Genomic DNA, 60,948 nt, shown 5'->3' on the forward strand with positions numbered 1-60,948 from the left:
CATGTGGAGGAGGAGCAACAACATGACGCTGGAACATCATCATTGCATTACACAGTTTCCTCTCTAACTGCATGCAGCTGTGAACAAGAACAGCTGTGGAACCAGAGTCCTGAGTGTCATCTATGGATGAATGCAGGTCAGTGTGTTGCTGGTGGAGGTGCACATATGTGGATGTGTATGTTTGATCAGTTAAAGTCTTTGTTGTGGAGTCTGACAGCAGTGGGAAGGAGAGACCTGTGAAATCTCTCCGTCCCACACTGTGGGTGCTGCAACCACTGAAGGAGCTGCTCAGTGCTGTCACAGTCTCCTGCATGGGGTGGGAGATGTTGTCCTGCAGGGACGACAGCTTAGCCATTCTCCTGTCACTCACCACCTCCACTGGGTCCAGAGGGCATCCTAGAACATCATCCAGGAAAACAGAAAAAGCAGGGAGTTGCAGGAAACTAAAGACGGATTTGTAGGCTAATAGTTAGGCTAACACCTCTCATCTTTTCTTTCCTCACCAAACCGATAGATCCTCCACTTCTTCTTTTAAGTGTTTTAGCATATTTTCAGTTCCTGCAACTCGTCCATCAGGTTATTGTCTCCCCAGAAACACTTCCCGTGTGCTTTTGGAAATCTGTTTTTTCCTATTTCTGTTGTGTTTTGCGTGCTTTTGCAGCGTTTTTCTTATTGCTGGTGTTTTCTTAAGTTGCACTCCATTTGGCCTCTCAAGGCCACCGTAGTTTCCTCCTTTAACAGTTTGACTGTTCCTGTGATGTTTGGACCTAAATGTTATTCTAATGTCTTATTTCAGGACAAACTCTGGATCACTCGTCTGTTTGAAGACAAATCCACATGATTATAGATTATTGATCAGCTGGAATCAAACTCACTGGCTGAATTTCTTCACAAACAAACTGTGTGTGTTTGATTGTGTCCTGTTTAGTTTGTCCTCAGCCTCCTTTAGTGCTGACAGTCCCTGTAAAACATGCAGTCTATTTATAGCTGAACATGATCCTGTAACTGGGCCCTGCAGTCAGTGCAGGCAGATATCTTAGACCTGATCAGGGGAAACACTGGGGGCTCAGCCCTGGAACCACAGCAGGTGTTTAGTTATTGAGTGTATTTGACAGTAAAGTGAATGTAAATGTGAGACACTGTGTGCTCACAGCTAAAGGCTGCAGTGCAGTGCAATAATCCTTTAATAAACACTCAGAGCTCCATGTTGATGAAGCAGTCATGTGTGAGCTCGTGTGCTGACATATAGACAGAGTGACTTCAGAGCTTCTACTGAGCCATAATGGTTTTTGAATGGCACAACAAACTGTAACTATGAATGTGTACAACATGATTCATGCGTGTAAACTAAGATTTATGATGCGTATTCCATGATGGTATTGTAGTTTTGGGATATTAGACTTAATTCTTAAATTTACAGATTTTTCAATGGACTTTGATGGCAGCATATTTTACTTTTGCAGTGACTGAAGGATAACCCCCTGTTGTACTGTAGAGCCGACAGTCTGCTGCAGGACCCTGAATGCATCATTAGTGTACAGGTTACTCTCAGGCAGGGGCGATTCTAGGATCAGAGCTTTGGGGGTGCTGAGCACCCAGAGAGCTGCCCATCCAGGCAAAGTAAACTTTACTCGTCACGATGAGACGTCTTCCCCATCTCTGTTAGTCCCTGCATCCTTAAATGTCTCCAGTTGTCTCGAGTTCTCTCTGACTGTCTCCTTGGTGCATTTAAACCCCTGTTCCTCCCTGTCCTCATCGTCTGTTGTCTTCATCTCCATTATCAATCATCATATTTGTACCCTCTCTGTGCAAATCTGCAAATTTCTTTATTAAATCATAAGAGTCTTAAATTGATCAAGTCTCTCTCGGCCTGGGTCCTGGTCACAAAACATGACATCACTGTTTTGTACATTTTAACACAATTTAATCCCCACATTTGCGAAAGAAAAGCAAAACACTGTTTTGAAAAGTCTGTAACAAAACCATCAAATCTGATAAAGGTTATTTAAATGCTGCTAAAGAAGAATGGATTAGAATTTTAAAAAATACATTTCCTAACCTTAATTACTGTTGGAGAATAATGAATGATGCTCACAGTCAGTAAAAAGTAAACTGAGTGCATTTTTTGGACAGAGATTCACTTTTAATGTGTATGTATAATATAATACAGATACATAAAAATACACTCCAAAAATAGAAGAGTCATTGAAATGTACAAAATATTATTTAAAAAATTGAGACACCTTGGCCGCCTCTGGTACAATGTATGAAAAGATCTTTACTGCAGATACTATGGCTCTGCAGATTTTTTCTTTTCTTTTAACCTATGTCGCCTCACCTTGAGGTTGGCAAAATCACATTTTGGTGGTCAAGTCTCTCAAGCATCTCTTTCTCGACTGACATCACAGCCAGGTGCTGGAGTCTGCTTTGACCCATGGTTCTTCTCAGCCAGGTATGGAGCTGATGAAAGACACTAAAAGACCTTTCACAGCTACAGCTGCAACCTGAATAACAGTTTTCAGTGTGGGGAAGATCAGATTATCCAGAAGATTGTACAATGTTAACATATCTGGGATGGCACCAGACTCACTCTTGAGCTTCAAAAGGTTTTTGGCAACCATGACTTCCTCTGACTGAAGCTCAATATGGTAATGCAGCGCCAGGGCTGACAACCCAGTTTGCTTTGCTGATTCTGTACAGCAGCTTTAATATAGGGAGAACACAACTTCCAGATTGTACGAATAAAATTAGTTTGTTTTTTTTGTCTTTGTCAGTTTAACAGTTTCTGCCTGTTAGTATTCCCTGTCTGTTTTCTTACCTGGTTCTTCCTGACCTTGGACTTTCTCCTCATGTTCTCCTCTTTCCTCTCTCCCTCTTTGGACTGACAATCACACACAAATAGATTGTATTCTATTAGATTAAAAAATACTATTAAGATCACTAATAAAAAAGTCCTCTCTCAGTGTACTTTCAACCAAAAGGCAAATAACCAAACCACATGTACATCTAATAAAAGATATAAATATTGAAACACTGATCCAACATTATCCTTTATTGATGGATCATTTGATCTTACACTTTTACCTGAATGTTTTTTTGAAAAAACGTCCTCATATCATTAACAAATCAATTCAAATCAATTTATTTATACAGCACTTTTCACAGGATAAAAACCACAAAGTGCTTCACAGTAATATAAAACAGAAATACATAAAATACATTAATTATCAAACATACAGCACAAATCTAATTAAAAGACAACCTAAATTAATGAGTCTTAAGCTGCCTTTAAGAAAAATAAATACAATCAAGGCAACGCAATGATGGTGGAAGTGAATTCCACAACCTGGGGGCACCGCTCTAAAAGATCTATCACCTCTGGTCTTAAAACGGGTTCGTGGGACACCAGCCTTGGATTAGATGATCTCAGGCTGCGAGAGGGAGCGTGGGGTTATAAAATATCAGAAAATGTAGGCAGGGGGCATCGCAATTCAAAGCTTTAAAAGTCAGTACCAAGATTTTAAAATGAATTCTAAAATGTACTGGAAACCAGTGCAATGAACATAACACTGGTGTAATGTGCTCTCTTTTTCGTGTCTTAGTTAAAAGTCTTGCATTATGAACCTGGCTGTCTCTCTGTACACACACACACACACACACACACCCCAGATAGCAAGACGACATTGAATCTATGTTGATTTTTCATCCGAACCGTCGGATATGGTCGGGGTTGAAATGCCAATGTTGTAACAACGTTGAAATACTGTGGTAAACCGACGGTCTTACTATAGGGACGTTGTAACAATGTTGATTCACCGTTGTTTTTTTGTCATTGATATTTCATCTATTTATAGTCGACCAGGTGACAACAACAACGTGGAGAAAACGTCTATTTATAGTTGACGATCATTCGGCTCCGGTCACCATCAAAAACCATCGATTTGTAGTTGAGCATTAAATTGCATTGCAACTGATCGGGTATAAAGTACCAGAGAAAGTAGATTTATTGTTCATTTGTTATCAATGACTTGGTCTAGTTCACCAGCTTTAAAAAATCGTGTCTACGTGCAATTTATGTATCGTATACCAGGAAATTAAAGCAGCGATCACTTGGACTATTCCGCAGCACCCCTCTCACATTGGTACATCCCCCCAGGTATTCATTGTCTTCTACAGTAGAGCGGGACATTTGATTTACTCTCAGCGGAATTGACCGGAGAATTCTCCGGTCAATTCCGCTTGGCATCAGTTAATGCAAGACCTGCACCACGATTAGTATAAGGTAAGAATGAATGATTTTTTTCTACTCGTTATTTCCATGTTTGCATTTGAATAACAGTAAAAAACTCGTTAATGTTGTGCATTAACAAGTTTTTTACTGTTATTTACGTTGCTCCCACAAAATGTGGGAGCCCAAAATTGTGTCTACTTCTTACAATCCGGCAACAAATAAATTGCACTGCGAACAAAGTATATCAACAAAGAAAACATTTTCGTTTCATAATTTCTTCGTTATATTCCCTTACAAAGCTAGCTTTAACGCTTCGAGGTTTCCTTTGTTCTTGCCGTCGCCTCAGCGCTTGACCCAGACGCTCTAGTTGCTTAGTACTACAAAAAAAATTGTAAATCTGTCATATATGATTGATAAACGTAATGGTAACTGTATAAATGTGTTCAAGGACTTTGTTACTTTTAATGATTGGAGAGCACCCGCTTCAATTCGCACTCAATTCAAACTTTACGTTGCACGCTCACCGACCAATTGCGTTTGCACCTTTCGTCCACACGTAAACAGCGTTTTTGGTCACTGAAAATGGAGATTTCTAAAAACGCCTGCCAGGGTGGATATTTTCGAAAACTCCGTTTTTGCATTTATGTGTGGACAGAAAAACGGAGGAAACGCAGCGTCAAAGGTCTGCGCCAATTTTGACGTCACATTGTGCGCCACGTTTTTGTCTCGGTGCCATGAATTCCTACAATGGCAGCCTTAGACAAAATACTGTTAATTTTAGTTCAGTGTTTAAATGCTTACATATACACACACAGTAACTGTCCCTTCACACATAGGACAACGTGAACACTGTGATACGTCTGACCTTCAGTCCGAAGCTGAAACTCAGACCAGTCATAAAAGAAAGCACAAGTAAAACTTTTTTTATTCTCAAACATATCTTTGATTGTTAAGAATTTATAATCTTGTCTTTTGTACATATCTGTGATGCTTGCGTACTGCAATATAACCACAAAATATAGTCCAAAAAGTGTACGTTTGTAAACTTTTTGAAAATGCAAAGCCGTGTACACTTGTGCACTTCAAAAATTCATTGTATACTGCACCTTCTTGCACATCTCCGTTTCCTGTGTGTGTGTTATTATAAATCAAACTGTAACTGTAGGAAAAAATATGCCAAAAGCACATTTGTAATTACTTATGAACTTTTTCTACTTATTTCTTTAGACCAAATCCCCTGTACACATATAGTGACTCAGAGGATGAGCAGCCCACAAGAAAACGGTTTCCCCAGGCACCTCGAGTGAAAATACCAGGTAATAAAATAATGTCTAGTGTCTGTGTACATATCTGTGTGTGACACATGGAAACTTTTTGGACAAGTTGTCTGTATTCTTAAATACTTTAAAAAATTAATCTTTTTCTAAACAGCCCTCACCACTCCACAGTCTTCCCCCCAGCCCACTGACAGCAGGCATCATAATGCCCCTCCCAGCTTCGAGCACCTTTCGCCACTCCGGCAGAACACTCCAAACGACACAGCTTTGCAATCAGCATGCAGAGTCTGATGTTGAGGCCTTCCCTATAGATGGTATGCTTTTAAAATTGTTTTAAAGCTGAATCACAATGTCATTGTGCTCTTATCTTCAAAACACCAGTTTATACTCCTGAATGTCATCTTGTTGTGATTTGTTTTTCTGTAGATTCCAGAGACTCTGTGAGGCCACTATTACAAGGCAAGTTTGAACATCTTGGAATTTCAGATTTTACATGGTATAAATGGTAAATTGCCTATACTTGTACAGCGCTTTAACTAGTCCCTAAGGACCCCAAAGCGCTTTACACATTCAGTCATCCACCCATTCACACACACATTCACGCACTGGTGATGGCAAGCTACATATACAAATATCATATATGTGTGACAGGCAATAACTAGCAAACACTTTTAGCAGTTAAAACAACTAATACTTGAATGCAGAATGTTACACCATCACTTATGGATATATTAGTTTTTCGCCTCTCACTGCTTAAGCCATTAATCTTTCTGGAAATGTTCTTTGAAACAGATGCTGTCAGACCTGACGAGATCTCTTAACGAACTCCGTGAGGAGGTCAGAGCCATCCGCAATACCGGCTCCAATGAATCTGTAGATGCTGGCGTACTCCCTTTGGATTTGCCCTTGCCCAACATTGAGGAGCTAAACCATGCAGAGGCAGCTCTTCAATCACAAGAGGCAAATAAGGCAATGGTAAGTATATAAAGCTTATGTACACTTTGTGACTATAAAGTGTAATAGCTTTCAGATGTGATTTAAATGCATAACAACGGCATACACACAAGCACTTGCATAAACATTTAAGACATGAGACACGCTAATTCCATCTCTTAAAATGTGTCTATAGGTGAGACGTTTTGCCTTGATTGGAGGGACCACACTGGAGGTGGGAGTCCGCCGTGTAATGGTTTATGCCATCACAAACGAGCTGGCCTCAGTACTAAACTGGGCAGGAAAAAAACAAAGAACCAGACAAAGCAAAAAAGGGCATTTAAAGATACTGCGCTGTGCAGATGCATATTTGGTAAGTTTTACCGTTTATTGTAGTTTTATAAGCCTAAAGTGAACAATAAAGGGATCGATTGATCTGCTGGGTGTGTTTCACATGTCCTATGTCCGGTTTTTGCTATATTACTTTGTCTTTTTTAAAAACAAGACTTTCATGTCTGGTTAATCTGGAGATGGAGTCTTTGGTCTTTGGCTTGTTTAGTCCTCGGGTTGTAGTTTGTACAGCCCGAGGACCCCATGTTTATTTTGTTTTAAAGGATGCACGGCACACCATGCTAAGACTTATCAGTTTTTCCACTCATAGCTCTTTGGGAATCAAATGCGACAGTTTGCAGATTTATGCCTGGTGACTTTCATGTTTATCAGCCTAGGAGTTTACATACTTTCTCCCTGCTGAAGACAGATATCAAGAGCTTATTCATGTGCTCTAATTCACTGTTTTTGTGTGTGTGTATTTTTGTCCTAGATGGCCTGACGCAGCAGTTAGGGGCAAACTCTATGTCAGAGTTTGTCTTTGCACAGGCAGTGCAGAAATGGCTCCGATACGCCACAGACCGTTTGGGTGGCGCAGGACGCACATCATCCGTCCCCATCCCGGAGTAAAAACTACAAAGTTATGTTAAACTATAAATGTAAATAGAAAACTGTGTTTTAATAAAGTATTTAGCAAGTGAAACATGTCTATTGACCTTTTTTTGTTTAGGTTTTTTTTTTCTCTGTTACATCACATGCAATACTTTCTTATTTTAGGATATTAATATTGACATGATACATTGTGAGACATTTGATTTTTATAAAGGGTGTCCAGTTGAGGAATAAGTGCAATTATGTGTTTAGGTGGTTTAAGTATTGATGGAAACATGCAGCAGTTTAGTATTGGTTAAAATAACTATAAAGAAAGGTAGATTTCCAGTCATGATTTAACTTTTAATAAAAAACAACTGCGAAAGAGGTGGAAAATCAACACCATAGCTCAACAGTGTTTCAATATCAGAATCTGACATTGTTTCAATGTCAACAGTAATAGAAAATATAACGTTGAATCAATGTCAGGTTTCAACATTGATTCAACATCAAAACCTGACGTTGTTTCAACGTTGAAAATGGGTGCAAGAGTGACGTTGGGTCAACGTCACACTTCAACCTTGATTCAATGATGTCGCCTGATATTGACTCAACATTGTTTCAATGTTTCCTTGCTATCTGGGACACACAGTGTACACAGGTGACAGTCAGTAACCATGGATACAGGTGACAGGGAGGGTTTGTCTTGGATGAAGAGTCCCAATAAAAGATCTCAGCTCATTAACAGACAAACGTGTCTCTAGAGTAACTCGACTGGAAACCATATGATCCACACATTTACACATGTGTGCAGTGATTTGTGTGTTTCATCTGAGGACTCACAAGCGTGTGCTTCAATCCACACATCCCAACCTGAATAGATCCTCATCATTTACACTCAGTTTATTAAGTTCAGCTTCACCAATCAAAAACCTTCCTGTGCACAAATATCTAAAATATCTGGCTCCATCACACGTGCAGTTTTGAGACAAATGTCACACTGCCAGCTTCATGCAGCTTTCCACAAACTGAGCTACGTTTTGTTTTACAAATAAACAGATTTATCAACATTTTCATTTTTTTCCTTAAGATTTTTTCTGTGGCTGAAAAACAAATGAACTGTAACAATGATGAAGAACTCAGTGCTCTGTTTGCTTACATCAGCATCATCCTGTGACTCCCAGCTTTTCACTCTTTAATGTTTTATTTACATTTTCTGAGCAGCATTAACATGAGTTAGCTTAGCTAGCAGAGCAGCTAGCAGTTAGAGTATGAACTCTGTAAGCAGTCAGCTCGGTCCTGGACATTGTTACTGACATAAAGCTGCAGCCATGTTTGACCTTTGTAGGACTACAGTAATGGAGGATTTGGAGGCTGAACTCGGCTCTGTGACACTTTTTGTAGTGAACTGATGAAAGCTGTGTCTCAGATGGATGTTAGTCCAACATGTCAGACACGACCTCTGCAGCTCTCAGCTGATGTGCACATGAATGATTTGTGTTTCCTCTGCAGGTAGAAAGTGTGTGTGAGCTGAATTGAGCAGCATGGATCAGTGTGAGGACAGAGAGGAGGGAGTCCCTCCCTCTAAAAGCACTCTGTGTGGGGAACATGAGAGCCAGACCAAAGCTCAGAGGTGAGATGACCATCTCTAACTGTCCATGACTCTTCTCCATGTCACAGCTCAGCACTCACATCACTGCTCCATCATTATTCACAGGAACCCACCTGGACCTCCACCCAGCTCTGTGTCCTTAAAGAGTGACCAGTCTAAAGCTGACATTATTGATTTTAAAGTCTCTCCTGCAGAGAGGTGAGCTGTTAGTAACATGAACTCTTTGAGTTGGTTGGTTGCTAACAGACAAAGATTAGTTCATGTTAGCTAATTAGTGACAGAAGCAATGACTTAGTGGAGAATAAAAACACTGAAGCTAAAAATCTGTCTCACTGCTGCTCTTTGCTGCAGCAATTTAAAAACTTTCAGTCTGTCTCTGCAGCAGGAAGTGGTTCTGCTTTGTTTGCTGGCTGAGTTAAAACAGGAAAATCACTTGTTAGCTGTAGTGTTTGTAACGAGGCTAAAGAGGAGAAACAGAGAGAGAACTTTATTAATCCCTCAAGTTGGTTCCTCTGAGAAGTTCAGTTAAACAGCTGGAACTAATCAGGTACAACACACCTTAGTGCACAGAGTCAGTTTGTATAGTTTTTTTATTTCTGGGATTTCACACAGCGCAGGATTCAAATCATTAATAATTAATCATTAATTATGAATGAAATGTGCTCTCTTTGTAAACACCTTTAGGCAGGTTGTGTGTGAGACTTCAGCACAGCAGGTGCACTGAGGGCCCAAAAGCTTCATAAGCTGTAAGCTATAATCATAGCTAATAATAAAAGCTATAATAAAATTATAAAAAACAAAGGATTGAAATGTCTTACTTTACATGTAATGAATCGATATCATATATTAGTTTGTTCTTTTAAGTAGAGGAGACAAATCAACAATACAGCTCTTCTTCCAATTAATGGCTAATAAATATCATGCTGAACACAAAATCCAAAAGATTCAATAAGTCACATCAGTTTACTATCACAGCCAAGTGTAAACAGAAGTTTTCCTACTAATGAATGTTTCAGGATAAATAATAGCTGCCATTATCCAATCACACATCTGCTTACATTTCTTCTTTTCTCTGTTTTCTAAACTGAGCACCTGATGACCTTTGACCTTTTCTTGTCCATCTTCCATTGCTGTTAATTTGCGCTCCAGTATCAACACCCCATGCCCCAACCTGAGAATCACCACAACACAACCTAACAGACCCACACCTCAGTGCACAGAGTCAGTTTGTATAGGGTTTTTTATTTCTGGGATTTCACACAACCCAGGAAAGATCATTAATACATAACATGTTTGGACTGACAACATTATGAATGTTTCTTTATCTGTCGCTCTGCTGTCGCTTTGGTTTGAAAAGAGAAAACAAGTTTCCCATTAGTCTCGGTGTTTGAGGCTCTGTCCCAGATGTTTGTTCGGTAGCCTCGTATCAAAAGTTAAAGTTACACACTCAGCACGTTGCGTTAAAACAACACGAAATTCAGAATTTTACAGATCTGAACTGATCTTGTAACCTAGAAACACATAAACACATTTTTATGGAAAAGTCCTCCTCAGAAATTGGACTGTGAAACAAACTAAAATGAAGTGATGATGAGCTGCTCCTCATGTTCCTGAAGGAGAAAAGAAAGAAAGAGAGATTCTGGTTCTCAGAGCAGCAGCAGGGAGAATATCAGGGTTAGATCCAGGAGTTGAAGCTTTGGCTCTTGTTTCAGGATGTTGGTTAGGAGTTTAGTTTAGTTTACTTTAGTTTGAACTCTTGTTATCATAGTTGGGATCACATCTGAGGAGGGAGAGGAATCCTTTCAGAGAGCTGAGTGAACCAGAGCAGCTCCAGCTGTGTGTCCGAGTAAAACAGCATTTTTTACTATTTCCATGTTGTTGTATATTTAATACAGGTGTTTGATTTGAGCTATGAGTGCCACATGTGCCACAGTGGTTGCCAAATGCAGTGATCTGGTTAGATCAGAAAAAAGTGTGATGAGTGTGTGTGCTGTTACAAACCAAGATTTAAACATGTGTGCAGTTGTAACAGTGTTTATGTGGCACTTGCCACAAATGTCAGTGCAACAGGGAAACAGCCCCCCCACCCCCTCGGTGTGGCCGATTAGGTGAGGCTGGCTGCTAACCACTGCCAGTCTGCTGAAGTGAGTTGTGTTGTTTAGCACATAACATAGTTAAGTAGAGATACATACAACTTGTTTGATCAGCTGACAGACACAGAGGGTAATAAGTGCTTGGTGGGCACGTGCCTGACACCAGTTTATGTCCTGTTGTTTATGAATATTGTGTAAAGCTCTGTAGTAATGGGGTGTTCATCTGTGCAGAGCAGTGTGCTGAGCCATTTGCACTGACCCGACACCGTTATATTTCCATTCAGGAAATAAATCTGCAACGATCAACCAGACTCTTTGTCTTCATAAAAATACAACACAACGCAGGGTGGAGGAGTTATTTGTGCCGGCCTGTCACAGCAGAAACTGGTTACACAGTGATGTGTCTTTAACTTTGGAGACAAGACTCAGTTTAAGTTGCAGATAATTTTCTCTTTCAAGACCTTCCTGTGTGCACAAATGTATAAAACTATGCAACAAGAAAATGATCTGAGTCAGGACAGCATGGGAACAATGATCAGGTCTCCAAAGTAGGGATGGGTACCGGTATCCGGTGCCATGATGGCACCGGTTCTGACATAAACGGTAGTAACCAGACCGAAAAGCAGCGCACATTTCGGTGCTTTATTTCGGTGCTTTTTTTACCTGAGCTGTGATGACTTTCGATTCTAGCCAATCATTTTACGTTTCCGAGGATAGTAGGCGGGGCCAGGTAGGTATGTTCTTTTAGAGCAGAGCTACAGATTAGATGCGGTCAAAAGTCTGGCTGTACTTCACAGCAAAAGATGCAAACTCAGCAGCCTGCAACAAGTGCTTTAAGCTGATACTGTGATACTGTCAAAGGAGGTATCACCTCAAATCCGATGAAACACCTGGCGACGCATAGCGTTTTTTTAAAAGCCGAGAAATGTGCCGTGTTTGATAGCTTGCTGCGAGACCTCACACCGAGCACATCTACTGCGGGTGTGGTGCCTGTTATCGGACCCGGAGTTAGCAACATCCCCCAAGAACCCGAAGAGTAGAGTCCTGGCCCCTAGCCCTGCCAGTGTAGCAGAAATGATGAGGATGATGATGGCAGCAGCAGCCGTTCTTCTCTGCGTGAGTAGCTTAATGTTGTTCTTGTGTAATTCACGTTGAGTAGGCTAACCACGTTATTACATTAATGCATGTAAGGTGAACTAGCAAACACCGTCGTAGTTACATGCGGCTGTCTTCTTGTTTGATGGCAGATACTCCCTTCACCCTGGCCAAAAATGCTAAAATGACCAAAGAAAAAGTGGAAAACAGTTAAACATGAGAGGTTTTTGGACAAAGTTTGTGTTTTTTCCATTGTTAAGCACTGCTTCCAGCCAAGAGTGAGACCATATATGCCCTATAGCTGCAGAAAAGGCTAACATTGTTATCTTTTTACAAAAAAACAGCTGAACATGAGAGGTTTTTGGACCAATTTTGTGTTCTCCATTCTTTAAGCACCGGTTTGAGCACCGTTTAAGCACCGGCACCGTTTCAAAAGTACCGGTTTGGCACCGGTATCGGATAAAACCTAAACGATACCCATCCCTACTCCAAAGTGTTTCTACACTGAGAAGTTTCACTGTGGATCTACTTCATGTGAACATCAGGTGAACTCTTCTGCTGTGGATCAGTTTCACACAGTCACAGAAAGAAAGTTCTCTGACAGCTGATTGGTGCTGATTACAGCGGTCAGCTCATTTGTTAGTTTCACTCAGGATTAAACATCTTCAATTCAAACTGAGGAGATAAAACAGTCCAAATTTGGATTAACCATGTGATTCATGCGTCTCCAGTATTAAAGTCAGAGCCTGCAGGAGCTCCAAGTTCATCCTTGTTTCCTCAGACTGTTTGAATTCAGTGTGTCAGAGAAACAGAAACATGGAGGTGTGTTCATGACAGCGTCTGATTCCTGATGTCAGAGAAACTTTAGATTATTCAGCAGAGCTGATGTGGAGCTGAGATCTGCATCAACATGAAGGTTACATGTTAAACTAGGACAGTCACAGATATCATGTGTGAACATCATGTGATCCTATTTTTTTTTTTTTTTTTTTTGCCTGTCCCGTTTGGCTCTTTTGCCATCAGAATTATTGTCTAAAGGCAAAGAAAGATGCCCAACGGATTTACTTTACCAAATGGACCATCCCAGCCTTGCCGTACTGGTCTATTTGATTCACCTTTTATTGTTTTTTTATTTTCACTTGTTGTATACGGGACAGACTTTACTGGGGGAAAGAAAGAGGGAAAGAAAAACAGCGGGGAAGAGGGACGGTGAAAAAGGGCAAAAAAACAAAAACCAACAGAGTAAGCAGACAAAAAATACATATTGACCACCTGGATCACCTGTTGAGAAAGAAAAAAGAAAAAAAGCAGGAGAAAACAAGAGTAATAGAATAAACAACATCACAATGATATATGGGAATATGACAGTAAATATTAAATATTAAACATTATTGTGCAGCACGTGAGATCGACAGCGCACAGTGTGCTTTGAGGTAGGAGCCAAAAAGGGTGTAGTTTTTGTGTGTGATCACCCGTGTGTACACCTGTGAGCATGAACGCGCTTGTTTTTAAAAGGTTCCTTCATGTAATGATCTGCTAGAGTGTGTGGGGGGCCACTGCCCCGACCTCCAGGGCATGAAGCAGGTATGGAGGAGATCAAAACTCCAGACATCCAGAGGCCCCCAGAACACAAGAGACCAGGGAGGACCAACAGAGGGGCAGCCGCGCCACTATCCCAGAAAGAGCTGAGGAGAGTCCCAGATGAGGGGTCACTCAGCAGCCGCGGAGCAGAAGCCAGGGGGGGTTGCAGTGACGTGCCCGTGAGCTCCGCCGGCAGCCAGCTGTGCCTGAGTGACCGAGCCCCGGGCCGAGAGGCCGAGAGCACCCCATCCCCGAAGTGGCCCGAGCGAGCCCCAGGCTCCAGGCCCCGATAAGCAGCCGCCAAGGAGTGAGCCGGTGTGTACACACAATCACACTCCCCAAGCGTACTCTAAGCCCCCGGTCTAGGTACCTTTGCCCCTAGAGGGGGAAACTGCACCCAGACCCAGGTGGTGTTACCCTTTTCCCTGCGGTGTAGAGAAGCAGACCGCCCCGACTCCACAGCAGCAGGGAGGCCCCACATTCCAGTCCCCAGTCGGACGGCCAACTCCTCCTCCTAGCCCCCCGCTCCAGCAGGCCGCAGAGAACGGGGGTATGGGAAGACTCCAAACCTCCCTCCACCCGCTCATATGTAGTGTTGATGTATGTGTGTTCTAAGGTGCATTTAAAACATCATGTGATCGTAAAGTGTCTGAGTGACCATAAAAGAGCTTTAATTAAAACTGAGGTCAGAGTTTGCAGAGAGCTGACTGTATCACACTCATTGCTGTTCCTAATGTTCTGTCAGTTTCTTGCTTTTTATGTTTTGTTATTGGAAGGTCTTAAATGTCAGAGTCAGCAGGTGAGATCAGGTTTCTGTGATCTCTGATGTGGATCATGTGACCTTGTTTCTAGGTTACATGACAGGTCAGAGGTCAGCGACTGTAACTCAGTTACTCCTGTTAATGTGAACTCACTGAGTGTTTGTGGTTTACCTCTCAGACTGACTGAAGTCCACAAGAAGATGATGATGGAGGAAGAGGAGGACAGAGCAGAGTCTGCAGGGTCCAGCTGTTCGTCTGTGAGGAGTGACCGGTCCAAAGGTCTACCTCCAGCCTTCAGTGGTGAACCTGGACCAACGAGGTCAGAGAGCTGAACTCACTGAGTAACAGAAATAATTCTGCACCAACATTATAATTAGTGTTGATTCTGGTTGATTTTCTGTGTTTGTGAGCTGAGAGGAAATGAAAATGAATTTGCAACAAAAATCAGTTTTGTCCAGTTTTCCTGTAAAAAGCTGAACTCTAATCTAAGAGGATGTTACTGACAGGAAACAGCTGCATCATCTGCAGTCTGTGTGATCACAGCTGCTTCAATCATGTTTGTGTCTGCAGAGGTCAGAGGTCACAGTCTGCAGGGTCCAGCTGTCCGTCTGTGAGGAGTGACCAGTCCAAAGGTCAACCTCCACTCTTCAGTGGTGAACCTGGACCAACGAGGTCAGAGAGCTGTGATGACTCCTTTACATGTTTGTGTTTCCTGGATAAATCTGACCTGAAACATCCTCAGATTGTTACAAAGATTCATAAAAAGAAAACAAAGAGAAAAGATCCAAATGTTAGACTTGGTCATTTGCTGTTTGAGGACAGTGATGCTCATATCTGTGGGGAAAGTGTGACCTGAGTGGGTTCATGTTTGTCTTTAAAGAGCTGCTCTGATTCTCTTTGTGTCTGATCTGTTAAACAGTCTGAGAGGTCACACAGAGACCCAGCAGCTAAAGCCTGGATCATACTGGCTGCTGTTACTCCATCAGGACCACACTGAACCACAGTGGTGTTCATGGAAATCAATCAGTGCAACTTTACACTGTATTACCAAAAGTACTGACTCGTCTGCCTTCACACATGTAAACTTGAGTAGCATCCAATTCTGAATCCACAGCCTTTAATATGATGTCAGCCAAGTGTTGATGACAACTTTATTTTTTGGCACAATGTAGTCATACAAGTACTGTTGCCCTGGCAACCACCAAACCAAAAAGTGCAGGAGAGTGGGTGAGTGAAAGTAAAAAAAACACGGCTCCCAAAAGGAGCCGGTTTGCGTCGTTCACTTCAAAGAGTCGGCTCTAAGAGCCGTTTCGTTCGCGACCGACACATCACTTCACTGCACCATTGGATGCAGCTAGTCGCCATGGAAACCCATTTAATGAAGCTCTGTTCATGAGCTCATCTGAAGGCCAAATGAAGTCCTGATTGGCTCTGCAGAAACTCTGCACTTCATCATCCACTGAGCCCACTCTGTGTTTTCCACTTCATGGCTGAGCTGCTGTCGTTCCCAGTCACTTCCACTCTGTTATAATCCCACTAACAGCTGACTGTGGAACATTTAGTAGTGAGGTCATTTCACAGCTGGACATGATGCACTGGTAGCATCCTGTCACAGCACCACGCTGGACTTCACTGAGCTCCTGAGAGCCATTCATTCACAGATATTTGTAGAAGCAGTCTGCATGCCTGGGTGCTGATTTGGTACATATACGGTCATGGAAGAGACAGGAACACCTGAGTTCAGTGTTTTGGATGGTGAGTGAATTCTGTTGGCAGTATCCTCCTGCAAACTGAGGCAAAAAGAATCGTCCCATCAAACTTTTCTTGTGGTTTCCTGCCTATTTGGAGCTAAAAGAGGCCACCAAACATTAGATATCAATGGAAAGCCCAGGATGTCCTCTATCTAGCACATCAGGAGTTAGTAGGGTAGCTCGAATAACTCAAAAGATATAGACCAAAAACAAATGTCCATTACAGAGGACATAAATAGGCTGGTTCTCATGAGGATATTGTGTCTATGAAGTAAGTGTCAGGAGAAAGCAAGACAGACACAAAGCAAACAAGTCGTTGTTCCAAAGAACGTCAAAGAAAAGTAAGAAAATGTTTTAGAAGCTTCAAACTGACGTGAATGATCAGCAGGTACAGAAATGTTTAGAGCTGCTGTACAAAGTCGTCACAGCAGATTCTGTCAGCAATGTTTCCCATGTTTATTTGATCTTATAGATGGATCGTACTGCAATGAATGATCACCTGGAACAGGTTTTCTTCTTCTTCCTGGATACGACTCATCATGTTGTTGTGTGACAATAAGTTTCCTAGCATAGCATTTAAAGTCTGTAGTTCAAATCTAAGAGTTGTAGTTTGATCAGCAGAGAGCAGAGCTGTGAACGTGACTGTGGTGAAGCTTCACTCCTGAGACTGAACTTAGGAAATATTGTGAAATATTTAAACCCTATGTAGACGTCCTGGAGCCTTCATCTCACAGCAGAAACCAGTCGCATTAGTTTTACTCAGAGGAAAACTTGTCCTGATCAAAATGAGGTTGGGGGGAAAAGAACAGGAGAATCACATTAATAATAATGAATAAATATATAAAGAGGAGCTACTGGAGTCAGTGTGGACACAGAGTCACAAGAACCCAGAGACGCTACAGAAGCTGATCTGTTAGTGTTCCCTTTGATTGCTTCCTTTCCTCAGTCTTTCCTATCTCTCCTCCTTCTTTGTAATTGTTGTTTGATTTGACATTAGGACCACTGTGCAGTGTGGGCTGCCCTCAGACTGAGTGGGAGTGGGTTGGCCCACTGCATGACCCCCTGACTGTGATCGAGTCAGCGGTGGGTTGATTGTAATAACTTCTCCTGTGTCGGCCCCTCTCAACAGTTTCTGACCATGTTTCTGTTGGAGACATGCTAACAATGCTAATGCTAAAGGCTGCATAACTGATGCTCAGCTGGGACAAGAACTACATGTTGTGTTGTTCAATCAGAACAAAGCAGCAAAGACAAAGATGTTTGGACTTGTGTTTGATCCTGCAGCCCGAGCAGCTGTCAGACACCACATCTGGAATGTGGCACTGAGCACAGTCTGACTGGAAAGCTGGGACACTTGTGTTTTAGCTGCTTAGTTTATGCTGGAGGGAAAACTGCTCACCTTGGATATGTTTCTGGTTCTGCAGACAGTGCATTTGCTCATACTGGGACCAGTCTGCGTCATCAGGAGACTCCTCCTGTCCCCAGTGTGGAGAAAGATCCAGAAGCAGAGCTGGACTGCAGACAGCCAGTCAGAGCAGCTGTGTACAAAGTAAGACTGAACATCTGTCTGCTGATGGACTCATTTCTGAAAACTGGACTTCTTGTTGTTGTTCAGACACTGAAGAGTTTTCTTTCTCTTTCTTTCAGCAGATGTTGGTCTGCAGGAGGTTTTAGATGAACATAAGATCAGTCTGAGGAGGAGATGTGAACGTGTGACTGAAGGAAGTGATGAAACAGGAAGTAGAACCCTCCTCAACAGGATCTACACTGAGCTCTACATCACAGAGGGACAGAGTGAAGAGGTTCATACCCAACATGAGGTGAGGCAGCTGGAGACAGCTTCCAAGATGGACGCCCTCCATGACGCTCCAATCAGGTGCCAGGACATCTTTAAAGCCTTACCTGACCAACAGAGACCCATCAGAGTGGTTCTGACCAACGGCGTGGCTGGTGTTGGAAAAACCTTCTCAGTGCAGAAGTTCACTCTGGACTGGGCAGAGGGCTTGGAGAACCAACATGTCAGTGTGGTGGTTCTGCTTTCATTCAGGGAGCTGAACCTGATCAGAGATGAGCAGTACAGTCTTCTGGAGCTGCTCCATGTTTTCCATCCAACATTACAGAAGGTCACAGCAGAGAAGCTGGCTGTCTCTCAGCTTTTGTTCATCTTTGACGGCCTGGATGAAAGCAGACTTTCATTGGATTTCACCAACAGGAAGCTGCTGTCTGATGTCACACAGAAGTCATCAGTCAGCCAGCTGCTGACAAACCTCATCCAGGGGAATCTGCTTCCCTCAGCTCTCGTCTGGATAACTTCCCGACCTGCAGCAGCCAATCAGATCCCTCCTACATGTGTTGACAGGCTGACAGAAGCACGAGGCTTCACTGACGCCCAGAAGGAGGAGTACTTCAGGAGGAGATTCAGTGATGAAGAGCTGTCCAGCAGAATCATCTCCCACATGAAGACATCCAGGAGCCTCCACATCATGTGTAGTATCCCAGTCTTCTGCTGGATCACTGCTACAGTTCTGGAGCACATGTTGACTACAGAGCAGAGAGGAGAGCTGCCCAAGACCCTGACTGACATGTACTCACACTTCCTGCTGGTTCAGACAAAGAGGAAGAAGAACAAGTACCATGAGGGACATGAGACGAGTCCACAGGAGCTGACGGAGGCTGACAGGGAAGTTCTTCTGAAGCTGGGGCGGCTGGCGTTTGAACATCTGGAGAAAGGAAACATCATGTTCTACCAAGAAGACCTGGAGCAGTGTGGTCTGGATGTGACAGAGGCCTCGGTGTACTCAGGAGTTTGTACAGAGATCTTCAAAAGAGAGTGTGTGATCTTCCAGAAACCAGTCTACTGCTTTGTTCATCTGAGCATTCAGGAGTTTCTGGCTGCTGTCTGCATGTTCAACTGTTTCACCAACAGGAAGACGGAGGTGCTGAAGAACTTCCTGGAAAATAATCCACTTGATCCTTACTATTACTTTTCATTTTCAGATGATTTGTTGAGGAGAACCATAAACAAATCCCTCCAGAGTAAAAATGGCCACCTGGACCTGTTTGTTCGCTTCCTTCATGGCCTCTGTCTGGAGTCCAACCAGAGACTCTTAGGAGGTCTGCTGGGTCAGACAGAGATCAGTCCAGGAACCATCCAGAGAGTCATCAACAACCTGAAGGAGATGAACAGTGATGAAATCTCTCCTGACAGAAGCATCAACAACTTCCACTGTCTGATGGAGATGAACGACCTCTCAGTACATCAGGAGATCCAAGAGTTCCTGAAGTCAGAGAACAGATCAGAGAAGAAACTCTCTGAGATCCAGTGCTCAGCTCTGGCCTTCATGCTGCAGATGTCAGAGGAGGTTCTGGATGAGTTGGACCTGCAGAAGTACAACACATCAGAGCGGGGACGACTGAGACTGATTCCAGCTGTGAGGAACTGCAGAAAGGCTCGGTGAGTCCAGATGTGATCATTTACATCATTAATTAGTGTAGATTAGTAGTTTAGTTGGTAAATGGTAAATGGACTGGTTCTTATATAACGCTTTTCTACTCTGTCTGAGCACTCAAAACGCTTTTATACAACTAATTCATTCACCCAATCACACAAGCACTATTTTCTGAGCTTTTAAGTGCTAAGTAGGGCTGCCACGATTAGTCGACTCGTCACGATTACGTCGACTATCAAAATCATCGACGACTGATTTAATAGTTGACGCGTCGTTTGAAGCTTTGTAAAAGCAGGAATAAGTAGTAGGATTTAAGAGTGTAATAACGGACCGAAACAGAAGATGGCAGCACTGCATGTACAAGGATGCCAGCTGCCGTTAAACCCCGAAGAAGAAGAAGAAGTAGCTGTGTCCCAGAATTCATAGCGCGGCCCAGCTCAGTTTCCAACAATGGCGGCAGCTAGTTAGTTTTAATATTACTCTTATTATTCTTTCTGGGTCACAAAATAAATGTTTAGCATATTTTCAGGCGAGAATGTAACTGTGTAAACCTCAAATATCTGCTCAGTTTATCAAGACACCACATATTTTCAAAAGCGCTCCGACGTTTTCGGAGACGTCTGTTACCCACTAGCTCGATAGCTAGCCGGGGGCAAGGCTCAGTAGAGCCCGTGAGAACACTGGACTCCCAGCAAATCGTTTTCAAACCCACCGCCGTCTTTCGCTACTCAGGTTAAACATACATAAGTCACTTAGATAACTTAAAATGTAACTAAACTAAACTAAAAATGATAACTTCAAAATGTTATTGTTTGGCTTTTTTTAGTATTTTATTTGTTCCTGAGTAAATTGGTTTGGCTGAGATTAAAGTTATAGTTTTTAAAATGGTAAATGGCCTGTATTTGTATAGCGCTTTTTTGTAGTCCCTAAGAACCCCAAAGCGCTTTACACATCCAGTCATTCACACACTGGTGATGGCAGCTACATTGTAGCCACAGCCACCCTGAGGCGCACTGACAGAGGCGAGGCTGCCGGACACTGGCGCCCACTGGGCCCTCTGACCACCACCAGTAAGCAACGGGTGAAGTGTCTTGCCCAAAGACACAACGACCGAGACTGTCCGAGACGAGGCTCGGACCGGCAACCTTCCAATTACAAGGCGAACTCCCAACTGTTGAGCCACGATCGATTGATTAGATTTTAGATAGCAAGGATTTTATTAAACTTCACCAAAACAATCTGCACATTTCATTAAAATTTAATAAACTATCATCTTGTCTTTATTTTTAGTTAGCACATACCTTAAACACTTAAAGCTGTAAGTTAATGATAGTTATATAAGAGCAGATGCTGCTGGTGCAATAAGCTGTACGTTTTACGTCCAGTGGATGATGATCTGATTAGTCGACTAATCGCAAAAATAATCGGTGACTAGTCGACTATCAAAATAATCGTTTGTGGCAGCCCTAGTGCTAAGTAGTCTACCATTCATACTAGGGCTGCACGATTTTGCATAAAATGAGAATCACGATTTTTTTGCTTAGAATTGAGATCACGATTCTCTCACGATTTTCTTTTCCAATATAAATATTTATTGCACTTATTAACTGCACATCAACTTTGTAACAGTTGAAACTGTACATAAAAACAATAAATAAACATAAAAACAATAAATGCCTCACATTTTGTGGTTGCAGCAAAATGTTGTACTGCTTGAAATTCCGTCTCCACCGTTGCTCGACACTGCGTGTATAGAGCAGGTAGTGCAACAATAGAAAAATAGTTGCGGGACGGCACTGTGTAGCGTTTGTCTAGGGTGTTGATCATTTTCCTAAATCCCTCGTTTTGCACAGTGTTGATATATCTTTGGTCAGATGATGAGTAATAGCCTCCGTAATTTCTTTGTGCCTGCGGGAGTTCGACGTGTATAGGGAAGCGCTTTATAAGGTTCCCGTTATTGATGTTTGGGTGATTGACCGGGACGGATTTTCTCCTGTCACTTTCTCGTCATCCCTGACGTGTTCTCCGTTGTTTTTTCCTGCCACACGGCACAGCTTCTGTATCACGTGGTATAAGGCTCCGCCCTTGTCATTTGTTGAGCAGGAAGAGTGAGCGCTTGTTTTCATGCAGATTACGTCCCGGATCAAAATGCGGTACAATCGTCGTCGTCTTTTTTTTTTTTTTTTTTTAATCGTTGTCATTTGGAAATTAGATCGCACATAAGTATGAATCGAGATCGCGATTTTCTAATGATTAATCGTGCAGCCCTAATTCATACACATTCACACTCCGATGGATGCATTGGAGTGCAAGATGGGGTTATTATCTTGCCCAAGGATATTTGGCATGCAGACTGGAGCAGCCTGGGATCGAACCACCGACCTTATAGTTAGTGGCTGATCTGCTCTGCCTCCTGAGCTACAGCCACCCACAGTACTAAACAACTCTCATTAGTTTCTCAGATAAAATGATATTTTGTGTTGATCAGTAAATGTGTGTGTGCACTTAGCATGATCCTGCATTGGTAGTCATACGCTGTGTGTTGTAGACTCACATCTACATGTAGTACCTGTGTTGTGTCATTAGGGGGCAGTATTTTAAATCTGCTGCTGCTGTTGTTGGTCATTCAGATGCTCCTGTTAGACAGAAATAAGAATCTATGAAGAGCTTCTTTGTAGTGACGTGAACTCTGATGTTACAAACAGAGACAAATATCCAGAGCAGTCACCGTCTGAGCTTCTCCTCTGACTACAGACAGAACTACAGACACAGAGTTTAGTGGCATAAACATGGTGGGTGAGGATGAAGGTGCTGAGGAAGACTCTGGTTTAGTGTGATTAAAGTGTGATGTACTGATGAGTGACAGTGCTGTGGTTCAGAGTGAGGCTCAGAGGTGAACCAGCTGTGCTCTCTTACTGCCAACAGTGGGACAAACTGAGTGAGACACTGCTGACATCTGGACTGAACATGTGTCCAATCTGTGAGCTGATGTCACAGCAGCTCATGGATTCACTTTCATTCCTGCTGCTGCTCCTAATGTCTGACTTCATGTCCTCATTAATCACAGAGCTGATTGTTCAGTGTTTAGTTGTTGCTGCTGAAATGTCGTCCCTGTTTTCTGCTGATGGAAGTCACTGCTGTTTACATCCCCAAGCTAACTTCCTGGCAAATGTCATGATGTCATCAGTGCTTTATAGACGGTGGGAGGTTCATGTTGTAACCCCAAATTGTTTGTGTCCGTACGCTGTAGCCTTCCACACCATCCTTTATTGTACAGACTCAGCAGCAGCTCCATGGAGAGAACAGATTTGAAGTGTGTCACATCCATGCAGTCACAGCTGTTTCCACCATGTTTCCACTGATATTAATCCTGTTCAATGACACGTTTCATATCAGTGAATATGTTCTTTAGGACGTCCACTGACATGTTTAAGTGTCCTGCTGGAAATCACTCAAATCATCCATGAAATCCATGAAAAATCCTTTTAGTGTTTCTAACTTCACCCTCTGTCCTCTCTCTCTCTCCATCCTCCTCACTGCTTCTTTCACTGATAATCACACAAACATCGTATTCAGCTACAAAATAACACAATAATATCATCTGATGATCATTATTATGAGAGCAGGATCCATATTTGATATCAGAGTAACACACTGCTCGGTTATGTACAGTCATCATCAGTGACTGTGGGTCAAACAGAAGCTCTCTGATTGGTTGCTGACCTTGGTCACCTGTCCACTCTCACCTGTTTGTGTTTGCTCTCTCTTTGCTGTCTCCATCCTCTCTCTCCTTTCTCTCCCTCTCTGTCTTTGTACGTCACTCAGGTCCAATGGAAACAGTGACATTTACAAACCAATCAAAGACAAACTGATACATGTCAGGTTATAACAATATTCAAAGTGAATACAGGCTGCTGCTGGACACAGACAGGTAACATCATTTTGACTTGCTGTCACCTGGATCTGGACTCATAAACACTGAAGCTCTGAACAGGAATACAAATCATTTTCTGCCAACTAGCGACACACCAGCAGATAATGGCTCAGAAAGCTAAAATGAGCCAATCATTTCTGTGTTTAGTTCCCCTGAAATCAGATCTGATATCAGCAGCTCTGAGTTCATTCATCATTATTGTCCAGTGATGAGATTTCTGCTCCGTTTGGTAACAGTCAGCAGGTTTTTCCTGCGTGTGGACGTGAACAGTTGTACCTGACAGCAGGTAGCAAACAGAGATCATCTTTCCAGCTGGAACTCTTCACTGAGCTGAACTCATTCAAAATGTTCTGGAGTCAAAACAGGAAACAGTCCAAATGTGTGTCTTCACTCTGACTCTGGATCAGATCTCAGTGACAGACTGTGGACATTATGGAAGCCTAAATGTGACACCATCTTCCTCCTTCATCTGCAGATTAAAGCCAAACAAAGATTCTCATTAAAAGTCTGCAGGTCTGAGAGAGACTCAATCGTTGTGTCAAACACAGTAAGAGGAGCTGAAGCACAGATGTGAAGAGCAGATCATCAGATTATGACCTCACTCTGTTTTGTCTTCATATACATTCAGTCTGTTTATAATGCAGATTTTCTGCTATTATAATAACACATTTTATATTTTCTATAATCACAGACTGAGTCAGTGTTGGCTCTCAGGGACTCACTGTGAAGTTGTGGCCTCAGCTCTGAAGTCCAACCCCTCCCATCTGACAGAGCTGGACATGAGTGGAAACAACCTGCAGGATTCATCAGTGAAGCTTCTGTGTGCTGGACTGGAGAGTCCAAACTGTCGACTGGAGACTCTGAGGTGACAGACTTGAGCAGGGTTCATTTAAAGGTTGACAGAAGTGGAGTGGTGACGGGGAGATGTTTGACAGGACAGTGTTTCAGCCTCCACAGGTTCATGTTGTGCTCCATCAGTCAGTGAAGATAAAGTCAGCACTGATGAGGCTGTAGAGTGTGTGAGGGATGTGAATGAGGCTGTTGAAGATCTGATGATAGCAGATAAAAACAGGCTGCAGAGACTTTGAGCTTGTGTGGAAACAGAGAGAGAAAAGAAAGACATGAATGTCAAAGCTAATAAAGGTGAAGTTAGGAGCTGTGATAATGTTCATGGTAGGGCTGGGTCAGGGGTCTGCAACCTTTAACATCCAAAGAGCCACTTGGACCCGGTTTCCACGCAAAAGAAAACACTGGGAGCCGCAAATACTTTTTGAAATCTAAAATGAAGATAACACTGCATATATTGGGGTTTGTTTTTTTGTTTGTTTTTTTACCTTTATGCTTTGTGTGAACAACTAAAGTAAGTAAGTAAAGTTTATTTATTAAGCGCTTTTCACAGACAGGCAGTCACAAAGCGCTGTACACAAGTATTAAAATAAACAATACAATCAATAGACATTATACACAATGTAAAAGATCAAATGTAAATAATGTAAAGAACATAAAATATGTAGATCAACAAGAGGCTTGTTTGAACAGAAAAGTTTTTAACTGCTTTTTAAAACAGTCCACAGAGCAACTAAGGTGTGTTGCTTATGAAATCCATGAAGTGCTACAGAGAAAATTACATTTTATTTATGTAATTAACACATTTTGAACTCTTAAAGAAATATAACAAAAGGAAAGACACCCAGCTGAACTAAAATGATCCATGTAGCAAACAAAAACTGTTGTGAGCCGCCACCCTTATATCGCCTTTGGGCTGTTGGAGCGTTGACCTGACTTTTAAAAAGTAACTGGAAAAAAAGCACTAAGCTGCTAAAAAAGAAAAATAGATATTTGCAAAATTCTGCCTAAATATGTATTTTACCTGGTTAATGTGTGTGGCGGGGCGTGGTCTGCAGCGCCGCAGCACGGGAGGCGGACGCACCTGAGCGGCACCCGCGATCACGCCTCGCCACCTTAAAGTCTGTGCTCTCTCTGCTGTTGTGTTGTCGGGCTGTGAGCTGAAAAGTTACAGCCGTCTGTATGCATACAGCAACCGTTTGTGAAAAGTGGTCAATAAAGAGATGCTGAAAAGCATGTTCATGAAAACATCGTCGGGTCTGCCGTGATATGTTTACAATAAGACTTATGGTCCCGAACCTCTCCGCACAGCGTCTCCAAATCGGGGCTTTCATCTTTACGCAGGATTGTAAGCTGTCATCTGTGAGGCGTGAGCGGTGTTTGTTTTTAAACATAGTTCACGGTGGAGAATAGCTGCCGACATAATGTGGATCCGAAGATCCGCAATTGGCCTACCTGGGGTTGAATGTCTCGATAAATGCACGGCGTTTCCGCGAGTATACCGGCTTCCGCGAGTGTGACGCTTATTTTGAGCCATGAAAAAATAATAAGATAATTTTATTTTTATATTTCAAAATCACAATAATCTTCCAATGTAGAACTACAAGTTAAAAAAAAGAACTAAACACAAACAAAATACACTTCAGCTAAATAGTTCTAATGTATTTTCCCAAACCACCCGGAGCCGCAAAATAAAGACGAAAGAGCCGCCTGCGGCTCCGGAGCCGCGGGTTGCCGACCCCTGGGCTGGGTGATATGGCCTAAAATTCATATTGCGATATAATTTGAAGCATGACATTAAACATGACATACCATGTTCTGAGAGATTTTTTAAACTAATTCAAACGTACAGCTCTGCTACCACTTCCAACATTGGTGGTCACTTGGTGTTTCGCTCGCTCTGCGGTAGAGTATCACTTCCTGTTCCTGCTCAAACACAGTGGTGTTTCTGAGTAGCTTTTCTGCTTAGCAATTTAATTGAAATCTTTTGATACATCCCTTTTTCATAGTATAATCTTCACGTGCTTCATCTGAATCACCCTTTCTGTGTGCTCACTACCTAATTTATAGCCAAAGTATTCACTCACTGTCTCTTTACTGTTTCGCTAGCTTAGCTTAGCTCGTAGCTGACTCGTTAGCACCATGGCTACTTCACCTGTCCCTTTTGCACTTTCCTGCTCATTGTGTCAGATGTTTAGTTACTCCTCGGCCTCCTTTAGCAGTAATGATACCTGTAACAAATGTAGCATATTTGCAGCTCTGGAGGCCAGGATTACTGAATTGGAGACTCGGCTTCGCACCCTTCATTCACCCGTAGCTAGCCAGGCCCCTGTAGCTGGTGCAGCCGACGATAGCGTAGGCCCCGCTAGCTGTTCCCCGGCAGACCCCAAGCAGCTGGGGAAAGAGGGAGGCTGGGTGACGGTGAGGAGGAAGCATAGTCTTAAACAGAAGCCCCAGGTACACCACCAACCTGTTCATGTGTCTAACCGTTTTTCCCCACTCAGCGACACACCCGCCGGGGGTCAAACTCTGGTAATTGGTGATTCTGTTCTCAGACATGTGAAGCTAGAGACACCGGCAACCATAGTCAATTGTCTTCCAGGGGCCAGAGCAGGCGACATTGAAGGAAATTTAAAACTGCTGGCTAAGGGTAAACGTAAATACAGTAAGATCATAATTCACGTCGGCAGTAATGACACCCGGTTACGCCAATCGGAGGTCACTAAAATCAATATTGAATCGGTGTGTAACTTTGCCAAAACAATGTCGGACTCTGTAGTTTTCTCTGGTCCCCTCCCCAATCAGACCAGGAGTGACATGTTTAGCCGCATGTTCTCCTTAAATTGCTGGCTGTCTGAGTGGTGTCCCAGAAACGATGTGGGCTTCATAGATAATTGGCAAATCTTCTGGAGGAAACCTGGTCTTGTTAGGAGAGATGGCATCCATCCCACTTTGGATGGAGCAGCTCTCATTTCTAGAAATATGGACAAATTTATTAAACCCCCCAAAATCTGACTATCCAGAGTTGGGACCAGGAAGCAGAGTTGCAGTCTTACACGCCTCTCTGCAGCTTCTCTCCTCCTGCTACCCCCCCAAAAACCCATCTCCATTGAGACTGTGTCAGCTCCCAAACAGACAAAAAACAAACCAAAAACCAGCAATAAACAATTTAAACATAAAAAATCACAAAGAAAGAACAATACAGAATCCACATCTGAACCAAAGAGTAAAACAGTGAAATGTGGATTATTAAATATGAGGTCTCTCTCCTCCAAGTCTCTGTTAGTACATGACTTAATAATTGACCAACAAATCGATTTACTCTGCCTTACAGAAACCTGGTTGCAGCAGGATGATTATGTTAGTTTAAATGAATCAACACCCCCGAGTCATTCTAACTACCAGAAACCTCGAAGCACAGGCCGAGGGGGCGGTGTGGCAGCAATTTTTCACACCAGTCTATTAATTAACGAAAGACCAAGACAGACTTTTAATTCATTTGAAAGCCTGATGCTTAGCCTCGTCCACCCCAGCTGTAAAACTCAGAAACCAGTCTTACTTGTTATTATCTATTGTCCACCTGGGCCTTACACAGAGTTTCTCTCTGATTTCTCAGACTTTTTATCTGATTTAGTGCTCAGCTCAGATAAAATAATTATTGTGGGTGATTTTAACATCCATGTAGATGCTAAAAATGACAGCCTCAACATGGCATTTAATCTGTTATTAGACTCAATTGGCTTCTCTCAAAATGTAAAAGAACCCACCCACCACTTTAATCACACTCTAGATCTTGTTTTAACATATGGCATAGAAACTGAACATTTAACAGTGTTTCCTGAAAACCCTCTGCTGTCTGATCATTTCCTGATAACATTTACATTTACAATAATTGATTACACAGCAGTGGAGAGTAGACTTTATCAAAGTAGATGTCTTTCTGAAAGTGCTGTAACTAAGTTTAAGAATATAATCCACCCACTGTTATCATCTTCAATGCCCTGTACCAACATAGAGCAGAGCCGCTACCTGAACGCTACTCCAACAGAGGTCGATTATCTTGTTAATAATTTTACCTCCTCACTACGTACGACTCTGGATACTGTAGCTCCTGTGAAAACTAAGGTCTCAAATCAGAAGTCCCTGACTCCGTGGTATAATTCTCAAACACGTAGCCTAAAGCAGATAACTCGTAAGCTGGAGAGGAAATGGCGTGTCACAAATTTAGAGGATCATCATTTAGCCTGGAGAAATAGTTTGCTGCTTTATAAGAAAGCCCTCCGCAAAGCCAGAACATCTTACTATTCGTCACTGATTGAAGAAAATAAGAACAACCCCAGGTTTCTCTTCAGCACTGTAGCCAGGCTGACAAAAAGTCAGAGCTCTACTGAGCCAACCATCCCTTTAACGTTAACTAGTAATGACTTCATGAACTTCTTCAGAAATAAAATTTTTATCATTAGAGAAAAAATTACCAATAATCATCCCACAGATGTAATATCGTCTACAGCTACTTTTAGTACCATTGATGTTAAGTTAGACTCTTTTTCTCCAATCGATCTTTCTGAGTTAACTTCAATAATTACCTCCTCCAAACCATCAACGTGTCTTTTAGACCCCATTCCTACAAAACTGCTCAAAGAAGTCCTGCCATTAATTAATTCTTCAATCTTAAATATGATCAATCTATCTCTAATAATCGGCTATGTACCACAGGCCTTCAAGCTGGCTGTAGTTAAACCTTTACTTAAAAAGCATCTCTAGACCCAGCTGTCTTAGCTAATTATAGGCCAATATCCAACCTTCCTTTCATATCAAAAATCCTTGAAAGAGTAGTTGTCAAACAGCTAACAGATCATCTGCAGAGGAATGGCTTATTTGAAGAGTTTCAGTCAGGTTTCAGAGCTCATCACAGCACAGAAACAGCTTTAGTGAAGGTTACAAATGATCTTCTTATGGCCTCTGACAGTGGACTCATCTCTGTGCTTGTCCTGCTAGACCTCAGTGCTGCGTTCGATACTGTTGACCATAATATCCTATTAGAGCGAGTAGAACATGCTGTAGGTATTACAGGTACTGCGCAGCAGTGGTTTGTATCATATCTATCTAATAGACTCCAATTTGTTCAAGTAAATGGAGAGTCTTCTTCACATGCTGAGGTTAATTATGGAGTTCCACAGGGTTCAGTGCTAGGACCAATTCTGTTTACATTATACATGCTTCCCCTAGGCAGCATCATTAGAAGACATAGCATAAATTTTCACTGCTATGCAGATGATACGCAGCTCTATCTATCCATGAAGCCAGGTAACACACACCAATTAGTTAAACTGCAGGAATGTCTTAAAGACATAAAGACCTGGATGGCCGCTAACTTCCTGCGGCCCTGAAAATCTTAGAAATATGGTATCTAAGCAGATCCTTACCCTGGATGGCATTACCTTGGCCTCCAGTAATGCTGTGAGGAACCTTGGAGTCATTTTTGACCAGGACATGTCCTTCAACGCACATATTAAACAAATATGTAAGACTGCTTTCTTCCATTTGCGCAACATCTCTAAAATTAGAAATATCCTGTCTCAGAGTGACGCTGAAAAACTAGTTCATGCATTTATTACTTCCAGGCTGGACTACTGTAATTCATTATTATCAGGATGTCCTAAAAACTCACTGAAAAGTCTTCAGCTAATCCAAAATGCTGCAGCAAGAGTACTGACAGGGACTAGGAAGAGAGAGCATATTTCTCCTGTTTTGGCTTCTCTTCATTGGCTTCCTGTTAAATCCAGAATTGAATTCAAAATCCTGCTCCTCACTTACAAGGTCTTAAATAATCAGGCCCCATCTTATCTTAATGACCTTGTAGTACCATATCACCCTATTAGAGCACTTCGCTCTCGCTCTGCAGGCCTACTTGCTGTTCCTAGAGTATTTAAAAGTAGAATGGGAGGCAGAGCCTTCAGTTTTCAGGCCCCTCTTCTGTGGAACCAGCTTCCAGTTTGGATTCGGGAGACAGACACTATCTCTACTTTTAAGATTAGGCTTAAAACTTTCCTTTTTGCTAAAGCATATAGTTAGGGCTGGACCAGGTGACCCTGAATCCTCCCTTAGTTATGCTGCAATAGACGTAGGCTGCCGGGGATTCCCATGATGCATTGAGTTTTTCCTTTCCAGTCACCTTCTCACTCACTATGTGTTATAGACCTCTCTGCATCGAATCATATCTGTTATTAATCTCTGTCTCTCGTCCACAGCATGTCTTTCATCCCGTTTTCCTTCTTTCACCCCAACCGGTCGCAGCAGATGGCCGCCCCTCCCTGAGCCTGGTTCTGCCGGAGGTTTCTTCCTGTTAAAAGGGAGTTTTTCCTTCCCACTGTCGCCAAAGTGCTTGCTCATAGGGGGTCATATGATATGATTGTTGGGTTTTTCTCTGTATTTATTATTGTGCTATCTACTGTACAATATAAAGCGCCTTGAGGCGACTTTTGTTGTGATTTGGCGCTATATAAATAAAATTGAATTGAATTGAATTGAATTGAATTGAATTGAACATAAATGAAGACAGAAAACTAAACAGCAGTGGCGTTTGCAGGGTTACCGAAGTTGGACTACCTGGTATATAATGTTGTGTTACGTGATTGCTGATTAAAGCAGAGGAACACAGAGCAGCCGAACACAGGCCCAAACATGACAACAAAGCAGGATTCAGGCTCTGTGAGAGGATTTCAAACAGAAGCTGGAGAAGAGAAATGACTCTGTTGGAATGACTACAGAAAACAGGCAGCTGAGTCCAAGTGTTTCCATGGAGTCCAGTCTAGCATTCATTTATACACTAACGTACAGAAGTGAATGGGAAACTGAATTCATAGTTTCAAATGTAGAAATAGTTCTCAGTTCATTTACAGAGTTTAATACAGTTCATGAGGAAATGACAAAATTTCAAAACAGCAGCTGGTAGGACGTCTGTTTCACAAAGTTGGTTCCAATTCCAATAGTTTGTGATGCACTTGAACGCAGCGTGAGCAGTTCACGGCCTAACACCACAGAGACTGTCAGTCTGGACTTTTCTTTTTACCTGTTGGCTGTCAGTGAGATTTCAGAGCAATCAGAGACTGTGGGTTTGTGTATGAAGTATAATTCATGTGCAGTTGCAGAATGAATGGATTAACCCTAACCTGAGAAACATGGTACGCCCCGGCTCTGCTAGGCGACAGGGGAAGTAACATGAATGAGCCCAGTGACAGGAAGGTCAGGTAAAAAAGAAAAACAAAAGGTTTATTACCACAACTGAAAACCGTTATTGAAACAACTAACTCGGTAATGAGGTGATTTAAGCAAACAATAAAACTTATCTATAGAGAGTGACAGACCACGTGACTTTCGTGCATTGCTTTGTGGGTACCCGTTAGAGCTGGGCGATATAAGATTTTTTTATATCACGATATGTTTTTTTCATTTCTGGCGATAACGATATATATCACAATATAAGCCAAATAACTATATTTGTAAGATTTAAATGTGCCGTTGCTCACAAATAAAATGTGAAATAATCAGCAGCTTGTTTTGATTTTAATATTTATTACCCATAATAAGTTCAACAGGGTAGATGTACTTAAGAAACATGAGACTTCAGTTTCAGATAAATAAAGGCAAATATTGCAAACTACACAAAAAGGCAGCCACTAAAGCGTTTAATTTTCAAAATAGAACAAACAAAACTACTAAATTGTCAATTCCACTTAGAAACAAAATATTAATTCTAAAAATAAATCTTAGTTTGTTTTACAGAAGAACAGACAAAATTGACTAACTTTTGTCAATATCAAATAAACTGAGAACTAAAAGGAAATTCTCCATCTCTCCTTGTTGTAAAGCTTAGCTTTTCAAACATTTACTTTAGTCTGACAAAAGCTGAATGACCAATTAGCGCTTTCAGTCAGAGATTGAGCATGCACCGGTTTATTGTATTTCCAGACTTGCTTTCGGCACAATTTACAGTGCGTGCTACGTTTTTGTCAGACTTTAAATAGTCGAAATACCTTCACACTACGGAACTTCTACGGCCCTTCCATTCGACAATCTCTCCAGCATTGGAACCATCATCTGTTTTCTCTTCCGTCACGCTCTCGGTTGATTTTTCTCTAGTCGGCACACTCATTTCTTCCATTACCGGGGCAGCACGGTGGCTGGCTGCTTCCCAAACAAGTACACATGTTCGCCTTGGCACTTGTGCTGTACGTAACAAGCCACGTGACGTGATGCTGCGGCTGTGATTGGTTTGGCGCTACTTAATTTGGATTGACTGTTCTTTTTTTTTTTTTTTAAAGGACAAGAGAGATGAGGCCTATCGCAATAGTTTCATTTTTCTGTCGAGAAAAAGTTATTTCGCAGTATCGTTATCGTTCTATCGCCCAGCTCTAGCTTCAACGTAATATTACGGTACTGTGTGTGTATAAGGACCACAAATGGCACCTGTTCAGAGACATGGTTACGAAGCGGATTTCAAACTCCAGGCTGTCAGTCACGCAGTAGAAGTTGGGAACAGAGCAGCTGTGAAATCTGTCTTTGTTATTATGCTCAGCGTCTTTTAGTTTACATTTTGACTGCACAGTTGTGAGCTCTTTGTTATGCACAAAACAACATAGTTTTCTTTTATTTATAGAGCATCATTATTTAATAAATGCTCATAATTTATTTTTGAGTAGTTTTTTTTTCATGTACATCTATGCTGTATGTTAATAAAAGTGCCTGTGTGACATCTGGGACACAGCTTTGACTAAGAACTCTCTTTTTGTTCTTACTTTATGGCTTTAAAAAATATCGAGATTTATATCTTATATCGCCATCCAGCTAAAAAATATCGAGATATGAGTTTTGTGTCATATCGCCCAGCGCTAGTACCCGTGGCAACAACATCAAGACACTGGATCAAGCGCTAGCATTTCCAGCACCGGTAATCATTAATTCTGTGGTTTTAATCGCTACTTGCATTTTATTTGCCCCAAAAACAGTTATGTACAAAACGACGGAGAACACGGAAGGTCCGTACAAAGACAGACTTGAGGAAAAGGCAAAAAAAGAGAGAAAAGGATGAGGAAAGAAATCAAAGGAGTGAAAGGGTTAGACCCATACGAGCATACAGAGTGGAATAAGGACGTTAGCGTGCTGCCCAACTTTCATCATGCACATATTTATTATTATATGGTCCTAAGTGTGAGTGCAGACACTCACAAGATGTTTAGTAACTTCAGATCCCTGCAACAAGCCCAGCTCCAGTTTACTTTGGTGATTTGGACTATTCCATTTCACAGCGGTTGTTTTTTCCCTTTATCTCCTGTACAGGCCAACGCAATCTATTTGTTTCAGGTTGTAGTGTTACACAACATTTTCAGATCTAATAAAAATAAAATGAGTGTTTCGTAATTCATTCAATTTATTGTCTCTATTTATAACTGGCATTCATTCTATTATAGAATCTTACAAGAAAGAGGCAAAATTGGATTGGATTCGATTCAATATACAGCTTTATTAGCTGCTTTGGTGACAAACAAATCAACAATGCAAAAAAACCAAAACAAACATTGCAAAACAACATAGTGGAAAACAGTTATTCATCACTTGATTGCTTCAATACAACACTTGTTCACATATATGCGGGACCTTTCGTGGCTGTTTTGATGTCGCTCTCTCTTAACCGATCAAATCTAGTTGTGGTATCAGCTTTAAACTCGGTATGACCCAGGTTGATAGAGGTGCCCAGTCTGGATCCATTCCTGCATTTTGTAGGCTGGTTTTCCTACAAAACACAACAAACATTAGCCCGCAAAGCCACAGTGAACAAAGCAGCATAGCGCAACGAATTCAATTCAAATGTGTTACAGGCATGGCCCTTTAGGAATGTAGCCTCGTAGGCGGTGTAGTCCTTGCTGCAGGGAGAACGTGTGGGACCGCCCCTCCTGCTGTGTGTGTGTGAGCATGAGGGAGGGAGAAAAAGGGGAAAAGTGCGAGGTGCTACCGAGCAGAAACGGGAGGTGGAAGCATGTAAATATAATAATAACCACTGCAGCCCAAAAGAGTGCCTGACAAGCCCAGTAAGCTATTAAGACTCGACTGTACACCGTGTTCGTGTTTTCCTCCGAAACAATAAAGTTCTGCTGGAGCGGCCTTTCAGCGCCTCTCTCTGTCTCTCGCTAGCAAAGTTGACCCAGACAGTAAAGCTAGTTCCCGGCTACGAGCCCGACACAGAACCCAAAGTACTTTCCAGATGTCTCCTTACCAAGGTTCGGAGCCGCGGACCTGGCCGAGGTAACAAGAGTGCAAACATGGTTAGGGCTGTGTTAGATCAGTGAGAGGTTTATTTGGAAAGAAAACAGTTTTTAACTTGCAGTCAAAAACTAATGTGTACGCTTATGCCTGCATTTTTATTTTGTTAAATACAAACAAAATCATAGTGCTGCCATGAGTCTGGCCAGAAAGAGCTGTTTATTTGGTAGTTCAATGAACGGCTTCAGATAGTAAGAGTGAGGAAAGAAATACGTTCTTGTTTGCAGTTTTGTCTTGTTACACAATATTTTTAATAAAACAAACAAAACACTACATTTTAGGAAATATTAGTGGGGGTTTTCGTGTTTGTACTACTTGGACACTAAAGTGGCCTCCAATGAGATGACGGTGCCAGAAGTGGCCCGCGGCTCATTTGAGTTTGAGACCCCTGCTCTAGAGAAAGAAAACTAGTCTCACCCTCTCTCCTAGTATGTAGGCTCAGCAAGAGCAATCACACAAAATGACAAAGGTCACAAGAAGATGCCAAGAAAAAATAAACTTAGCAACACGCACAATGCAAACAATTCCTTGTTTATCTTCTAAAAATGTTTGGGAACTGTAATAAAAAGAACCATGTGTCTTCTGCAGACATTACCAATAAGTTTGATGTGTCACATGGCCCTCTTCCTATTGAAAAAGCAAAAGTTGTATCCAAGAAGGCCGACTTCTAAATGGGCACCATGGTCACCACCCATCTTGAGGAGTTTGCCCCCTCACATATACTAATGTGCCACAAACAGGACTTTAATATCACCAACCATTCCCATGTTATTACGGTGTATCCATATAAATGGCCCACCTTGTAGGGTGAGATTTGTTATGTTCAGCTCCAGCCTTGAGACCACAGCTGGCACCGGTATGTTAGCCGCATGAAATGATGGTGGTTTTCTTTGGTGCGAACAACTGCATGTCAGTTTCACAGCTGATCTAACAGTCCGTCACTGGTCTGTTAATCTCCCGTTGGAGAGCCACGGGTTATCAGTTTTGCGCTCAAAGAGCAAAGTGTGAGTGTGCACGGCAGCGTCGAACTTCTCCAACATCTTATCCGTGCTGCGTTCAATGAGCCCATTTTGAGATGTCACGACCCGTCCCATTGTTTCAGTCACAGCGGGCAGCCTTGTGGGGTTTTGAACAGCTGATTCCACTTTCTTTAATCTTCAATAAGCCAGGGCCAAGCCAGCTCCGATCAGCAAGAACCCTTTGCTGCTGTGAATGTCCGTGCTGCTATATTTCAGTATCAGGCTCTAAATGTACAAATGGATCTGAGAAGATCTCCAATCATGAGTCAGAAATTATGTTTGTGCTAGATTTACAGTTTGTTTTCATGTCTTCTTACTCAGAAGTTGGGGCAGGTGGAGCTTACAAGGAGTAAGTGCTCATATAGAAAGACATTTGTGTTTTAATGAAGCTATTTAGTTAACCAATAATTGTATTGCAGTGAAGCTTCTGTCTGCTGCACTGCAGAGTCCACATTGTACACTGGAAACTCTCAGGTCAGGATCCAAACATCCCCACTGCTGATCATTAAATGATATTATTGTATAAAGAACCAAGCTTTATAGAATTGGCAGGTGAACTTTTCTTTATCTTTGGATGGCTTAGGAGATTCTTAATTACTGTCTGAAGATTCTTTACAGTCACATATTTTGTTTTAATGGTAAAACAGAATTATTGTTCAGTTCAATGAGCAGGTAGCTGTGAGATTCATAATAATGAGATGTTTGTATTAAAGATGACTAAACTTGAACAGTAGCTGTGTGAGTTACTGTGTTTACTCATGTGTGCTGATGTTGTGAGTCATTTAAAGCTGAAGTAAACTTGAAATGAGTTTCTGAAGTAAGTGTACTTGGAGATATTTATGTGTTTACTAAAGTCCAGGAGCAGGAGGCTGTGTGTAGCATAGAGGAACCCAGACCTCAGCTTTGTCTGCTGGTTTCTGTTGCTGCTGTTACAGTTTCCCCTCATTGTTCCTTCATCAGTCTCCTCATTGTTTCATCACTAATACTGATACAGAAAACATATTCTTAGTATCATTAGATGCTGAAAGGTGTGTTGTGGAAATTTTAACAATAACCTGCAACACACCCAGTGAGCTTGATTTGAAGTGGGTTTACTGAACACATTGCAATGTGGAGAGAGCATCCCAGTGAAACACCAGGACCATCTCTGAATTGTGGCCACCACCCTTACATCTTATATACAGAGACAGACAAAGAACATTCCACAAACTCTCACATGTCTTACCTCACGGGGGGCTATACCTCCTCCCTCACAGAGAGAATTATGACCTTGTTTTCTGCTCGGCCATTACCTAAGGATTTACATCCCTGATAAGCAGAAGGAGTCTCACTATCTGTATAATGTCTCCCATTACACTGGCCTCACTGTGTTAACTTTCCACATGCATGTAAACTAGTGACATGAGTGCTCTTACTATGGTAAAGTGAGAAAGTGATATTACTATAACTAATGTGATATAATTAAATATGTGATTAATACATGAGAAAAGAAATCTGCCACCACAGGTGTCGTTCTACTAAGTGCAGAGACTGGTATTAATTTAAATAACTAACATTTTGTGATGTCTGAACTGTTTTTCCATGGCAAGTCACTAAATTAGAAATCCCCGGCCCCGCCCACAGTACTGCAGGGAATGATATGTCTTATTGTAAATATAATTATGTATAAGTCTTAAAAAAGGAACAACTAAAAAGTTGCAGCTGAAAAAAATGAAATCAGTCTCAGTTTATGAGCTCTGTTTGTTTTCTTTACAGTTCCAACCTTTTATATTGAAATGATCTGCTAACTCCTGTTTAGATGACCTGCAAAAAACAATACAGAGCACATTGGGCTGAATATGGAAGGTACAGCTTCACTGAAGCCTTAAAGTCTCTGATATGAGATGAGAAATGAAGCAGCCAGAGCTTTTTCATGAGTGGAAATCCACTGTGACTGTGAGCTGCTGCTACAGCCTCCAGATTAGCCAGCAGCTCATCCTGCTCAACATTTTCTCACCAACTTTAATGGAAGTGTGATGTTTCCAGCTGGAGTGATGGTCAGGGTGGCCTCCCTCTCCTCTTCTTCTCCTCTTCTTCTTTCATTTGTAAAGCCACTTCTGCTGCTTTCATTCATGTGGAAGTCCTGTAGCTGAGTTTGGGAGAGACTAACAGCCTCAGCACCAGAGGGGAGAAAGGCTGTAACACCACCACTTTACTCTACCTGTCACATCATTTTATCAGGAAACATAGATATATGCTTGTTTTACTATGTTTGTCTTGAAGAGCTAAAATGTAAGAAAGAGTGTGTTGGATAATCCGGCCCAGGATGAGGCCAAACTGAAATGGGATTAAATGTCTGTCACATATTTGAGCCTAATTAAAAAACATCCTCCATAAATATTGAGTAATAACTTGACTCTCATACAGCGAGACAAAGGCTACGTTCACACTGCAGGTCTTAATGCTCAATTCTGTTTTTTTCATCAAATCCATTTTTTTGTCTGGTTGTTCACACTACAAATAAAATGTGATAGCAAACACACTCTAGTGCAAATGGTTCGTGGCCCACATGCACAAAAGAAGACGTCATACACAACGCACTTTGTTTACGGAAGTAAAAATGGGGCTACAGAGCTGGTAGGTGTTGTTGCAGCAGTCTATCAGTTTCTTCAGAATTGTCTCCCCATATTCTAATCAAGTCCAAAACCTCAGTTTCTGTCCATTAACTCACTCCGTCTCCAGTTTCCGCCGCCATGCTTTCTCGTTTGTCTTTTCCGGCGCTGATAATTGGCATCTGTCTTGTGTCAGTGACATAAATGATAAATGGCCTGTACTTGTGTAGCACTCAGTCCCTAAGGACCCCAAAGCGCTTCACACTACATCCAGTCATCCACCCATTCACACACACATTCACACACTGGTGATGGTAAGCAACATTGTAGCCACAGCCACCCTGGGGCGCACTGACAGAGGCGAGGCTGCCGGACACTGGCAACCTTCCGATTACAAGACGAACTGCCAACTCTTGAGCCACGATCGCCCCGTAAAAGACGGATTTAATGCAACATGACCTTTCAAACAGCAGTCGCTTTCTAAAACAGCAGATATGTATCGGCACAGCTGGACTGGCCATCGGGCATACCGGGCATTTGCCCGGTGGGCCGCTCGTGATTTTTCGTTTTTATGGGCCGATGGGGTTTTATTTCTTTTATTTTTTCAACGGTATAAATGAATAGTGGTGTATTGGCCAGTTGGTCATGATCGACTCTGGGCTGGACCAATTACAGCCGAGGAGGTCGAACTTTAAAGTTGAGGTGAAAAGCAATGCTATTTGTCCCGATCGCTGATCAATGATCAATGATCAGCTTATCGGCTTTTCTCTCTGCGTCAGAAAGAGCAAACCAGCGGAGGTCGCGTTAAACAACAGAAGCACCTTTAAACTTGATGAGCTGTTGTTAGAATTTATTTACTATTAATTTCTAGTATCAGCTGATGTTTGCTGGAGGGATGAAGGGCTGAAGGGAAGTTATGAACTGTTTCTGAGAGACAAATAACACCAGGATCCTTTTTTTAGTAGCTGACAGCTGGTAACTTATGTGCAGGGGCGGGTCTAGCAAAGTTTTGCCAGGGGCGCCAGGTAGGGCATTAACAGGGAAAGGGGGGCACAAAAAATACGTTTCTTTCTTATTCTCATTTAAAATTTCTAGCTTTTAACAAATAATTATCTAAATCATACAACCAAAGTTTTCATCTGATGTCAAATGTATAGAAATCCATTATTGTACATAGTAATTTTTTTCAGGGTCCCAACATAATTTCTTCAGAAGTAAGTACTGTATATGATGCCAGTATTTTCCCACATTTTCTAGATACTGTACCAGTACTGTGTGTAAAATGCCATGCTGTTTATTCATGTGGTAAATAAATAGTTTATGAAAATATCACTAAATCTGTCATTTATTATTTTTAATATTCAGTAATGGTCATGTCTCCCCTCTAGTCTTCTCTGTCTTAATTTCAAGTTTCCACCATGTGTTGTAGAAAGTTCAGGAGGTAAACCAAGCAGTCTTTGGGTTTCTGTTTAGAATACCAGAATAGGGAGGATGGTGTAGGTTTAAGTTAACTTCTAGATTGATACATATATACCAACAAGACAGTGTACATCACTGTCACAATGACGTTTGTTTTCATTCAAAGGCTTTATGGTTTTTCCCATAATACCTGGTGGGCCGGTCTCTAGTCAAAATGCCCGGGCCGATTTTTTGTCCCAGTCCAGCCCTGTGTATCGGTACCACATATGAAAGTGACCTGGGTCGGATTTGAAAATATCGGATTTGTGTCGTTCACACTGTCATACCATAATCGGATATGGGTCGCATAGGGTCAAAAAAAAGTCGGATTTGATGCGCTTTCGTCTTCAGTGTGAACGTAGCCTACAATGCCTTTACACATCAGCTTATCCTGCTGATCCAAGTCCAACACTGAGTTTGTAAAAACATGTTTGTCAATCATTTTGTTTGGTTTCTGAGGAAAACGATTCAATAACTTCCTGCTAATACACAACATTTCATCATATTTCCTCATAAGCCTCTTTTGTCTGACCATTTGATCCCATTTGAATTTGCAATAAAGGATCCACAGAGTTTGGTGACAATAATGACAGTAGATGTTTGTGTGAAAGTGCTGGAAGCAAATTAGTGTGTGATGTTCTTCCAGTGTTGCACTTTATAGATGCTCCCTGAGCACTGGTCTCACAGCCAGCTGCACATAGAGACCAGTGTTGTTAGTCCAGGTCAGAAGATGACTTGTTGGAATGAAAATGAGCTTGTAGTTTGTCTGCTTTAATAATGTGACTGGAAAAAGGTGTTGGACTTCAAATATGTCCATTTCTTTCACACTTGTTCTTGTGAAGCAAGATGGCGCCTGTGTCTGGCTGTGCCGCTGCCTCCGTCCGTGTGTTTGTTTACCTTATATGTTATGCAAGTGTTCTTGCTACAGTTTTGTCCGGCGTCATCTCCCTTCGGATCTATGATCGCCATGCGTTACTGGCGATCAAATCTGCCATGGATAACTTTCAGAGTCAACGATACGACGTTGTTTTCCCACCACCGCTCGAGCGGGACGCAGCACCTGGTTTACCTCCACTCTTGCCGGTCAGCTCAATACTGCTTCAGAGGCCTCGTCGGAGGAAGCGGGGGAAGAGAGCCGGCTTTCTTGTCCTGCTCCGTCGTCTTCGGAAAGAGGCAGATCTTCGTGGGCTTTATTCCTGGGCTGCTAGCGGTAAGATCCGCCTGAGACTTGTCGGAGCTGGATTAATCCCCACAACCCACTGTGTTTACCACCCAGGCTTCCACCTAAAAGCATGGAAAGCAATGCCTTATCGCGGCAGGAACCCTGTTTTGCTGCGCAGCTTACCGCATAGTACGAACTCTGTTACTGGAAACCCTACCCCTGTCCCGGTGAGTCGCAACGTTAAATGGATGTTAATTAATGCCCGCTCAATTGCCAACAAGTCTTATATCTTAAATGACTTGTTCTGTACGGAGAAGCTTGATTTTATGTTTATCTCTGAGACGTGGCAGCGTGAGAATGATTTCTCACATCTTTTAGAGCTGTGTCCCGCTGACTGTTCTTTTCTCTGTGCACCTCGGATATCTCGACGAGGAGGTGGAACAGCGGTAATTTTCAAAAAGACATTCTTATGCCAGATGATCTCCTCTAGCTGTTACGACTCTTTTGAGATGATTATGATAAAAATTGGACGAGAACAGCCCATATATGGCATTTTAATTTATCGTCCACCTGGACCTGCTGCATCTTTTCTGTCAGACCTACAAGAATTTTTAACTTCCACAATTAAACTGGGCAAGGTCATCATTGTTGGTGACTTCAACATTCATGCAGAGGACTCATCAAATAGTACCACTAAGGAGTTCCTGAGCATTATGGACTCTTTCAATTTTGTTCAACATGTATCAGGTCCTACTCACACAGCTGGGCACACTCTGGACTTGGTCTTCACCTGTGGTGTTTCCCTTGACCACATGAACTTAAATGATGTTTCTTTTAGCGACCATAAGTCAGTCTTTTTTAATATATTGTTCAATTCAGAGTCTCTTCCCCAAAGTTTTATTAAGCGCAGGCGCTTCATTGATGACTCTGTCATTTTAAAGTTTTCTTCACTTTTTAATTTTAAACCTTCTTCTGATGAGGTTGACATCCTTATTAATTCTTTCAATGAACACTGTCTTGCCATTCTTAATCAGGTTGCTCCTTTCAAAACTAGTCATTGTACTGTTAGTTCCTGCACACCATGGTTAAATAATCAAACCCGTGGTCTTCGACGCTCCTGTCGAAAAGCAGAGCGTCTCTGGAAGTCCACTGGGCTGGTTGTCCATCGGGAACACTTCAAAGAACTTCTTCACTTATTTAATGAGTCAGTTAAAGAGGCCAGAGCCTCTTACTTCAATAATCTCATAAATCGTCATAAAAATAACCCAAGAATTCTATTTGACACTATCAATAGTATTGTTTCTCCTCCAACTCAGCATGCTGTGTTACTTTCTGTTGAAGACTGTAGCACTTTCCTCAATTACTTTGTAAATAAGGTGATGGACTTGAGATCTAAAATCTCCTCAAGTGCCTCCCCCTATGAAGATGCCCCTTGTTGTCCCGGGTCATTTACTTCTTTTTCTCCAATCACACTCAGTGACTTAATTGCAGTAATAGGTAAAATGAAATCCTCATCATGCTCCTTAGATATATTACCTCCCTCTGTCCTGTCTGGGACTCTCACCAGCATTGGTCCCACACTACTATCCATCATCAACAATTCACTGAGGCAAGGCTGTGTTCCGTCCTATTTTAAACACGCTGAGGTAACCCCTCTGTTAAAAAAACAGAATCTAGATCCTACCTCCCCTAGTAGTTATCGTCCTATTTCAAGATTGCCATTTATAAGTAAATTACTAGAAAAAATTGTAGAAAATCAGTTCAGATCCTTACTATGCCGATTGCAGATTTTTGACCCTTTTCAGTCTGGCTTTCAAAAGCAGCACTCTACGGAGACCGCTCTCTTAAGGGTCCATAATGATCTACTAATGGCATCTGATGCAGGAAATTGCTCCGTGATCATTTTGCTAGATCTTAGCGCAGCCTTCGATACCATCGACCACAAAATCCTACTCAACAGGCTCAAGGTTTTGGCTGGTATATCTGGCACCGCCTTAGACTGGTTTTCTTCCTACTTATCAGACAGGACCTTTTCTGTTAGGACTGATAGGTTCTCCTCTAACACTGCTGCCCTAACCTGCGGGGTTCCACAGGGTTCAGTTTTGGGTCCATTATTATTTTCTTTTTATATGCTTCCTTTAGCTGGCATTATTCAGTCTTTTAGTGACCTTTCTTATCATTTCTATGCCGATGACATTCAGCTGTATATGTCCTTTAAGCCTCATCAGCTGGATAGGCTGTCCACCCTATTCCAGGCTTTAACTCAAATCTCTGATTGGCTTTCTAACAATTACCTTGTTTTAAACATGAACAAGACAGAGACCATGATCATAGCTCCTCCTGATCTATATTCTAAAATCAGTCAGGTTCTTGCCCCTTTCTGTTCTTCTGCTAAGCCAAATATTAGAAATCTTGGAGTAATATTTGACTCTTCTTTGGGCCTTGACTCACACGTAAAATCTCTGTCTCGTTCCTGTTTCTTTCATTTAAGGAATATTTCTAAACTGCGACATATGGTGTCCTTAGCTGAACTGGAAAAAATTGTCCATGCATTTGTGTCATCGCGTTTAGATTATTGTAATTCCCTGTTTACCAGCTTGGATAAATCATCTCTCTCTCGCCTCCAAGCTATACAAAATGCAGCAGCCAGACTGCTAACTCGCTCTAGCAAGCGAGCTCACATCACTCCTATTTTATGTTCTTTACATTGGCTCCCAATAGATTTTAGAATTCGTTTTAAAATTATTGTTTTAACATACAGAGCACTAAATGGCCAAGCCCCAGATTATTTATCCAAGCTTCTCACAAAATACACTACTGCTCGCCGTCTCCGCTCACAGACTCAGAGCTTGTTGGTTGCTCCCAGAACACGTCTGAAGACGAAAGGGGACAGAGCCTTTCAGGCTGTGGCACCAAGGCTGTGGAACAGTCTACCTCTACAACTACGTTTGGTTGACTCTGTGGAATCCTTTAAAAAGCAGTTAAAAACTTTACTGTTTAAACAAGCTTTCTGTTGACCAATGCTTTTTACATTTTTATACTTTTTTTTTTTTTTTAAATTGTGCATTTTGCTATTTATTGTACTGTTTATTTTAATCTCTGTGTGCAGCGCTTTGTGACTACCTGTCTATGAAAAGCGCTTAATAAATAAACTTTACTTACTTACTTACTTACTTACTTACTTCACCTTCAAAAGTGAAGCCATGTGGTCCCTGGAAGGAAAAACACGACTTTTTCATGTTTTTATGATAAATGTACGACATTAATGTAAAACATTCAGAGTTTTTTTCTCTTCTTTGTTTGAAGCTGCTTCCTGTTGGCTTCAGCTGTTTGGAGTTTCCATTTTTTAAACTTCTACATTCTGAACCTTCTTCAGCTGAACAGATGATGAAACACTGAATGATTTCAAGCACTTTGTCTAATAAACTTACATCTTTCATTCTTCATACAGATTCAGGGACTGTGGTTTGTCAGAGATCAGCTGTGATTATCTGGCAGCAGCTCTGAAGTCCAACCCCTCCCATCTGAGAGAGCTGGACCTGTACAACAACAACCTGCAGGATTCAGGAGTGAAGCAGCTGTGTGTTCTTCTGGAGAAACCACGATGTCGATTTGAAAATCTGAGGTCAGTCACCATGTTTTAGTTGTGCTGACACTGTGGATCGGTAGGCCCACACACCTCTATACAGGAAGTCTGGTTCTACTCTTTGTAGAACTTCTGATCCCTGACCCTCTGACTCAGTAGATAATGCAGAGATCTGAGCTGATGTGGGTGAGGGGACTCGGACAGCCTGACAATCTTGATGTCCATGTCTTCCCTGCTTGTCCTGATACAAATAAACATGCGTGTCCTTTGCAGGTCAAATGTTATCAGTCACAGCTGTTAGTGAAGCTCTCTTCTAGATTGTAGTGCTTGTTAAACTAGGATGGTTTTAGAAGTCTGGACCACAGACTCCAACGAAAGATATGACTTGGAAAGGCCAAAGTAACCTATTAGAGGTGTTTGCACTGACTTAGAATAATACTTACATTTGAATCTTTATTATTTCACAAAGGGTTAAAAAGTGAATGTACACAGAGAGGTTGGTGGTGAAACCAGCACTTCCAGCACTTTAGATGTGTTCCAGCTCAGTGTTGATTGAAATAATCCGGAGAGCTGGATTGATTAATGTCACATCTTCTTGAAGTTATAATCCACAGGGGAAACTGTCAGTCTGATATCTAGTCAACCACTCAGGTGTTTACATCATATTCACTGATCTTCAGCCCCACTTTATTATCAGTCTCTCTCTCTTTTTCTTTTCACATCTGAATAAACTTCACTTCACATTTCAGTCAGTTCAGGTTTCATTAGACCAGGGGTGTCCAAACTTTTTTCACTGAGGGCCACATACATAAAAATATAGGAGGGGCTGGGCCACTGACTAAATCCAGGTAAACACTTGACCTCCTTGAATCTGGCTCCAGTGCAGCATCAGTTTTCACATATATAGTTGTCCATTTCAGCTGTAGTTGCCATGGCAGCATAATCCATTTTAAACCAAACACCTTTCTCTTTAAACTCTGTCAGTCACAGTATATTCAATACAATCCTCTTTTTCACTGAGTCACACACATTCAAAGATCAGCGTGTCCTGTGTGTGCTCTCATTCACTCACACTCACTCTCATATGGCTGAAGTCTGTTTGTACAGAGTCTACCTAATCACACCTTGGCTCGTGTGATTAGGTAGAGGATCAACAGGGGGTTCATGACCCCCTTGGCGGACTCTCCCACAGGGCTTAAATCTGGGACTCTCCACCATTTGACCCCAGAAATAAAGAAGCTTCTTGGATGAGAGGTGAAACGTCTTCAAGAAACTTAAAGAAGTCCAGATGCCTTTTTTTCTAAGCTCTTTAGATGACACCTCATCAGTGTCACTGTCAGAGTTACCAGCCCTTTGCTACAATCACAAAGCTCTTCATTGAAATCAATGATATCAAAGCTGGAATTAAATGAGTCCTAATCTTCTGCTGATTCAGCATCACATTCATCTTTGCTCCTTGTTCTGCATCCCCACCATGGACTTCATTCCTTTCCAAGCCAGCCTTGAGTGTCCTTTATTCAGCTCATCCTCTGCTTTACTTTTAGACCTGATTTTAGCTGCTTTTGTCACGGCGAGTGAGATGAGCCGTGTGGAAAAATAATAAAGGAGGATCCAATTGCAGGCAAGAATGAAGGTGAGAAGGTGGTTTATTAAACACAAAATGAAATGGACAAAACAGCAACACGGGAACGAAACTAACTAAACTGAGAACAACTAAACTACAGACAAAAACCAGGACCTGAACATGAAGGAAGATGAGCGGAGGTGGCAGGCGACGGACAGCAGGGAGACACACAGATGAAGCGGGATGTAAACGCAGACGGACCAGCAACAACAATGACTAAAGACGTGACTTAAATACACACAGAGAAACACGGGGAGATTACACACAGGTGGTGGACACAGCTGGGAGTAATGAACAAGACGAGACAGAGGTAAAACTGAACACACTCACAAGAGACGCAGACCTTCACAATAAAACAGGAAACAAGAACACTACACCAAGACGCAGACCTGACACTGAGAGACAGACAGAGAATGACACATGGAACTAAACCCACACAAAACATGAGAACACAAATCCTAAATACCAATAAACAGAAACATGGAACTCAAAAAACAATAATCATCATCACCATCACCACAAAATGAGAAAACAATCCAAAACGCCAAGATAACTGAAACACAAAGTGCCAGAGAAACATAAAGAACAATCCATAATGCAAAAGTAAACCAAAACATAATAAACTCAAAATACTGAACCGTGACAGCTTTATCTCTTTGAACAAGTTTATGTGCTTCAATCTTTTTCTTCTCTTCCTCATAACAAGACAGTTTCTTCTGACTGAGAACATGTTGGAGTGATTTACTAATCCAGGGCTGATTATTGGGGAAAATGGTTCCTGTTTTCAAAGTAATCCCCATTTTCCCAGAAAGAAATGTAAGTAGAAATACATGATCTAAGTGAGAACGTGAGCCTTTAAAAAAGGTTCATCTGAGGCTGCTGCCAGTGGTCAAAGCCTCCAACAAAGCTCTGTAAGTAAATATGTGATCATAGCTTTAGTTTTTAAATGTTTATTCTACTTAACACAGATCAGGTGGGAACAACTCAAATAAAATATAAAAAAACTAAACCAAAGAAGTAATGATTGCTGATGTCTGAAAAGTCTAAGTAATCATCAGCACTCAGTTTGTTCAATACTGAATACATTGGAGCACAAATTCTCCACATTTCTGAAATATTTCTGGGTGTAACTGTTACCAAAGTGCCATCTAGATCTGGTCTGTGGTTGTTATCTAAGTGATAATTATTAATTCTACTAAAACTAATATAAAATAAAGAAATTTGACACATTGTGTTGATACCAAAAGCACACTAAACAATTCAGTGTTGTTTTACTGCTGTTCTCTCTTCACTTCTTCTCCTCTGATTCTCTCCACATGTTGCTCTGCATAAGTGCTCAGTTTCCTGACAAAAACTAAGATTAAATATTGCTAAATAATATAATAATATAATATATAAAATATAATAAAATATAATATCTTGTTACACTTCATCATAAGTGTTTTATTTTTTTTAATGGTTTATCTGTTATTTTTCAGATTGAGTGGCTGTAACCTGTCAGAGAGAAGCTGTGAAGCTCTGTCCTCAGGTCTCAGCTCTCAGACGTCTAATCTGAGAGAGCTGGACCTGAGTAACAATAACCTGAAGGATTCAGGCGTGAAGCTTCTGTCTGAAGGACTGAAGAGTCCACACTGTACACTGGAAACTCTCAGGTGAGACCAAGCATTGTTTTTTTTCTTCAACTGACAGAATTAGCAGATTAATAATAAGGCAGTCCTCTAATAAGAGGAGAAGTGGAGGTGTTTTGAAGGGCAACATACTCTTATGTTAACAAGACAGGAAGTAGTTCCTGGGAACTGGTTCCTTTGCTATTGTGTAAGTAGGAACATGATGGTAAAACAGGGATGAGTTTGCAGAGGTGAATCCACAGCACACAACACAACAATGCTGTTGCGTGCTGAAAGCAGACTTCTCACAGATTCTGAGACTGCAGGTTTCATCACTGTCCAACCAAAATTCACTGAACCAGCAGTAAATGAACGTCCAAAACTACGCTTCATGTTTAAAAAAACAGATGATCAGGGGGATTTGTGTTTACAACTTTTTTGTGTAATCTGTTCACCTGCTGTTTTAGCTGTTTGGTGGTTGTTGAGATGGTTTTGTGACCTTTTAGCTTACATTCTGACATTTCTGTAGATACCACACGTCTAATTACTTTGTATAGCATGAATGGCAATAACGAGGTTTTTAACAGTAAGAAAAGTTGTAAAACTTAAGAAAGTATAGCTAAAAGTCCAAAACCTTCTACGTCTGGTCGCTTGTGGTAAGGAGCAGATCAAACGAATAAAGAATTACGTCATAATTATAAATGGCTTCAACAGCACATTCAGGTCTGTGAGACTCATTCAGACACTGAGCCGTGGCTCTGTGCTATATGCACATATTTCAGAGCACCGACTATACCGTGAGTGCAGTCTGTTTATCTTCACGGAGACATGGCTAACCAAGCTAACGCCACATGCTAACGTAGACCTATGCGGTTTCACATCCGTGAGAGCCGATAGGGACACGCAGGCCAGCGGGAGAAGCAGAGGTGGGGCACTCATTGTCTACGTTAACAACAGATACCGCAACCCTGGACATGTCTCCGTTAAAGTTTCGGTATGCCGGCCGGACCTGGAGCTGCTAGCTGTTAGCTTGCGGCCATATTATCTACCTCGGGAGTTTAGTCGTGTGATCTGTGTGTGTGTTTACATCCCTCCGAGGGCCGACGCAGCAGCTGCCTGTGAGAAAATACACACAGTTACAGCAAGACTGCAGACACAAAACCCAGAGGCTTTTATTATTATATCTGGAGACTTTAATCATGCCACACTGGATTCTACTCTGGCTGCTTTTCACCAGTTTGTGAATTGTCCCACAAGGAGCAACAGGACAATTGACCTACTGTATGCTAATGTGAGAGATGCATACAGAGCCAACCCTCTCCCCCACTAGGGAAGTCAGACCACAACCTGGTTTATCTACAGCCACAATGCACACCCCTCGTCCGAAGGCAGCCTGTCACAACACGCTCCATCAGGAGATGGACCCCAGAAAAGGAGGATGCTCTGAGAGACTGCTATGACACCACAGACTGGGATGTGCTCCTGAGCCCACATGGTGAGGACATAGAGGGGGCGACACACTGTCTGACAGACTACCTCAACTTTTGTGTGGACACAGTCGCCCCTGCTAAGACGGTACGGTGTTATATGTTATATGTGATAACAAACCGTGGGTAACACAGGAAGTCAAAGCTGTCCGCAACATGAAGAAGAAGGCTTTCAGGAGCAAAGTGAAGGAGGAGATGAAAGCAGCACAGCAGGAGGTGAAACGCTGTCTGAGGGAAGCAAAGGACACCTACAGGAGGAAGGTGGAGCAGACGTTGGAGAGGAACAATATGAGGGAGGTCTGGCATGGTGTGAAAACCATCACAGGCCACAACACCAAGAACAGCACAGTGGAGGGGGGGGACTGTGGAGAAGGCAAACGAAATCAACAACTTCTTCAACAGGTTTGACCGGCACACAGCCCCCTCACCCTCACCTTTACTACAGAGCCCTCTCCCCACTCTCCTACCTCCCTCGCTTCCCCCCTTCCCGACACTATGACACCCCCCTTTTCCAATTCCTCTCTCAGCAGCAAGACATCTTCTTCCCCCCCTCCTCCCAATCATCTCCCTGTGTCACAGTGGATCAGGTCAGGAGACAACTGAGGAAGCTTCGCCCCAGGAAGGCAGCAGGCCAAGACAAGGAGTGTCCCAGGATGCTAAAGGCGTGTGCTGCTGAACTGGGGGAGCCGCATCCTCTGCACACAGCCATAAACAAACAGAAGAGTCTGTTCAGTGACAGGTTGCTTCTCCCCAAGATAAGAACAAACAGACTTAAAAACTCCTTTGTCCCACACGCCATCAGACTGTTTAACTCCTCTCTGGAGGGGAGAGGGAGGAGAAACAGGAGGACAAAGGAGGGGGGAACAGCGAAGCTGTAGTGCCTCTTCACTTCACTGTGCAATACCTTCTGTGCAATACTTTTGTTAAATAGTCAACGGTGCAATAGACTTTAATACTTGAAATGTGCAATTCACTTGTATTTTTATTTTTTATTCTTATTTATTCTATTTATCCCCTTCGTATTTTTTTTTTATCTATATATGTCTCTGTATTTATATGTGTATGTATATATATAATATTCTCCTCACGCTCTGTAACTTCTGTCGGTGTTGTGCTTTTTTAGAAACCGAATTTCCCAGAGGAACCCACCCGAGGGATTAATAAAGTTCTATCTTATCTTATCTTATCTTATCTTATCTTATCTTAGCTTAGCTTAGCTTATCTTATTTCTGCATTTCTGCCATTCAGACACACTTTATATATAGTTTATTTTATGTAGTATTCAATACTGAACTGTACATTTAGTCTTTTTAAAGGCAGGAATTTTTATTCAGTGTTTTCATAAAAGCCTTATTTTTATCCATTTACAACTATTAGGAAGAACACGTGAGGTTTAAGACCTGGACAAGTTTGAAACCCTTTGTTTGCATTTAGGTACAGCTCCCCATTTCCCTGTGTACCTGGTCTCTACCACTACACTTGATGTCTATAGAACATTTCCATCTTCTTTCACATAATGGTATGATCCCAGTTTGTCTCTTAAGGTGTTTGGCCACATGGTGTGCTCATCAGAATAACATCTTGGCCATGCTCACATATATTATCAGCAAGCCTAAAAATTAATCAATATTTGACAGATCAAATTATCTCAAGGGCTGGATTTGGCCCATGGGCCATATGTTTGACACCCCTGGTTTAGCATTGAATGTTCTAGTGAGTTAGCTCCAAGCTAACTAGCAGACCAGTGTTACGGGTTCAAAATATTGGGGATGGATACGAGAGGAAAACCAAAATAACAACACTGGTCCGGCTGGGTCAAGTCAAACGATGATTTTAATGCACACGTGTGGGAGATGAATACTGCACGCAGACAGCATCGATCTCTCACTGAAAACCACACAACAATAGTTTTTATGAACATCAGGGTATTAGAACACCCCCTCATGCGTAAAGTAGGTACAATACAATAAATGTTGACAACTTTTAACACATTGAAAGAACATCTTCTTCTTCCCGAGGCCAGATCCTTCCCAGTAATCTTCCACTCTGCTTATCCCCTGGAACAAACAGTCTCTCCTGCAAGCACAATCAAACAGCTACAAGGCCTTGCAAACTGTTTTCTAAATATTTGAACTCTCCCCTCTACATGAGTTTAACTACTGCTTGTGTGTGTGCGTGTGTGCCTCGACCTCAGCATTCACTCTGTCTATAAGGACAGAGGCCAACTCTGCATGTGTGCAATAACCTAACTGAAACCATACATGTAATCTGTTGAATAAATGTTCTAATCAAATGCCACTACTCAAAGCTTAATAAAAAGAATATAAATGAATAAAGGATAATGATGAATAACATGATATATGTGTTTTGTAAGCGTGTTCTTTCTATAGCTCAAGATCCTTAACACAATAGATTGTTCAGTCCTCGCACCGAACAAAGTTTCCGACCCTCCACTAGTTGACCGAGCCCCCTCTTTAGCAAGCACAAAAATACAATGCAGGTATATGAAAATGATTATCACTGCACCTGGAATAGAAAATATTAATATGGGACTATGACGATACCTGTAATAGAAGTTGTAACATAAGGCCGACAGCCTAAAGACATTCTCTAATGCAATAACAATTAGTGATGATAAGTAAATGAACTAATGAGTAATTACTGCCAATACACACTACTTAAAGGTTAACAAAAGATATCACTAAATAAAAGATCATAAAATAACATGATGTAAGTGTCGTGTAAGCATGTGCGGTCTTCTACGCTCTGAGCCACTTCCCTCAATAGATCAGTCAGACATCCCGCTGACTGTAGCTTTTAACCCTTACTAACCCTTATTATGGAGCACAACTCCATAATAAGCACCAGGCGGCAATATGTATAAAGATGATCATGGTTACACCTGCAATGAAAGATTATATGATTATACTAACACCTGTAAATAGAAGATTAACATGAGGTTATAACAATCACTGTCATCCGAACTTTAATGTAATGTCAATAGCTTCAATAAATGTTTTAATGCAAAGCTTATTATATGATTCTGATGCAATGATAAAATAACAGTGAAATATCCCCTCTCACCAGCTAACTAGCAGACAAGCTAACTGCTGGGACTGCGTCTTTCTAACGAGCGTCAGACACTCAGACTGGTTTTCTTTGTGGATGATGATGTATTATCACACTGATCCTTCATGCTGATGCTGCCATCCACCCACTGCTCCTGGATTCCTCCTCATCATCTCCATCAGCCCTCACAATACTCCACCTTCATCAGCTTCATGTTCAGGAGCCTGGATGGACAGTAATTCTTTCCATGGGTTATGGTGGGACATTGAGAGCTGAAGTCAAACAGCAGTGAGAAATGAAAGACTGATTCTATTTAGTCTTGTGATGTGCAGCTTTGTTCAGAGCATTAAGCCCAGCAAAGATTACTGAGGTCATAGAGTCACTGATGAAACCTGTGTGCTTATAGAAACTGAAACCAGATGAACCAGAATAGAAGGACATCAAAATGAAGTGTCAGCTACACAAAGGCAAAGCTGTTCAGTTGTTGGTGTGAGTTATTTAAATGGAGGATGGAGTCAGACTTTAAGCTGCTGGACTCAGTCACTATATCCTGTTCTCCTCATAGAACCTGGATACACAGACTCACCTGTGACACAGTGACACACAGTGTGGCTACACACACATTAGAAAGTGGATCAGTCACACTTCAATCATTTGTTGTGCTGGGAAACCATGAACACTTTGAATCACCATTAATGGCTTTGTTACAGCAACATTCAATCATGAGTTCAAAAGTAGTGTATTGTGTCCTTATGTTAATAGTACTGCAGTATGAGAAGTGCAACATTCAGTGTGCAGAAACAAATCAGGTGCTTTCTAACAGCAGTGTTCCCTTTAACACAGCAGCAGTTCAAATATTTCTGTCAGTCTGAGCTGAAACATGAATCTAATCAAATATCAAATCAAAGTTCTTTGTCTCTGCCAGGACGTCAACATCTGATCTAGTTTTTTACAAAGTTCCCCTCAGAGTCCAGAGCCACCAACATAACATTATAACAGGCACCTTTGATCAGCAGCAAGTGAACATTTATAAATGTGTGTTTTCAGAACAGGAAGCAGCAGAACTATTGTTCTGTTATCAGGCAGCAGCACAAACGCTCATCAGCTCATTTACTGTGCAGGACTTTGAGTGTGTGAAGTGTGTGTTTGTGCTGGATTTCCTTTGGAGAATCTCAGTCAGAAACAAGACAAAGAAAAACTCTTTCAGTCGTCCAGGTTGAGTTGACAACATGAACTGCATTTATCTTCCTCTGACTTGACATGTTCTTCCTCCTCTGCACCGAGCCAGCTGCTAAGACACAAGCTCACTGACATTTTCTGATGATAAAGAAACTCTCTTCTTCTGTACAATATGAGCAGCAACAGAGAACAAGCTCTCACAGGTACAGATGTTGCAGCTGTGGCCAAGTACATGTGCTGCATGTTTGGAGCAGCACTCTAATGGACAGGCCTCTGTACTGATGGTGGGCTCTGCTCTGTATCCACCACACTGTTCTCAGCTGAGTCTTCCTCCTGTTCACACTCTGATGAAGCACCAATAGGCCAACTTTTTCTCTGGTGGCTCGGATGTTGTTGCTTCCACAGGTTTCCCTCCAACAACCCTCTGTTCCTTCAGTAAGTTCAGTAAGATCTGGGTAAACACTTGAGCTCCTTGAATCTGGCTCCAGTGCAGCAGCAGTTTCACATATACAATGTTGGCATTTTGCTTGCGTGTCTCCAGGTCTGTTCTGAATGTAGACTTGAATTTGACCACGTAGGCGGGGTCATCATCTGAGCTCTCCATCACCTGAGAGAGATGACAAATCACAGAATCACAGAGCATGAAACCAACTTTTCTCCTCCCAGAAGTTCAGTCACAGACCTGCAACAGAAACAAGAATCAAAGATTCAAATGACGCAGAGCATTCATGTACTTATATACACAAACATGTCCTCTACATATTCATGCTGTATTTACACACACATACAGAGGCTGTTTGTCTCTCACACACAGACAGGACACTGAGAAATACATCATGTTAAATATACCTGCAGGGTTTCAGCTGTGCACTCTGTCCCTGTTAGCTGTGATTGCCATGGCAACCTTGGTGTTGTGCGCGATGCAGGGACGCGTTCAAAGGCAGACGTCTGGCAGCAGCATCATATTTGATGCACTATCTGTACTGAGTGTGCTGACTTTATTTCAAATGTCCCACTGCTGTGCAACATGAATCACATGTTCTGCACGTTTCAGTCAAATGCCTCTGTTTTTATTACAGTCAGAGCATGTGAAAGCAGCTCCTACTCTTCATTAATATCATGTACTGTAACTCCCAGTTAACCATGGTTACCCAGCCACGCCCAGTAGTCTCCAGAGAGACCAATAGCAGGTTCATGTTGTAACGCCGTGGCTTTCGTAGTCTCTCCTTCTTCTACAGCTCATGTGTTCTTCTTGTGATGCTGCGTCTTGAGGTTCATACATGCCGTCATTTGTTGATCCTAAGAACGTTCCTCAGACCGACTTCTTCAACAACACTAATCGGCCTGCAGTTTGTAGCTACTCACTTCACTGTGGCGTTTGTTAGCTTGTCTTTCTGTGGTTTATCTAGACTCCTCCCACAAGCTGATCCAACGTAGTCTACCCAAGCCTCCCACCTCTGTTTGTCTGGGTGGTTTGTTTGCTGCCATCAACAGCGTGTAATGCATTTAAGTGATACTTCAGACATGAAGTACTCCGATGATAAAAAAAACTCAAATTTGCTTCCAAATAACTTTAGTTGTATCAACACTGCCCTCTGGAACAGTTTAAAATGAACATGTCAAAGATCTGTACCTGTCTCCATGTTTCTGTCCCCGCCCCTTTCTTTCTGTCAGAATCAGAATACTTTATAGATCCCTAGGGGAAATTATTTTTTGTTACAGTGCTCCATTATAGACAAACATTAACTAAGACAGACAATACACTAACTATATACACAATATACATATACAGGCATATATATACATAAAAGTCACTTATTAATAAATAGCTGAAAAAGAACATGTGCAAGAAGGGTGTAGCTGTTGCAGTAACCAGTGTGTTAAGTGGATGCGTTGTACAGGGAGATGGCCACAGGCAGGAATGATTTCCTGTGTCGTTCAGTGGTGCATCATGGGTAATCTCAGTCTCTCACTGAACGCGCTCCTGTGACTGACCAGCATGTCATGGAGTGGGTGGGAGGTGTTATCCAACATTGTCTTTATTTTGGACAACATCCGCCTCTCCAACACCACCTTGAGGGAGTCCAGCTCCATCCCCACAACATTACTGGCCTTACGGATCAGTTTATCGAGTCTGTTGGCATCAGCGACCCTCAGCCTGCTCCCCCAGCATGCAACAGCAGAGAGGATCGCACTGGCCACAACAGACTCGTAGAAAATCCTCAGCATTTTGTGGCAGATGTTGAAGGACCTCAGTCGCCTCAAAAAATAGAGACGACTCCGGCCCTTCCTGTAAAGTGCAGTGGTGCTCGCTGGCTGGTCCAGATGGGTGTAGACGCGATTGAGCAGGTAGATGATGGCGTCCTCTGTTCCGAGACGAGGCTGATAGGCAAATTGCAGGGGATCCAGATGTGGTCTGACAATGGGTCGCAGCTGGTCCAGGATGAGCCTTTCCAGGGTCTTCATGATGTGGGAGGTCAGTGCCACAGGCCTGTAATCCTGGGGCCACTGGGACGTGGCGTCTTTGGAATAGGGACGAGGCATGATGTCTTCCACAACACTGGGACCCTCTGCAAACTCAAACTCAGCATAAACAGTTTATGAAAGACTCCACACAGCTGGGGGGCACAGGTCTTGAGGACGAGGGGACTCACTCCGTCTGGTCCAGCAGACTTGCCTGAGTGAAGTCTCCTCATTTGCCTCTCAACCTGGTATTGAGTGAAGGTGATGGGCGGGGGAGGGGTGTCAGGAATCCCACAGGAGTCAACAGTGCTATGGGAAGAGAGAGGCTGGCACAGTGGTGTGGCTCTGGATTCCAGGCTGACCACAGGTGAGGTCGTGGGGGTGTGAGCAGACACTGTGGTGTTGAATCTATTGAAAAACAGATTCAACTCGTTAGCTCTATCCTCACCTCCCTCAGCTCCCCTGCTGTTGGTTGGCCTGAATCCAGTGATGGTCTTCATGCCCCTCCACACCTCTCTCATGCTGTTCTGCTGGAGTTTCCACTCCAGCTTCCTCCTGTAATTGTCCTTAGCCTCTCTGATCTTGTCCTTTAGTAACACCTGGACCCTTCTCACCTCCTCTTTATTGCCCCCTCTGAAAGCCCTCTTCTTGTCGTTGAGGAGGGCTTTGATGTCCTTAGTCACCCACGGCTTGTTATTTGGGTAACAATGAACAGTCTGAGTTGGAACAATGGAGTCGGTGCAGAAAGTTATGTAGTCTGTGATACACTCAGTAAGCCCATTGATGTCCTCAGCGTGAGGCTCACAGAGTGTCTCCCAGTCGGTCACCTCGAAACAGCCCTGTAGTTCCACTAAGGCCTCCTCTGACCACCTCCTAACGCTCCTCGTGGTCACAGGTTCCCTCCTCACAATTGGCACATAGCGGGGGGTGAGGTGAATCAGGTTATGATCTGACCTACCAAGTGGGGGGAGGGAGGAGGAGCTGTATGCATCCTTTACATTAGCATACAGCAGGTCTAGGATTTTCTCTCCCCTGGTCAGACAGTCCACATATTGTCTGAATGTTGGAAGTGTGTTGTCCAGTGATACATGGTTGAAATCACCCGAGATCACAATAAAGGCACTCGGGTGCTGAGTCTGTAACCGGGCTATGGCAGAGTGGATAGTGTCACATGCAGCTGTGGGGTTAGCAGAGGGAGGAACATAAACAGCCACCAAGATCACGTGAGAAAATTCCCTGGGTAAATAATACGGCCTGAGTCCAACAGCACACAGTTCAATGTCCGGGCAACAAATCCTTTCTTTGATTGTTATGTTGGCAGGGTTACACCACACATCAGGCTACACTCTCGGTATTCCCTCTGACTCCGTACCACTGCTGAGCTCGTTGATTTTATTCGATAACGATCGCACATTTCCCATTACGATAGACGGCAGACACGGTTTATACCTCCTCCTCGCTTCGAGCCTCCACTGTATGCACACTGTCCTGGGTCATGTGAGCGCTGCAGTAGTATTAGGCCCACCCTCAATGCTCTCATTGGCTGAGACGCATAATTACGCCCATTTCAAGCCAGCACTGATCAACATCCCTCCTGTGACCCATGGCTTTTATATTCAGAGCCAGTGAGCACTTTCACAATAATCATGATTTTAAATACTGTGATTCAAAACTGTGATTAATCAATTAATGAGTTAACGTGATAATAACAGTTTAACTTGCCCTAATAATTAGACTTTGATGACAAACTGATGTGATCTCAGTGTTTCCTTTGTTGGACTGTGGGCGAGTGTCAGAAATGAATGTACTGAGTAACATGTAGTGTTTAACCCTTTAAAGCCGGTAGTGGACATGCTCCATTTTGCGTATCTATTTTTAAATCCCGGTAGCACTATAACCACATAAGCTAGCGCAATAATTTTTTTTGCATATGAAACTGGAGGAGTTGTACTTACATCTTATGCCATCAGCTTGTCCTAGGTCACAGTTTCCTTCCACATAAAGCTTTGCAAAAACTGCATAAAAAGCGCTTGCAGGAACAAAAACATAATATTCCAGAAACACGCTTTGACTGTTTGATGTTCTGTATGATCTCTGGCACCAGTTCATCTGTAGGCTGAGCTCAGTCCATCCATTTAGTGAAATGATGTTTAAAGGTCTCCTTGTTCTGTGAGCGTGCAGAGATCCTGAAGCAGAAAGCCTGGGTTAACAGAGAAATGATCATCACTGTGATGATGCTCATCATCTCTGACTGGGATTTGAGGTTCTGTCAAAGCAGCAAAGAAAGCCTGGCTATGTTGGACTGGGTGTGGAAGCAGCTCCCAGTTTGAGTTCAGGAGACAGACACCCTCTCTACTTTGAAGATCAGCTTCAAACTTTCCTTTTTGATAAAGCTTATACTTAGAGTTGGATCAGGTGACCCTGAACCATCCCTTAGTTATGCTCAGGTTGTTGGTGGACTTCCCATGATGCTCTGCTTTCTTCTCCCCTCTTTTCACTCCTGATGCTTTTATATGTCACTACTGCATGTCCTTAACTTTTGTCTTCTCTCTCCTTAGTTTTGTTCTTGTCTCTCTGAGCTCATCTCTTCTCTGCAACCAGTCATGGTAGATGCTCCTCCTGGAGCCTGTTTTCACTGGGAGGATCTTTGTGTCAAAGGGAGTTCTTCCTTCCCACCATCACCAAGTGCTGCTCACAGTGGATTGTCTGATGTTTGGGGCTTTCTCTCTAATATTGGAGGCTGTTACCTTACACTGTTAAACAGCTTCAGATGTTTTGTGTGTCTGCAGTCTGTCAGGCTGTCTGATCACAGAGGAAGGTTGTACTTCTCTGGCCTCAGCTCTGAGCTCCAACCCCTCCCATCTGAGAGAGCTGGACCTGAGCTACAATGATCCAGGAGACTCAGGAATGAAGCTGCTGTCGGCTGGACTGAAGGATCCAGGCTGGAGACTGGACACTCTCAGGTATGAAGAATGTCTGATAGAGGAGGAAGAGCTGGAAACATTTCCTGTGTCCTTCACTCACTTCCTGTTTGTTTCCTGCAGATGACACATGAACAATCACACATGCAGGAATATTTTCGGGGACAGACACACTAGTCTAACTGGATAGTACATGGATATTTATGTAGGGGGTCTCCAAGGACTCTGTTTGCAGGAACATCTAGGTCACAGGTGTGCCTGAGATAGATGCCACTGTGTACCTAATAAAGTGTCAGCTAACATTTGGAAATGGAAGCTTAAATGATGACAAACTCTACATTCACAGCTGAATTCACAATAAATTTGATCTCGTGCATGGGATCAAAGAGCTCTGCTTGGTGCCTTTTGCTGTTGTAGTAGAATTTTCTGGTTCCAGCGGTGGCTCTGTGCTAGACAGACCATCACTGCTTTTTCCACTGGTTACCAGTACGTCGTAGAACCCACTTCCAGATCTTGTTGTCTTTAAATCTCTGAGTGGATTGGCTCCATCTTATCTCTCTTTAACAAAAATAATCCAAGCAGAGCCCTCAGGTCTGCAGATAAGCAGCTTCTGACCAGAACTAGACGTAAAAACAGAGGTGAGCTTTATCGATGGCTGCAGCCAAACTCTGGAACAGTCGCCCTTCACATCAGGTCGTCACCAACACTCGACATTTTTAAAACCCGGTTGGAAACACATTTGTACTCTGTAGCTTTCAATTCTGACGAGTCTTTATAGTAATTACTGTGTATGTTTCCTATTTTATCTCTACTCTGTGCAGCACTTTGGCTCAACCTGTTTTTAAATGTGCTGATAAATAAATGTAGATTTCTTTGAATCAAACAGTGGAGCAGAGCTTTGAGCTCAGTGTGTAACAGTGTGTGTGTGAGAGCCATGTAATGTCCATGTGTGCATGCTGACTGCTCTGACCCCTCCTCCTTTCAGGGCGGAGCCTGCTGGAGTCCGATGGTTGAGACCAGGTCTGAGGAAGTGTAAGTGTGTTTTTAATGGGATTCATGAAAACAAAGCAGCACACATTCAACCATCTTCATCATGTCAGGAGTCATCATCAAAGTGTCAATCAATGAACAGATGATGGATCAATAACTGCAGCTGGATTGTGTTTGTTCTCTCCATCAGATTCCTGTCAACTCACAATCGACACAAACACAGTGAACACAAACCTCCAACTGTCTGACAACAACAGGAAGGTGACACGAGTGAAGGAGGTTCAGTCATATCCTGATCATCCAGACAGATTTGATGATGTTCCTCAGCTGCTGTGTAGAGATGGTCTGACTGGTCGCTGTTACTGGGAGGTCGAGTGGAGAGGAGACGTTTTTATATCAGTGAGTTACAGAAGAATCAGAAGGAAAGGAGGCAGTAATGACTGTGTGTTTGGATGGAATGATCAGTCCTGGAGTCTGGACTGTTATAATGGTGGTCCTCAGTCTGTCAGGCACAATAACAGAGAAACACCCATCTCCTCCTCCTCCTCCTCCTCCTCCTCCTCCTCCTCCTCTGTCTCTAACAGAGCAGCAGTGTATGTGGACTGTCCTGCTGGCACTCTGTCCTTCTACAGAGTCTCCTCTGACACTCTGATCCACCTCCACACCTTCAACACCACATTCACTCAAACTCTTTATCCTGGATTTAGGTTCAGGTTTCCTGGTTCCTCAGTGTCCCTGTGCTGAGTGTAAAGAGTGTCTCCTGTTAGAGAAACACTCTGACTGTTGAACAGTTCAGTCTGTACATGTCTGTCTCTTTCACTCACAAACACGTTTTCACATTCATGGATTCAATCAGTTGATGTTTGAAACTCTTCTAAATGATTCCTTGTAAACTTCTTCCTCCTCAGTCACAAACAAACAGGAAGTGATGTCACATGTGTTCCTGTCCACACAGCAGAATGAGTCTATTGCTGACAGTGATGTACAA

General features: G+C 42.4%; 2 protein-coding genes across 2 annotated transcripts; both read left to right on the forward strand.

The window, feature by feature from the left end:
• The first annotated feature begins 16,219 nt into the window (after positions 1-16,219).
• On the forward strand, positions 16,220-19,713 carry LOC134620455 (protein NLRC3-like). The gene is made up of 4 exons (XM_063466622.1): positions 16,220-16,259; positions 17,253-17,331; positions 17,680-17,804; positions 17,903-19,713. The coding sequence occupies exons 1-4, from the start codon at positions 16,220-16,222 to the stop codon at positions 19,711-19,713; spliced, it is 2,055 nt and encodes a 684-aa protein (XP_063322692.1).
• A 3,866-nt stretch (positions 19,714-23,579) lies between these two features.
• On the forward strand, positions 23,580-60,747 carry LOC134620464 (ribonuclease inhibitor-like). The gene is made up of 7 exons (XM_065470103.1): positions 23,580-23,635; positions 24,330-24,503; positions 58,839-59,012; positions 59,956-60,002; positions 60,151-60,220; positions 60,462-60,553; positions 60,668-60,747. Exons 1-7 carry the CDS (start codon positions 23,580-23,582, stop codon positions 60,745-60,747), a joined length of 693 nt encoding a protein of 230 aa, XP_065326175.1.
• Positions 60,748-60,948: the final 201 nt, after the last annotated feature.

This window comes from Pelmatolapia mariae, linkage group LG3_W (genome assembly GCF_036321145.2).
Source record: "Pelmatolapia mariae isolate MD_Pm_ZW linkage group LG3_W, Pm_UMD_F_2, whole genome shotgun sequence".
Lineage (NCBI taxonomy): Eukaryota > Metazoa > Chordata > Actinopteri > Cichliformes > Cichlidae > Pelmatolapia > Pelmatolapia mariae.

Excerpts from the sequence above, each read along its gene's own strand:
- LOC134620455 (XM_063466622.1), top strand. The coding sequence starts at position 16,220 with ATGGAAGAGACAGGAACACCTGAGTTCAGTGTTTTGGATG. Across the intron at positions 16,260-17,252 it reads TGAGTTCAGTGTTTTGGATG|GACCACTGTGCAGTGTGGGC; the intron begins GTGAGTGAATTC and ends ATTTGACATTAG. Across the intron at positions 17,805-17,902 it reads TCAGAGCAGCTGTGTACAAA|CAGATGTTGGTCTGCAGGAG; the intron begins GTAAGACTGAAC and ends TCTTTCTTTCAG.
- LOC134620464 (XM_065470103.1), top strand. The coding sequence starts at position 23,580 with ATGTCAGGTTATAACAATATTCAAAGTGAATACAGGCTGCTGCTGGAC. Across the intron at positions 59,013-59,955 it reads TGGAGACTGGACACTCTCAG|GGCGGAGCCTGCTGGAGTCC; the intron begins GTATGAAGAATG and ends TCCTCCTTTCAG. Across the intron at positions 60,221-60,461 it reads CTGTCTGACAACAACAGGAA|TCTGTCAGGCACAATAACAG; the intron begins GGTGACACGAGT and ends GGTGGTCCTCAG.